General features: G+C 39.5%; 2 protein-coding genes and 1 long non-coding RNA gene across 5 annotated transcripts; 1 reads left to right on the top strand and 2 right to left on the bottom strand.

Annotated features, from left to right (window-relative positions):
- The first annotated feature begins 3,895 nt into the window (after window positions 1-3,895).
- LOC103695703 (regulator of telomere elongation helicase 1 homolog) lies at window positions 3,896-33,406 on the top strand. 3 transcript variants are annotated; one of them, XM_017847002.3, is made up of 25 exons: window positions 3,897-4,240; window positions 4,993-5,252; window positions 5,972-6,111; window positions 7,625-7,706; window positions 7,831-7,981; window positions 8,197-8,359; window positions 9,506-9,682; window positions 9,893-10,017; window positions 10,186-10,231; window positions 12,054-12,207; window positions 12,315-12,469; window positions 12,570-12,661; window positions 12,749-12,856; window positions 13,012-13,080; window positions 15,944-16,030; window positions 17,239-17,298; window positions 17,571-17,686; window positions 18,356-18,413; window positions 18,486-18,591; window positions 22,652-22,707; window positions 22,816-23,424; window positions 27,680-27,825; window positions 30,913-31,010; window positions 32,289-32,538; window positions 32,662-33,406. In XM_017847002.3, the coding sequence occupies exons 1-24, from the start codon at window positions 4,139-4,141 to the stop codon at window positions 32,309-32,311; spliced, it is 3,183 nt and encodes a 1,060-aa protein (XP_017702491.2). In that variant the 5' UTR covers window positions 3,897-4,138; the 3' UTR covers window positions 32,312-32,538; window positions 32,662-33,406. The 3 variants fall into 3 exon arrangements, with proteins under 3 accessions (XP_038973748.1, XP_017702491.2, XP_026656424.2); XM_026800623.2 differs by having other exon boundaries at window positions 32,623-33,406; XM_039117820.1 differs by lacking the exons at window positions 32,289-32,538; window positions 32,662-33,406 and adding an exon at window positions 31,117-31,434 and having other exon boundaries at window positions 3,896-4,240.
- Window positions 33,407-35,121: 1,715 nt separating this feature from the next.
- On the bottom strand, window positions 35,122-38,900 carry LOC103695706 (transcription repressor OFP14). The gene is made up of 2 exons (XM_008777096.4): window positions 38,781-38,900; window positions 35,122-35,841 (listed from the first exon to the last, which is right to left on the bottom strand). Exons 1-2 carry the CDS (start codon window positions 38,898-38,900, stop codon window positions 35,122-35,124), a joined length of 840 nt encoding a protein of 279 aa, XP_008775318.2.
- A 7,890-nt stretch (window positions 38,901-46,790) lies between these two features.
- Window positions 46,791-47,393, bottom strand: LOC120105399. The gene is made up of 3 exons (XR_005507776.1): window positions 47,308-47,393; window positions 47,056-47,189; window positions 46,791-46,959 (listed from the first exon to the last, which is right to left on the bottom strand). It is a non-coding gene; the product is annotated as an uncharacterized LOC120105399 (long non-coding RNA).
- Between the last annotated feature and the right edge of the window lie 13,589 nt (window positions 47,394-60,982).

Raw genomic sequence — 60,982 nt, 5'->3', positions numbered from 1 at the left:
TCCTTCGGTTCGGCCCCATGGGGCCGACCCGCTGCAATGGGGCCGACCCGCTGCAATTGGGACAGAACCCTTCTGTTCGGCTGCACAGTGCCGGACAGAAGCCTTCTGTTCGGCACTGTGCAGCCGAACAGAAGGCTTCTGTTCGGTTGAGGGTTGCCGAACAGAAGGCTTCTGTCCGGCACTGTTCAGCCGAACAGAAGCCTTTTGTTCGGCGATCCAGTGCCGATCGGAGCACGAACCGTGAAAAAAAAAAAATTCGAAACAAGGTGGAACACGTACCTTTGCGGCCGATTCTTCGTCCCAAATCACTAGTTGCTTGTCCATGCTTCGAATGGGGCTTAAATCTCCTTCAAAGATCGCCTAAACGATGTAAATGGATCGAGGGGTTTAAGGGGGGTTTGAGGGGTGTTTTTTTTTTTTCTTTTCAAAACGAAACGGAGGAGGAGGAAGGGGGGGTGTACTGATAAAATTTCAAGGGCAATATGGTAATTACACTAAAGGTTAGTTTGGGTTTTTTTTTTTTTTGTTTTTGGGGGGTGTCCTTAGCAATAGGGGGGGTGTATATAGAACCCCCCTCGACCAGCCTGCTTAAAGATTTAAATCAGGACATAGTTGCACTTGGCTGTGCTTGTAAATTAAATTAGAATTTAGCAACCTGTTTCTTTTATCTCACAAGAAGAAATACTCTTGGACTTAGGTTTGATGGGGGAGAACATTAAAATGTCGTGGAACCATTATGGAAGTGTATATTTGGTTAAGTCAAAAAAAGACAGGAGCATGAAATATTGTACTATTTCGAACCATCCAACTTGAAATGTACCAAAAACTGAACATCATGTTTCTGCCCTCGATTTGAGCAATACGATGAAATGGAAAAGAAAAAAAAAAAAAAAAAGGAGAGAGAGAGAGAAAAAAAATGGAGAGAGAAAGAGGAAAAGTAAGGTGGAGAGAGAATGAGGGAGTGAGAGGAGAGGGAGAGAGGGAGAGAGAGAGACGGGAGAGAGAGGGCTTTCGAGCTAATGGTATAATTGTTGTGCTTTCAATCTTACCCACATTTTTCTCTATATAGATACGTAATATTTGATTTTTAAAAATTGGGATGGACTGATTATGCTATATGTTTTATGTTATATAACAAGAGTTAATTGGATTATTGGAAAAAGGAATTATGACAACTTTTAAATAGATGCCAATCAACCAAACTAAGAGTAAGCCCTAATTGAACAACAAGTGTTATTTTAGTCCCATAAGCAAAAAAATGAAATTTCATGCATGACGACTTCATTTTGTTTCTCCTTTTGCCTTGCCATGTGTTATGCTAGTATCCGATGGGCTATGATCCAACAACCGGGCTCTATAATGTCTGCAATTTGTCTACATAATGGTTGATGGAGGCGAAATGGATCATCCAGCTCACAACAAAAGGCTGCCCAATTTTGGCCCAATAAACGCCAACGCTGACCGATTGAATCCTCAGGCTCCGAATTATCCCGGCCTCGGACTCCACCAGAAGCTCCATCGACCTCCAATATCCGCTGACTCGACTCGACCGAGCTCATGGCGATCGTTTCAGTAGTACGCTCCGACCCTCGAACTCGGGGTACTCCATCGAACACACGTCGAAATCCGGGAAGTCATGCTATCCTCGGCACCCGTCTAGCCGACCTCGCCAAATACATGATATAACCTCTCAATGGGTTCGAACTCGCCAACAGCTGCACCCATGTGTGCGCTCACGCCTTCCTACGTGGTCGTACATTGCAACGCCACCACGCCACGCTTCGCCCTCGATAGTCAAAGTACAACACCGTGACTACTCCGACCATATTCTGCTACGACTGTCAACACCTTGCCGTTCTCAAGAGTAGACAGCATCACACGCCACCGGTAGCCTTAGCTGCGCGCCATTCGACTCAGAGTCATCCCCCCTCTCATGATGAGGGCGGACAATGCCTCTGCCACTTGGGCTTCTCCATCGGAACTATAAATAGCCCGGTCAGGTAACTTCTAAGGGACTTTTGGTTGGACCAAATTTATCCCACTCTAACTTGATCGTCGGAGGGCCCTCACCGGAAACACCGGTGAGGCCTTGTGCAGGTCCGTCGTCACCGTCGCGCAGGAGGTGGCCCCTGTCTTCATCCTCCAAATGACCGGCAGCTTCTTGGACTCCTCTGATGTGGTCACCCTCAGGCCAGATTTGAACCACAACATTGGTCATCCTAATTACATCTAGTTATACCTAATTTAGAAGGGAAAAAAAAGAAGCTTTAAAGCCCAGCCAATCTCCATTGCCATGTTTTGAGAGGAGACTGTGATTAAAATTTAAACCACAGCCTCATCGTGTATCACACAGCTCCTGTGAATTTCTATGATCTCTTCTGTATGACATCAATTCTTTTATCGACCAACTTACTCAAATTTTTCTATTGGTTGTATTTATCAATGAAATAGGAGGAAAATTCGTTTTAAATCATTTCCCTACCAACTAGAACAAAAAATAATCTTTTTATTTCATTCCTAAACCACCCCTAACCTTATAATAATATAACATAACACATATATAATATAGTACATAATATTATGCATTTTTATATTTTAGAATATATATAACATAATATAATATAATTACTATAGATAAAAATATATAATAGTATAATGTAATGCAATGCAACATTGCTATCATATAATAATATGTTATTATTATAATAAATTATTGTTATCATACACTATATTATATTTTATTATTATCATAATATCATATATGATTGTTTTCATATAATATAATTATTATACATAATAATATTTATATACTAAAGGGCATTATGGAAATTATGGATATATATTGGCAATTTATTCGAAAAATAGTGATGCAAAAGAATATGAGTAACATATTCTAAAGCTATTTTTCTATACATAAAAGAACATAAGTAAATTGTTTTCTTATCTAAATGTTGCCCGGAAACACTTACCTAGGAAAATACAAAATTTTGAATACCTTTTAATGGCCCGTTTGGTTAGGATATTGACAATTTTTGAGAATTATTTATTGAAAAAATATTTATGGAAAAAAAATCAAATTTTCATATTTGATTGGTAGAAAAATTACTCAGAAATATTACTATGTTTCGTTTCTGATAATCTTATACGAAATATTACTGGATTTTCAACAATATTTTTGAATAAACAGTTTAAGTAATAATTTTTTTGGGTTTATTAGTTGGCATTTATGGCACACTTACGTAAACATTATCGGTATTAACTATTTTAAATATTAAAATATATTTATATGAGTTAATAAATATTTTTAAATTAATTGTATATATTAGAAAATACATTTCTTATTATAAATAAATTTTAGTTTATTTTGGTGTATAAATAAACACATTAGTTATTAATAAATCCTACGTTAGATTTATCGATAATTAATAAATATTTTTTTAATAATTAATATTTATTAATAAATATATTGTTATATTAAATATATTAATATAATAAAAATATAATAGATATTAATATAATCAATAGTAATCATATAATATTATTAGTATAATATTAAGATAATATAAATAAGGGTATTCCGTCAAAAGATGATATTTTCAGAATCAGAAAACAAATAATACCAATGTAACTTCTCTTTTAAGGAAAATAAACATAGAATCTATTATTTATTTTATTATTTCTCGCATTCACTTTTTGTACCAGGTGATATAGAATTTATTTTTCTCTGTGAGATAACTTTCAATAGATCCTTAAAAAAAAACAAAAATACGATGGTGAAAAAACTATTTTATTTAAAATAAGCAGCGCAAATATTAATCATAGCCGTTATCTTTCGTTACAAAGTGATGAGATGCGGGCGACCAAGCGGCAATCTCCTTGCAGTGATCCGAAAATAGGCCTCGTTGGCGGGAAGGCGCCGTCCACATCAGCTTCTAAGGGTGTCGCTCGTCTTTGGTTTTCGGGGGTTTCCTCGACACCTCGGCCCGCGTCTTCACTATCTCCTTCCTCAAGAAGCTTTCTAGGGTTTCCCAAGAACCCTCACATTCCTCGAAAAAATTTCGAGGGTTTCCTCAAGAATCCCCGTCCCCGTGCCCTCTCTCGAACGGACGGTGCCCAGTCTATCAGAAGCTCGAGGGAAATGCCGATCTACAAGATTAGTGGGATCGATGTGGATTTCCCCTTCGAAGCCTACGATGGCCAGATCGTCTATATGGAGAAGGTCATCCAGTCCTTGCAAGAGGTTTGATCTCTAAAATATCCGAATCTTCCAAGAATGTCGTCCATGTTGTTCTATTGAATCCTAACTAGTTTTTTTTTTGTCATTTGCTCGCTGAGATTAAAACAACATCTTTATTACCTTCCCGGAGTTTCTTTTGCGATTCTTTTCTTTTACGATTAATTCAAGACCGTGTAAATTTGTTTTTATCCCATCTATTTATCCCGATTCTCCAGAGAAGTCTTCTTTATCACTTTCTTGAACCCTATTCCAGTTTTTGTCATCCAAGCCTCTATTTTTTTTTGTATTCTCCTAGTTCTTTTCGCGATTCTTTGTTCTTTGACAGTAGGATCATCTGAAGAGCCGTTTAATTATTTCACCCGAACTCGAACATTTTCTCCGTCTTCATTCCTTTGTAGCTCTTTTTTGTCTCTTCGTCCGTTTTTTTCTTTTCACTACCACTTTGGTCTGAAAACAATTCTTCTAACTGTTAGGTTTATATCTTGTTTTTATTTTTCATGCTATAATCCTACTTTATGACTCTTACAGCTCAAAGATTATATATCCCGATCTCTCGTTTTCTACTATTATCTGATTCTTCACAATTTTTTTGTCCTTCATGTTCTTGAAAACCTGAACTACGCTCAAGCTGGACAATCTTTTTCTTTCTTTATTTCTTTCTTAGACAACGTTCTTCTTATCTCCAAGTTTCTGTTTTCTTAAAGATTATGTAACTCTCTTCGGAGCAAATCTGATTTAATTTCCTGTTGCGGCAGGGATGTAATGCTTTGTTGGAAAGTCCTACTGGAACGGGAAAAACTTTGTCCCTCCTGTGTGCAACATTGGCTTGGCGGAAGAGTTTGGGTGACTTCCTAACTACGACAAATGAAGAGAAGATTCGGTATTCTGGTAATCAGCACTCCCAAAGTCAATCGACAGAGAATCCAGGATCAAATTATCCTGTCATCATATACACTTCTCGCACTCATAGCCAGTTGAAGCAGGTTATTAGAGAGCTAAAAAGAGTTAACTACAGGTGAAATCACCCTTCTCATTTAGTTTTTGTTCAAACTAGGTGCTCCTTTGACCATAAAAGTATAAACTAATTTGAAGTTATTTTGTGTGCTTGCATTTTCTTTGAGTATTGGATTTGAGGCAGTATTCTACAGATCTGCTCCTTAAATGTGAATCACTTAAAGCCTAAATTCAAGGTTTCTCAGTTTTTCTTCTTCTTTGTTTCCCAACCATTTCCCTCTATTCCATCTATTTTGGAATCTTAACTGACTTTTTGTTTGGTTATGGTCCGAGGAAGTCTCAATGTTTTGCTGATTGTGGTAACTCATGGTTTGATTATGTACCAGAAGAGGCATTTTTTTTTTTAGATAACCTTTGATTCCCTCTTGCATGTTGCTCCTTCCTTATCTCTATCATTTTAGACCATTTGTTATGAAATATCTTGTATATTAGTTCTTTAATGAAGAATATCTAGAATATTATTAGATAATCTAGTGATTCTTTCATTTTACATCTTCTCGGGCAGTTAGTTTTGTGCTCTTTTTTTTTTAAAAAAAACCAATAATGGACTTTGAATAACACGTATTCTACAATGGTGGTGGGTACATCCTCTTTTATTTTTCTAACATACTTTTCACATTGTTGTAGGCTCAATATCAATATGTCATAACTATTGTTTGTTGTAGTTCACATTTTCTGGACTTGTGCCTGTTTAACTTTTGCTCTGGTACAAGCTTGCAGGCCCAAAATGGCAGTATTAGGTTCTCGTGAGCAGATGTGTATTCATGATGAAGTACGCTTACTTCGTGGTGGAGCACAGAACAATGCTTGTCATTACCTCTGCAAGAAACGGCTCTGCCGCCATTATACTCGTGTTTCTGGTACTAATGTTTACCTGATGCTTGATATATTTCAACTGATTTTATTTATTTTGCTCATGGAGATATCTTATATGCCTTTTGTTTTATATCAGGCCTTCAATTAAGTCTATTTTAGTTTTTTTTCTATGTCTTGCATCTCATATTTTAATCAATGGTGGACTGAAATCTCTATTTTGCATCATCATTTTATGTATTTGAGGTGTCATTTATTGCCCCATTCAGGCACATGTATGATTTCAGCTTTTCATGTCAAAGAAGATTATGATTCGATTTATGAGAAGACTTCATCTCTAAGTTATCTTGTTCTGATGATCAACTCTTTGTCAATTCCCTTTTCTCATTATGTTGCTGGTGGTCTTGTTTGAGAATGTTATATTCTCTATGTCGAGATATCTCCCAGCTAATCATATTTTACAAGTTCATCCACCATAATGTTTGTAGTTTGTCAATTGCCAGATCATGTGCCACAACTTTTGCATCTTCATCTTCTTGTGATTCGAAGATATCCACCATAATATTTATAGAGTTTCATAATTCCTTAACTAAATGGTGTTGCAAATGGCTGGAGAACAGTTTACCTTATGAGCTTGATGGTAGAGAGCAAGAGGTTCATAGGATTAGGGTGACATATTTTTTAACTGAGATGTTTCTTTGAGATGGCAGTGCACTTGAAAGGTTAGTATGAAGAGGAATAATGGTCAGTAGGCAAGTAGGATTATATGGAGGTTTTTTTTTGTGTGTGTGTGTAGGGGGGGGGGGGGGTTGGAGGTGAAGTGTTATTCTGCAATCTTTGTCATTACTTGGGAGAAAGCATGAGGGCCTCATGGATTATTACCAATATTGTTTTTCTATTATTTTTGAGAGATCGTGAAGGCTGGTCTTCTCATTTCATGACGTAGATGTTTCGATCTTATCCCTTTTTCTTTAATTTGAACATATTTATACATAGCTAGAGAGCACAATTGTCAAATAGCCAAGAAAGCACAGGTACCTTAGATGAAGCATATAGTTCTGATGAATCTGTTTTGGTAGTTAAGCAGTTGAGCATTGGAGGAAAAAAATAATGAATGGTTTTTTTATTTCGTTATTTTCCCTGTATTGTTTAAAATTAGCTAAAATTATGGCAGAACTGTAGTAGCTAATGTAGTAAATAAAGCACAGTATATCAGATGACATGCATAATTCCGATGAAGTTGTCATAAATCTTAATAGTTAAGCAGTTAGCATCAGAAAAACCACTGAAAAATGATGTATTTTCTTTGTCTTATTATCTCCTCTGTATTGTTTATAATTCTCTAAACTTATTGCAGAAGTATAGGAGCTCTTCTACCTTTACATTGATTGTTATATATATATATATGTATGTATGTGTGTCCATATATATGTAGGTGTGCACATATACGTATACATATATGATATATGTATATGCATCAATGTACTATGGCTCAATGTTCCTTTCTGTTGTTGTTGCATAAATTTTTGTTCAGTTGCTGATCGATATAAATTTTTGTAGAGTACATGAAGTCACATCATGAACTTGGAAATGAGCCTTTTGACATAGAAGACTTGGTTAATATTGGAAGAACCAAGGGGCCGTAGGTTCCTGTAACACACTTGCCTTTTTTTTTGGTTTGTTTGACAATGTTATAAATTTTTGTTGCTTAAATTAATATGACAAACTCTATTAGATTACAAGTATGAAATTTTATTCTTATGTAGATGCCCATACTACATATCCCGAGAGCTTCACAAGGTTGTTGATATCTTGTTTGCCCCTTACAACTATCTTATTGATCCTGGAAATCGGCGTTCTCTCATGGGTATCCAATGGAACAATGCTGTGCTTATTTTTGATGAAGCACACAATCTGGTATTGAAAACTTGCTTCTAACTATTGACATTAAAATATAGCATTTTAGTATAGGGATGATATTGTAGGTCAATTTAACAATTCTGATTGTCTACTCGCTTATTCTTAAGGTATAGTAGAAGAATAACATCAATCCAAAAATTCATTTTATATGGTGCTATATATTCCATTTTTGTAGCTTCTTAGAAATGAGGCTGTCATGGGTTGATATGCAGGAGGGCATATGCGCAGAGGCAGCTTCATTTGACTTGCCTTCTGGTTATCTAACTGCTTGCATTTCAGAAGCAAAACAATGTGTTGATGTTTGTATAGCGAGGAGGGCAATTGAAAATTCAGCTGATAAGCAACATGACCCAGATAATTATGCTATTCTTAGAGGTATTTCCAGCATTCAAGCCATTATGATAGTTTTCTATTTTCCCTCTATTTTTGTTGGGATGATTATGCACTCCATTTATGAGCTTGATCATCTTAGAATTAAGTACCTTTATGATCTTTATATAGGCCTACTTGTTCCCTGGGTCAATGGTTAAATAGAGAATTATGTTGATTGCTTACCCATTGATCTACTTCCATGGTCCGCTAAATGGAGCGCCTTTTGAAATTCTCTCTTTTCACCACTTAGAATTTTAGAGGCAGCAATTAGGATGTTGCATTTATCCAGACGTTATGTTCTATCGGAGCTACACCATTCTTGAGTCCTACACTAGTTCTAATTTTGTTTTCACTTCATCATGAACCTTTCATCCTATTCAACCCATCAACTTGATTTTTGTTATTAGAACTCCACATGTCAGAATGCATATACTTACATTTTGACAACATTTCCAAGCTAGTCAGCCTTGAACGGAACACATCTATTTGCTCATGGAATAAGGTTTTTTACTTATGACTGAAGTAAACTTTATATTTTTTTATTTTTTAAATGTTGGCATCTCAGTCTTCCCCCACAGCCCCAATTATTGAACTCTTTTGTTCTCATGCCACATGCTGTTTATTAGGGTTCCACTGAAATGAACTGGCAAGAATTCTCTCTTGTTTTGAAATGATTTATTATTGATTTTTTAAAAATCCGATATACTAATGTTATCTGCTAGATTGTTTATGCAACTGATAATTGCACTACAGCATGCCATGATGCTTCAAGCAGGATCATTACCCTTGTTTCATGACTATGTTATTGTAAATATATATTATCACAAACGATACAGCTGGAAATCAATTTGACACCATACAAATCTTTTTACTAGCTCAAATTTGTAGATGTATTTATGCTTGCAGATTTTTATTTGTGCACATCTCAAGATTCATTTAAGCAAGATTGAAGGGCAGAGTGTATGATGGAAGGACACCTTGTAAATGAAGAGGTGTCGGTTGTTATGCAACTGAAGTCATAGTATTGCGTTTTACTGAATTTTATTTAATTCACAAGTGAATTGATGTTAAGCTGTTTCTAACAGTCTGTTGGTTATATTTAACATACCAAATAGTTTTCTTATATGTAACAATATAAAATGGTTGCAGCCCTTCTACTGAAGCTTGAAAAGCGGATTGCTGAGGTCGCTATTGAATCCAAAGAGTTAGGTTTCACAAGACCTGGGAATTATATATATGAGTTCCTTTCTGATCTTAACATAACATATGAGACTGCCAATATGCTTATTGATACAATTGACAATGCTGCTCTGCTTCTTGAGGAAGGTATTGCATCTACTTTAAGTGAACCTTTGTTTTGAATTAATGTCTCTTTCTTCTTATTGTGACCTTCAGACATTATTGTATTTATTGGTAAGTGAAAATTTATTTTACTCTCGATCCTTCAAAAAGATCCTTTTTCTCCCTTCTTAATAGACAAAGTATAGAAATTCTTTTTGCTGGACGATAATATGATTTCTGTCCCCAAAATACTAGAAAGCATGACTGAAACTGGTATACAAACAAAAACAAAGGGAACAGTATGCAGATTAGAAAGCATCAGGGATATTCTCAATATTATCTTCAGGGATGGTGGCAAAAGTCACGCAAAGTTTTATCGTGTAAGTTGTTTTAACTATACATGCCTGCATTCAATTTTCTCACTTTTTAGGTTAGGTTTCTTTCTTTTTCCTTTTTTTTAAGTTTTTACTTAGAGTGAGGTCTGTAAATTGTTTTAACTCCATGACATATAAGTATTTAACTGATTACAAGGACATTGTCCTTTTAAGTTTCATGTGCAGGAATCTCAGCAAAGTAACATGGATTCATTGAAAGGTACTGAGGCACCACTATTTGAAGTATAAGATACTGATGCATTATGTTCTTGATATCAATTGCATATCCAAATGAAGTGATGGTTCTCTTTATCTCAGGCACACACATCATTTTGATTGATGCCTTTTTTTTAACAAATTACAATCGACTTTTACCATGCCTATTATCTGGTGTTTTGACTACCAAATGGAAAAAGGCAGTCATGGCATGATGTCACTTCAGTGTTCATCTCAAATTGTTCTGTTGTAGCTGATAATTTGTATTCTGTATACTGGTTTCATGTTGGTGCTTGTGAAATTTGTACTGCCAAGTACTGTTCCAAACCATGTAATGTTTACTAATATCTGTCTAGGATTGTTTATGTTTGACAGTGATTATGATTTTTGTAGAAAATTCATTTTGTGCTTCTTCCATGTTATGTGTTTTAAGGTGTAGCAGCCCTTTTTTTGTTCCTTTTTCTACAGATTTTATACTGTTTTTATGGTTTGCAGTCCTTGAAGCAAAGCTGGTATCAACTAAAACAATTGGAGAGTAAAATATTAAAAATCTTGAATTTTGCTTTTGTGGTTACTCTTTAAAGAATACCGCTCTTATGCTGACTTCTGCTATGTATCTTTTTTCTGCACGCATCTATTTTGACATGGTATTTTGTACCATACCATACCAGACGGTACCAGGCGTACCATACCACACCAGTTCGGTATGGTATTGGTGGCGTACCAATCCTTGGTATGTCAAAAAAAAAATCCGTACTATATCGACACTATGCTAGTGTGGCACTGGTACGGGATTCGGTACCGGTACAACGAACCTTGATTTTGAATATTTATCATTCTTTGATGAACTCCTGGTAGTGTTATAGCTTGCTGACTTACCTGCCTTGTTACCATCCTCACAGCCATGAAAACTTATGCCCTTCTATTGCTTGGTGCTTTCTTTGGCTCATGACCTGCCATCTGGGTTGTGTGTCTTCAAGCATCATCTCCGCTTATTTTTCTGGAATTTGCTTTTTGGCCACTTTTTGTGCAGTATTTCTCATTCCTATGCTGCTATCTACCATCTCTTGTTATGGATCTATCGCACAAATTGACACACACCAAGAGCGAGAGAGTGAGAGAGAGAGAGAGTGTGTGTGAGAGAGAGTATGTACGCTTTAAGTGAACTTCTACATGTGTTCTTTTTTTCTTTCTATGAGGCAATACATACTGCATACATTCTACAATCTACCCCTCCGCTTGCATTTGATGAGTCATCTATAATTGCATATATTAACATATGCTTAAATGTCATTCTCTTGCACTTGCTCAAGTTTCACCTATGTTCACAGGCTTGGTACTAGCAACAAATTTCAGTTTAAAATGACATAGAAGTTGAACATTTGTAGTCTATTCCATGGGTTTGCGGAAGTTAGAAAATATAGAAGTTAAGGTTATCTACTCATTTATTTTGGGATTCTGGTATTGTAGTTAAGCATTTGAATATTTTTTTTATTAATTCATGCGCTGAAGTTGTTTTGATGGTTTTTAGTTTAAACTAGTATAGCAATGCAACATACTATTTAGTTGCCACTGCCTTTTAGAATTTCAATTGGCATCTATGCTGCTTAGGATTGTTAATATTTTTTCCAATTCTTTGTTGCGAAGAGATTATTTTCTTTTCTAGATTAGGTGCTAGGAGAGCATTGCAATGTGTTAAATACATGCTTGCATACATGTAAAAATGTGCTTACATCTGTTCTTACATATTACTAATATATTATTTTTAACATGATTGTTGAAAATTAAGGATAGGTTTTCTCACGGTTGATTTCTTGTGTTCTTAGCTGGTGGTGTAGGCAAGATATCAAGGATACTTAGCTGGTGGTGTTTCAACCCAGGACTTGCTATGGAAGAATTCATAAAGCTGGGGGTCCGCTCTATCATATTGACATCTGGCACTTTGTCTCCCTTAGATTCATTTGCCTTGGAATTGAACCTGTATGCCATATTCCTTTTTCTTTGCATGCTTTTTTTCCTCCCCACTATTTAAACTTTTTCCCTGGCAATTGATATCATTTATCTTTAAATTTCTTTCTCAACTTCAGTAAGTTTCCAGTTAGGTTGGAGAACCCTCACGTTATATCTCCCCATCAAATCTGGGTTGGTGTTGTACCAAGTGGTCCGTCTGGTTACCCATTAAATTCTTCCTATCGGAATCGTGATTTACTAGAATATAAGCAAGAACTTGGCAATGCTATAGGTAGGTATTAAAAGATAATGAAACCCTTTTTAGTTTTGAGCTGGTCATACTACAATCTGTTTATTCAGATTAGCTTGTTTTCTCCATGGCTTCTTTGCAGTTAATTTTGCTCGAATTGTGCCTGATGGATTGCTTGTGTTCTTCTCTTCATACTACATGATGGACCAGTGCATTGAATGCTGGAAAAATATGGTAAGGAAGGAGATAATTTCATGAAGATTGACTGGAACACCTTTCTGTAAATTGCTCAGCTGTTGATCAAACTGGAGTTTTCTACAGGGTCATTCAAGCTCAACAGATTTCAGCACAATCTGGGATAGGATCTGCAAAACTAAACAACCTGTTGTGGAGCCTAGACAATCATCACTTTTTCCACGTGCAATTGAGGTACAGTATTCCATTAAGTGTCATTTTCTCTGTTATGATCGGATCATTCCCATCACCTCAGGATGATGCGTCCAAATTTCACTTTTTTTTTTAGCAAAAAAAAAAAACAATCATTTTATTTTCCCCTGCTATCTGATGGTTTTCTTTTGTTTCAGGATTTTGAAGCAAAATTGCGGGACAGTACTACTTCTGGGGCAATTTTTTTTGCAGTTTGTCGTGGCAAAGTTAGCCCTCATCTTTCTTTATTTAATATATTTTTAATGAAATTCCAGTTAAAGACTAACCATATTCTTGACCTGAATAAAAACGTGACTCCGTTTTGTTAAAGAAACTTACATTAAGACTAGAAAGTCACTTTTAGGAAGCAAAGGAGGGTGAATAGAGGTCCATTTATGTGTGCTTTGTCTCAAATCTCAAAATATCTTTTATGGACATTTTCATGTTTTTGAAAACAACAATGGAGAACCACTTAGAATGTTTCCCTGGATGAGTTGAACTTGTGAGCTATTGTATGACAGGAAAAAATTGAAAGCCATCAGTCAGGGGCGGCTCAATACATTCTGGGGCCTAAGGCGAATCCAATGAATGAGGCCTTTTTTTTAATAATAATTTTTTTTAATAAATATAAAATACTTCAAAAAAATATGAAAATAGATAGCTATCAAGTACACTATTTCAACCATGAATCTAACAAAGATAGACAAGAAGCCTTTTCAATTTAATATAATTCTTGAATGGAAGCACATAAAAGTAATTATTCTAAATGAAGGGCCATAAAACTGATTAAATAACTGAGATAATACTTGGCAATACTGTTTACCATGTCAAGCAAGAGCCGGATAGGAAAAGGTCATCCCATGGCACTTCATGGTCAAGGTAAAGAAAAGGATTTGTCCATAAAGAAACCTCTCAATAAGAGAAAGTAGGGTCATTATGGGAAATTCACTCCATCAAATTAATAAAAGTCCCATCCCACCATCTCCCCTTCAAGTGAGTACCCAAGCAGCAACTGCAACATCACGACACAGCAGCCATTCAACCCCCTCCCTCCTTTTCTCTCTCTACCACCCAAGAGGGGAGAAGAAACCGAGAGGAGAAAACTAAAAGAATCTCCACCCTCCAAGACGTCCATCTCCAATCCCCCTATCTTTCTTCCGGATGGCCCAGCTGGATCAGGAGTAATGTGAGGGAAGGAAAACCAAGACCAAAACCAAAAAAGAGAAGGGATGAAAGGTAAGAGTGGCTTCAGGCGTCTATCAAGCCAACCAAATCCCTCCTCTCTCTCTCCCCCCCCCCCCCACCCAAAACAAAACTACTGTCCCCAACTTCCAAATTGCCCCTCTGCAGGCCAGGAAACTCTCCACCGATGGAGGGGGGAAGATTCGTAGCCAGCTCCTGATCCTGTTTATATGGGGCCTTTGCTTCCTTTTGGTCAACATCCCGGGGCCTTCCATTGGCCCGGGGCCTTAGGCGACCGCCTCAGTCGCCTAAGGCTCGGGCCGGCCCTGCCATCAGTTCATCAAATATTGCAATTTTTTTGATCGCAAAGCTCTATTGCTTCTAGAACAGCTTGCAAAAGTATGGCTTTCACTTTTCCTTATTAATACACTATCTCTAGCATCTAGGGGCTCCAATATGTACATGTACAGGCGATGGAAAAGGTCCCCAAGAGGTGGGTGGGGTGTCAATCCTGCATTATATGGAATATTTTATGAGACGTTGACACTCCACAACAATTTAAGACATGTAAAAACCATAAAAATCAAAGGGCAAATGTTTTGGAAGTTTGTTTGTGGGACATATAAATCAAGGATTTACACTGTTGACCATAATCTACTATTCTGATAACATATAATAATCAAAATATTAGCCATTTTGATATTCTTGAGATCTGTGTTGAATCAATTTCTTATCTTGCAATGAAACGTTTCTATTATATGCCTCTCTATGCATTACTGAGACGAGATCAAAAATTAAGATAGTGCTTTTGGGCAACGAAATGCTGTAGAACTTGGGAAGTGCCATGCATTCTCAATTTAAATGGCCCATCATATATTCTGCGTTGATATGTTTTGATTGAAACCCTACTGATATGGCTATAGCTCAACTCCCTCCCTCTCTCTCTCCACATTTGTTTTTGGTTTTTTTGTGAATCGCCTGTACAATTGTGATGACAGTTTGGGAGAACGCAGTGTCGAGTTATATATATTTAAGGCTTTCCACATTGAACACTTTAAGCTTCTTGTTTCTTAAATGACGGTAAGGTGTTACTGTCAGATGCTGATTAACTCCACAAATCATTTGAAACTGAGAAGTTTATGAAACAGCTTCTTTTCTTTCTCTCTTTCTCTCTCTTTTTTTTAAACGTGTTTCACCATTTTTTCTTGGGTTTATAATACATGTCTCCAATTTTTTAATGGGTATATATCATGGATTGAGCAATAACAACAATAACATAGCTAACCCACAATTCATATACACTATCTTGGTCATACAACTTCTTTGCCACTGTTTGTCAGGCATATTTATATTAATTTGGGTTTTGGTATGTTAGTAGGTTAGAGGGAGCAAAAGTATATGAGGCAGTATTTTATTCTTCAAGAGCTTTCATTAGATGCGTAGGACTATTTGTATATGAGCATGATACCCTACCTCAGCTAGGTTGAATAATCTACACAGAATAGCATGCTATGTAGATTTGGGGTCTGTCTCATATCTCGAAGGCTCAAATAAATGGTTTTGGTTTAAGTGCTTGCTGATACAGTAATTTTGGCATGCTAAAACTAAATCATTCCTTTTCTCCATAACTTCTTACTCTTATTGTATTTGGAAACTTATAATTTGTTATCTTGATTATTGAAGCTTAGTTCAAATGCCATTTTTCCATGTCATGTATCAATACAACCATGAGCACAGCAGACCAGAAAAGAATTCTGCAATAGCCAAATTTGACATTATATGGAATCATTATTGAGTTTTTTTTTTCATTTTTAGTCTCAAATTATATAATCTGGCTTTTTGCATGAATAGTAAAACCAAAAACTACTACAACCTTCAGGACTTTATCTGAATTCTTTATCTATCCAGGTAAGTGAGGGCCTTGATTTTGCTGACCAGGCTGGGAGAGCTGTGGTGATAACTGGCATGCCCTTTTCTATGAAGACTGACCCCAAGGTTGGTAATCACGAATCCTCTTATAACATCATTATAGAAAGTTTAGCAAAACAATTTAACTTCGTATTTGTAAGTTACTAACAAAATACAAATTAAAAGAAAATGGAGAGAGTGCATGCAAACAAGGTCCTTCTCATGTTTGAGACTTATACAAAGCAACCAATGAAAACAGTTATTTCTCTCTGAATGTTGCATTGTCATGGATGCTGAGCCACCTGTGTAGATCACAAAGAAATTTATTTGTAATCATCTTGTGTCTGAATAGGTTTTTGCTGGTTTTGATTTTTCCAAGACAGCAGTCTCTAGTATGCCTGCACCAAGAAAAGATCTCTTAACCATACTGTGTAGTTAGATTTTCTGTGTTGATTCAACTTTATCAGATAGAACTCTATCTCCAACTTTTCCGATGTGAATCCTATATTTTCTTCGTGGATTCTGAGAGATAATTTGCAAGAATAATGGGCAGTGACTGGCATTGCCTTCTTGTTGTATAAACCTGTAGAACGATAATGAGCAAAAGAAGAAAATGGGTGGAAATTTGCAATCTGTTCCTGTCTCAGGAAATGCCCTTTAGATCCTTCTGTTTCATTATCCGAGTCTGTTATAGTTACCATCCATAAATATACAACAGAAATGCAGTTGCTCTGTAATAATCTGAAAACCTTGGCATGTAAGGCCACCTTCAGTGATTGAATAATATTGGATGTGATGCAGGAAAACAAGTTGAACTTCAATCCAAGTTTTTTGCTTGATATAACAAAACTATCCAAGGGATGTGACATGATTATCCAAGGAAGCATTTTTTTCTGTTTGAAGTGCTAGTTAGTTATTTCTTACTGAAACTTTTCAGTTACTTATTATTCCAATGCTGCTAGTTCTCAGTCCCACTTAATGGAAGGAAAAAGACTATTGTGCATTATAGATGTTTGTAATGATATTTTGCCACCTTAACAAAGAGACTGGACACTATTCTATCCATGAGAAGAAATTATTGCTGCAAGTTAGGTATTGTTTTTTTTATGGACCCAAGACACATGAATATTGAGATCCAAGTAACAATATGACATGGTTCAACAATTCAGCACGCTTGTTGCTCATTGATTTTGTAATACCTCATGGTTCCTTAAATTTTCTGGCACTAATTCTTTCTTCATCATTACTTACCACTGGTTTTCTTTTGGTTTTACTACATGACATTTTTGTTGTAGGTTCGTCTCAAACGTCAGTACTTGGATCAGCAGGCTTTGTCCCAGAATAAGGACTCTAAGGTAATTGATATACTTGAGTTGATTTGTGGTACTAAATTTCTACAAACTCTAGTGTTTGATATTTCAAGTTTAAGAAAGGTTCCTCTGTGTTATTTGTCGTATTTTATAGAGCCTGATAAAAATGAAGCATAAGTGATTCTCTATTTAAAGGAAATAATTTGTCTTCTTGTTTTCCTCATCTCAATATTTATGTCTTAATTTTTGCAGAAGTTGTGACCCTTTATGCTTTTTATTACCCTATATAATGTTCGAGTTATGTTGCTAACTTACAGGTTCTGACTGGGGAGGAGTGGTATGTCCAGCAAGCAGCAAGGGCTGTGAATCAGGCTGTTGGGCGCATCATTAGACATCGTCATGATTATGGAGCTATAATTTTCTGTGATGAAAGGTTCAATGATAAAAAAAATATTGGAAACTCTTTTTTGCAGTGTTAAGTTTCTGAGTTGCAGGATAAGCATAAATTGAGGCAGGGTCAATCATTGGAATGTTTTCACATTTGTGTTGTAGAGGAAGTCCTCACATCTCTTCAGTATGCTTCACTTTTCTGTTCATGCAGAGTTTCAGAAATCTTGCCTTAGCAAAAATAAACTATTTCAGATTCTTAGATATATTTTTGAGATAATGTTAGTGCTGAACTTGTACGGATTGTTCATTTTTGTATTTTATTTGTTTCTTTTTTGATTGAATATTGTTATATGTCAGAGTTTGCATGAGCATTAGTGTTGTGCACTTCATAGTTATGGCCGCAAATGGGTTTGTCTAGTTCTGGTTATGGCCAGGCAAAATCCGTGCATAACCTATTCATGTTATAGGTCAAGAGGCTGCAAATGGGTTTGTCCATGTCTGGGTCAAATTTCTTGACCTGCAGAGCATTATCTTTATTTTTTATTGGAGATGAATAGGTAGAATTGATGGTTTGTAACATGCAACCTTCATTTTTGGTGTTGATAGAATTTCTGATGGCCATTATTGTTGCATTTTTTTAACTATTGACTAATCTTATGTTGTAGACAGTTTTTTTTTTTTAATAACTATTGCAGTATTCTGTTATATGTAGGTTTGCACAACAAAATCGTCAATGCCAAATGTCATACTGGCTGCAGTCTCATATCAAGGTTTTATCTCCTGTTTCACATTGCATTTTAACATTGCAAGGTCTTTTACTAAGTCACATATTGCTCTTGCAGTGCTACCCCAAATTTGGGGATGTAGTTTTTACATTGACTAGATTTTTTCGAGAAAAAGGCACTTGCGGAACTTTGAAACCAAAACAAGCTGAAAGCTTAAGCATTGGTATAGTAAATTTCTTTAACTCCTGTTTTTCATATTGAATTCGTATGGTGCTCACTTGTTGTCTAATAGCTATGTGGTATCTTGCTTTGGTATTGCTCCAAGGCCTTTCATTTGTTTCGTTTACTTTGATGCTTTCATTTCTCATTGAAAGTCATCATAGATAAAAAGAATTCTTGTTCTTAATATAGTTATGATTGTTGTCATAGTGAGTCATATTGGTTCTTAATATTTCTACTGAACAAGGTATGGCCTGAACTGGGTGGTACAAGGTATACCGTACCATAAGAATTCGGTACTGGTATCCAGTCGGGTGGCGTACCGACACTAAGTATGCCAAAAAAACTCCGTACCATACCGTACTGATTATATGCTAGTGTGGCACTAGAATGGAGTTTTGTATTGAGACGGCGAACCTTGCTACTAAATTTTCTTGATAGTCTAATATATATCTTGAAATTACTAATTAAAAAAAATGAGCCCATTATCTAATAGATATGCTCATAATTAATCCTTAGCCTAGGGCAGTCCATTCTTATCATGCCACTTGGGTGAAACACTCAAAAAAATAAGCAAACTAATTAATTTGGAGCCTAACTCATAAACCTAAAGACTTGTTTAACCCTAGGCTATATTTGCGCGTTCCTCTAGTTTTTCCATGTCCTTCAAGGAGTTTATTGAATGGAAAAAAGATTATAGGAATAACATCTCTTCTTTTGTGAGCAAGGATAGATATTGATTCTATGGGGAGAAAGAAGGAATTCCTTCAACCAATTCAACATGAATATCTAGAATAGAACAATAAAGCATAAGGTAATTGGTGAAAGTAGGGTTTAAGTCCCTTTTTCTTTCATTAAGGATTAGTAAAATTGAGTTGCAAGGTCTCTATTATATTAATGAGGTCTGCTCTTAAGTAATCCGTGTTGGATTTTTTATCTAGTTAAAAGAGGTTACAACTTTCTCAAAATAGCCACTAGTGAAAATAATCATGAAAAGCTAAAATTCTACTAGAGATAGATCTCAGCTCTTATACCCAAGGTTCGCCATATTGGTGCATACCATCTCGTATTGGTACTAACTACTAAGTTTATATTCAGTACGAGAGGTTGAGGAGTGTACTGAGTGTCGGTATGGTAAGCCGATCGTTATTGACACCATATCAAATGGTTCCGATTTGGGTGCTAAAATCGATAATGGGCGAACGTTGCTTGCATCAACTTTGTCTTCAGCCATTTTGCCCGGTTTTTACCAGATTGCGAGATATTCCTGGTCAAAGTGTTTCCTAAGAAAGAAACTTTTTTTTTTACTTTGCCCTATTTGTTTTAAGGCCCAAAAGAAGGATTTTGCCCTAGGTCACTACATGCATCGAACCATTTGAGGGAGGATTCAGCATCATGGCGATCTCAAAAGGTTACTTAACATAAAAAATGCATCTTAATCGGATATCATACAAGCAAGTTATGACCTCTAGAACTTTTGATATGCAATTCAGCTTTTGATGAGGTTGATCCTGCACTCAGACCCTGCACAAACCTACTCATGATGGCTAGAGTGGTCCATATTGAGTCTGGTGATCTTCTTGAATAAGATATATAGCTAAAAAAGGGATGTTTTTTGTTTATATCAAGGTTTGCCGTACTAGTCCATAGCGCTCCATATTGGGTGTGTCATATCATACTGTTTCCAGAATGAGACTCAGGACAGGAGGTGTACCGAGTCTTGGTGTGTCGAACGACCCTCACACTGTGTACCAATACTATACCAGCATGCTACCAGTATGGGGTTTGGTATCTAGATGGCGAACCTTGGTTAATACATCTATTTTGTTGTTAATTAGTTGACATGTGGCTTTGTATTTGGGGCATTGCTATTAGAAAAGAGACATTCATTAGCTCTTCATTTTCGGTGTATAAAGTGGGACACTAGTTACATTATCTCTCCCATATGATGTTGCATGCTTGTACGCCTACTACTTATCCATGTTTTTTTGTTCTAGGTAAGCCTGCATGTGCATGAAATGGTTGGCTTCCATGGCATGTCTGTAAGGACTTTAAACTTCTTAAATGTGGTTGGCACCTAGCATGCAGTGACCCCTTTGGTTGGGCAATGTCAAGTTGTAGAGGCCATATGATGTGGCACGCTTAATGCTTCTTTTTTTTGTTTTGCACTATGTCAATGTCTTTGAATGTGAAAAACAGTTGGGTTGGCTTCCATCACATGTAAAGAGAGGGTAGTTTGTTTAGTCTACAATATGTATGTTATTAAGTGTGCTACCGGTCGTTGAGTTCTGGTGGACCCATTCGGACTTTTTTTCCTTCTAGCTTGGTTTGTTTGTGGCTTTGTGCTCTCTGTCACCCACCCTCCCTCCCTCCCTCCCTCCCTCGCTCTCTCTCTTCCCCCTTTTCTGCACAGGGCGTGGGGGGTGGTTAATGTGGCTAATAGGCGGCCAACCTTCCACATTTGAGAATCCTAAGGAGTAAATCAGCTTATATTTGTAACATGCAAGGTCCGTCGTACCGACTGTACCGATGCACCGGTGGGTACCGGTATCGATTGGAATCAGTACCGAACCGGTCAACAGCGCGCGCGCAGACGCATTAAATGCCACAAAGTGGCATTAAATACCCCACGCGGGATGCCGCGCGCGGGCGCGCGATTCCCCGCTCGCGCCCGCACGGGCGCGTTGACCTGCGTGGGTGCAGTTCCCAGCTCAGGGAACCGTGCGCGGACGTGGTTCCCAGCTCGCGGCCGCGCGGGAATGCTGCCCCGCGTGCGGGCGCACGGGAAAGCTGCGCCGGGCTAGTGCCCGGTTCGCACCGGTACACGCCGCACGCGCAGGAAAGCTGCGCCGGGCTAGTGCCCGGTTCACACCGGTACATAACGAAAATTGGCTGATTCTGGCTTTATAGGGGCCCAAACCGTTTTTTACAGCCGAACCGTACCGGTTGGGGCCGGTACGGTATGTGCTAAACCAGTTGGTTCGGGCCGGTTCAACAGATCTTGGTAACATGTGAGACATTTGCTGCCTCTATGCTTAGTGAAGCTTTTATGATTTGGTGAGCTAGATTAGCTTTGGCTTGGTTTCAAGTTTGATGGATATTAGAAGCCAGTTCACATGACCAATTCAGTGTGAACAGGTCCAAATCTTTAGGATTTTGAGGGGTCCTCTTAGAATCAGCTCTTTTGGGGTTATTTTATGGAGCCTTTGGATAAAATTGGGCCTTAAAATATATCAGTTTTAGTTTGTTTTATTCTTAGATGACCCAATTTGCATTTATTGTTGAGTGAGATGTGTGACCTCAACACCCTACTTGACATTTGCTTAAAGGGCGTCCAAGTGCATGAGGCTCCCACTGTTGCGGGCACGGTCTCCTATGCCGGTATCGGGCACCATACCGGTTGTCCGACGGGACGAGTCGGTACGGGCTTGCGTCGTGCCATGCCGTATTGTGCTGTGCCAAGCTGGGCTTGTACCGACACAGGAGAGGGCGAGAGAGAGAAAAAGAGAGAGAGAGAGAGAGAGGAGAGAGGGACGGAGAGAGGAGGCCGGCAGAACGAAACAAAGGATCCGGCCGTGGCCTCCGCCTCCTGCTCAGGGGCCGGCTTCCGTCACCCTCTACCGGCCTCTCTCCCTCTTCCTCTCCCTCCCTTCCCTGCTTGCTCTCTTTTCTTCTCTTTCCTTCTTCTCTTCCTCCGGCAACAGCGTCTCGGTTTCATTGCCGGAACCATCCCGGTCTGCCGCCGGTACAGCTCGGGACGCCTTGAACTGGATGGTTCGGGACAGTTCCGTCGACCCTGGTTGCGGAGTCTGGAGAGTGTTAGATGTATACAGCTTTATCCCTTCATGTTAAGAAGCTATTTCCGTATTTTGAACTCATGACACTCGTGTCACAATGGAGCAACCTTACCATTGTGCCAAGGTTTGCCCTCCTACTTGACGTTTGCTTGTTGATTTCTATTTTTGTGCTGGAAAAGTTTTGTTACTATAAAATCTTTCAGTTAATTAATTGCATCCAGTTCATTCCTTATCAAATAGTAATATTCGTGGATAACTTTCCTGCAGTGAAAGCAAGGCTTTCTGAAGACAAGATCTCACTACCGAAAAACCTTCCCTGTTTGGTATGGTTCTGACAACATGATTTTCAATCATAGATGGCTCTTATAATGTGCTTGCTGCCAATTTTATTTCAGTTAGGAACATTTCTTAACTTCTTCTTTTCTGTCCAGGCTTCGACTACTGAACATTGTTCTAGGAAGTCACTATCATCTGTACTGGCAGATTCGAGAAGCAACACCTGCAATAAGTTAGCGCAAATAGTCCCTGCAAATCGTTCAACCCTTTCTAACAAAGCCAATTGTCACTTGACTGTACAGAGTTCACCAGAAAGCGGCTTAAAAGAAAGTCAGTGTCAGGATGATCAAGTGATTGATTTGACTAGTGATACACCATGTTGTGAACAGCGTGAAGATGCTTCAACACCTTCTGTGAAAAAGCTAAGAATATCAAAAATAGGTTCTAGTGCGGTTGACTGTGAATGCGATGAATGGTTGCGTAATGGTCATTCAAGAAGTTCACTGGAAAAATTTCCCTCCAGTAGCAATACAGGGGGACATGGTGAAGAAATATCAGGGCTTTCACCTTATGGTTCTGTAAAATATGGAACTTATGACAAGGATATTTGTACACAAACTGGCCAATTTGGTTCAGCAATGATATCTAATGGTGAAATAAATGCAGAGAAAACTACCGAGCAACCATCTCGAGAGGAGGATAATTGGAGTAGTTCATTGCCTCATGGTGATAAGGAAACAAGAGGTTCTGCTTTCTTGATGCAGGTTATTTCTAAAATTTATTAATTAATTGCTCTTTTAATCAGGTCTGGTTGCCAGATGAGTATCTAATGAGTAAACTATGACATTTCTTGTATGATATGAAATCTCATCACTTGGAGCATTTGGTATTTCATAGTAGCTAACTATACAAATAAGAAATTATTTTAATTACTAATACTGTTAGTTTTGCAGACAATTAATAGTGAATGGGACATGTCAATCTTCTATTTCTTCTCTATGTGTGTGTGGGCAAGTGGATGGGAGTTTTCTGTACCCTGTTTAAACATGTGCAGCATTCTTCTCATGAAAAAAGTTTTGCATTAGTTTTCTAACCCTTCGTTCTTTTTTCAAGTGAAAACGACAACAATTTAGCCACTCGTTCTCTCAAATTCATTGCAGAGCCCTTAGTTTATGGTAGGATGGGGTTCATTGGTTCAATCAAAAACTTGCCGGTGTACATATACTTCATATGCTTCATGCATCAAAGTTTGCCAATTGATGACTTCTTCCTTAAATTTGTCACTAGGCCTTTATGTTAGTTTGGCATGTTTTGCCTTTATAGTTTTTAGGCAACCCACGAACTTCGTTTTTTCCCATTTGTTGACCACAATATTTTTTGTTTATTTTTCTTCAATTTGTTCATGCTATCTTATTTCGGGATTCCTCATCGATGCAGGACTGAATTGCATCACATTTATGTCCTGAATTCTGCTGATTTGAAGTTCTTTAATTGTAGGCTTTAGATTGAAATCATTAGGGTTTTTTGAAGTCCAAAAATAGGCATTCAAGGTCGCATCGTTGGAACTTTTAAGTCCCTAATTTTAGGAGGTTGAAAAAGGGTCAATTTAGCTAAGGGGTATACTGTTCACATTGATGTAGCTTGAACAGTGATTCTTCATGGTCTGTTAGGAGTCAATAACTAGTTTGTTTTGCAAACATTTGAGGGATTTGTTTCCATCTTTTTGGAGTCCCAGAAGGACTAGGTCAATTTTGTGTCTTTATAAAGGGGGTTGAGCAGAAGACTTGTATGCTGGTTTTTTGTTATTGTGAATGGAATTGAAAATTTTAGGCTAAGTTCAGCCCTCTTGTTTCCTCCCTCTCTCCCTCCCTCTTCCCCTATTCTCTCTATTTTCTGCTACTTGTTCCTCTCCTCTCTTTCTCTTTCTTAATGTTCTTTATTTCATAAATCTGTAGTTTATCCCTGCTTTTTAGTCTTTGAATAGATCATATTGCTGTCTACAGTGTTCTGTGGGCATTATTTAATCTAATAGGATTACATATTTATATTTGATTGTCTAAGAGAGCTGCATATTGTGATTTGGTTCATCTTCTCCCATATAGGAGACCCTAACCTTTGAACAACCATTGCCGTTAATTTCAAGTTTTCTTATTGACTATCCTAATCTCAGAACCTGGATAGCGGGCATTTAAGTTCTTCATTACCCTAATCCTTCACCTCAAGGTCCACTATTGCATGTAGGCAGCCCTAACCCCTTGCTGTCCTACATCAAGTTTGGTATCAAAGCTGAAGGATCCTACCTTGTCTTCTTTCTTTCTTGATCTTCTTTCTGTTTACTTCGTATGTCTTTCCCTTTTTATCATAATCATGAATGAGGATTTGAGTTTCAGATGTGATCTTCATGAGTCAAATATGAAAAGATCTTCTGTCGGGTGGATAATAACTTGGCATCTATCAACAACGATGTGATGTCAATGTAGGCTATATTGCAAGCAATTGCAGTGGCTTTAGGCATTGAAAAACTCCCTGAGGTTGAAGTACAGATCAAGAATCTTAAAGATGAAGAAGCCAAAGAACTAATGCCCGTAGAACCTGCAACTGAAGCTCTATCATGGGAAGAGTCTATGGTCGAGTATCTATCATGCAGCAATATTATAGTACCATCAGAGATTTATTCATTGAGAATCTATTAGTTGATGATCAGTGAACTTCTCAAGGGCAAAAGATCAAAGAATTGAACATGCATGTGAGGAGCATATATGGCAAGATCTAGTTACTGATCTGAAGTCAATGATCAAGATCAAGCCATAAGGAGATCCTTTCTTTATTATTTGCTGGATTCCTCGAAGATCTCCATCAAATGGATGATCCAGAGTCCAGACCTTGTTGCTTGTAAACCAGTGGACATTAGAGCAACCAATGAATGGTATGATTGCAAGAGAACTTTATGTGGGCCTCCATCATCAAAGCATAGAGACTAAATGGAGGATCAAGCTTCTGGGGAAAAAAAATCTCAGGGACAAGATCCACATAGTGGAAGTAACTTATGGGCGACTGAATTGCATTACATTCAATAGCCTGAATTTGTTGATTTAAAGTCCTTTAATTGCAGGTTTTAATTGAAATAATTAGGGTTTTTTTAAGTCCAAAAATAATCAATCAAGGTCATATCATAAGATCTTGAAGTCCCTAATTTTAGGAGGTTGAAAAGGAGTCAGTTTAGGTAAGTTAAGGTGTCATTTCACATCATTGTAGCATGAATAATGATGCTACAGTACCATGATCTAGTTGGAGTCAAAAGAACTAGTTTGTTTTGGAAAATTTTTAACGGATTTGCTTCTATCTTTGTAAGGAGTCACAGAAGGACTATAATTCATTAACTTGTGGGTCAAGTGTAAGTCTTTATAAAGTGGGCTGAGAAAAAGATTTATGTGCTGGTTTTTTCTTTGTTGTGCATGAAATTGAAGATTTGAGTCCAGGTTTGGCCCTCTTGTTTCCTTCGTCTCTCTTCCCTTCTTCTCCTCCTTTCTATTTTCTGCTACTTATTCCTATCGTCTCTCTCTCAATTTTCTTGACTTCTTCTTTATTTCATAAATTACTCTTTATCACTACTTCATTTGGACTTTGGATAGATCATACTTGCTATCTGCAGATTTCTGTGTGCATTAATTGATCTTACATGATCATAGATTTATATTTGATTGTCTGAGAGAGCTCTAGATTGTTATTTGGTTCGTCCTCCCACATATAGAACACCCTAAATAGACATTCTCTTGAACAGCCATTGTCCCAAATTTCAAGGTTTTTTTTTAATTAATTTTTATGGACTATCGTAATCTCAGAACCTGGAGAGCAGGAAATAAAGTCCTTCATGACCCTAATCCTTCGCCTCGAGGTCCACCGTTGCATGCAGGCAGCCCTTACTCCTTGCTGTCCTACATCACACATCCTTTTTTCCTCAGCTGTCAATAGTTGTACTCATTTGTTACTGTGGAGTGCATATTTTACATACTGTGGTAGTCTGACATTCTATTAGGTCACTGAGGTATCTTTAAAAGTGAGATCTATGAACCACTTCTTCCACATACATTCTTAAGTTCTCTTTTCCTCCACAGAATCTTATCACCTCATGATCCAATCATTTATGGCCCAAATATTTTCAACAAATTTGCTTTCTTCCTATGGAAATTCATTTAGAGCTTTAAAAGTCATACACTTTTCAAAGAGTAGACCTAATTTGCTGTATTAATGTTTGCCCATCAAAAAATTCTGTACACAAAATTTTTGATTCAAAAAAAAAAAATGAAGAAGACATTTTGCTAGAAGCTATGAAAACACTTCTTATTGTAATTTTTGTACCATTTTTCTCGGTGGTTGTTGTTTTACAGTATAGATTTTTCTGGTTCATTCTGATACTCCTCACTTGTCGTTAGCTGAGTCATTAGCTCTCTTAGTTTTGTGCAGTTTATTGATTGTTTAAACATGTAAACATCGGATGGTAATTGCACAACATGGGGCATCTGTTTGCTGATTTCTGTGTGATCATGTCCTGCCTGTTTTTCCTCACACCACTGTTTTTCGAGGAAAATTTCTTACACTACCTTAGAATTGAATCTATAAGATTTCTTTTTCTTGTTAGTACGGCATTCAAAATGAAATTATAATATTGCAATATGATTTGATCCATTTTCTCCTACTCCTTATGCTGGTATGTCAAAGTGCCTCATTCATTTTTAAAACAATGCAGTGTGGTTCTAACATGAAAGATGGTATTGTTGAATACTATGAAAATTTAGTTCAAAATAAGCGTTTTTTCTCTTTTTGTGTGTGTTACTTTTGAACATGATCGTATTTTTATTACTTTTTCTATACAAAATGGAATTCAGAGTTGGCTGTTGCATTTTATTCAGTTTCCTGAGTAGCACGTGATGATTATGGGGCACTAATTCTTTTACCTTCAGGAAAATTTTTTATTGCATTATATTATACGATAAACTTCTGTCTTTGACAATCATACAGGTTCAAGAGAAACTTACTGTTGCAGAGTATAAAGAGTTTGTAGGTTTGATGAAGGCATTGAAATCCAAGACCATGAAGATTACATCTGTATTGGGGTCAATTGCAAAATTATTCTCTGCTCCAGAGAGGATTTGTCTTCTTAAAAGGTAACATTCAGATTATCCAACAAATGCTTGATTGCACTTACATTGGAGCACTGGGATATTTTCTTACCACTCAAATTTCATGTCAGAGAAAAATGTCTTTTTTTCTTGGAAAATTGTTAATTGATGTTGGGAAAGACAGGCAAACAACATAAGATGTTTGAAACATGTTATTATGATCATGTAATCAAGTTTCACAAATTGTTTTTGCTTTTTAACTATCCCTTAGTGACCTCTCTTATTTTTATTTCATGCTTTGCCTGGAACTCGAATAAATATTTCCTCATATGCGTTATTTAACCAGTTAGTTGTTTCACAGATTTATACCTTGACATAGGCATCTTTTCTTTGAAACTCCCATTTGTACTCAATGTATTGTTGGATAGTCCCTGTGCCTTTTGGATTTGGAAAAAAGAAATTTACAATATTCATTTCAATATTTGGAAAAGAGAAATTTACAATATTCATTTCAATACTTGGAAAAGAGAAATTTACAATATTCATTTGCATACTTGTGAGTATCCTATATGATCACAATTTGAAATGCTGGTTCCTTTTTCTGTGGCTAGAGCATATTTCCTCTTTTAAATGCTTCAGTGTTGGATCTTTTTCTCTTATCAATATCATATTTAACACAAATTTCCTAGCCAGGCTGGACAAGTGGCAATGAGGTATTGAGGCCATCTTTGTAAATGTAGTATGCTTTAGTAAATACATCCCTTAAATTCACTCTCTCCAAATGATGCTGCAGAGAATAAAGAAGTTTAAATTTATAAATGAAAAAACTTCCGTAGCAATGTAAATTTCAAACACGCCATTGATTGATAGGATCATGGCCGTACATCATATACATCTTTCTCTTGAACCAATTATCTGCATCTTAACTTGTTTAGCAACATTTCATCAATTGATGAAACCATGGCCAGCCACGGAACTTAAACATATTCCATCCTATGTTGTAATGCGACATGAAATATTCTGTAATTATTTAAATCTATTTTTAAAAGTTCTGTTTTGTGGATAAATATTTTAAGGAGCACCTTTATGCTACCATGTACACCAAGTTTTATGGTAAAACTTATTTCTGGCAGCATATAAATATTTGTAACCAACTTGTTGCCTTAGGTAGTTTCGTTGGTCATGAACTCATTTTACTTGGCTCTTAGTAGGGAGCTATGCTTTGAGCACCAGGAATAACTGGAAGTTCCCCACCTTATATGCACAGACTCACTCATACACACACATGCACACAAACTCATAAATATTTAGATGGTTACTTATAGATTCAAGGGGTCTGATCTAATATATTATCCATTTGATCAAGCCTGTCTTCTCACTTCCCCTCATTCCCATCTTTCTTCCTCTTTTCCCTCACTCCTTTGCTCCTTCCTTGTTTCCCTCATTGTCCAATGCTCCTTCCTTCCCCTTCAGTCACATTATTCCTATCCTCCCATTCTTGCTGCTTTTTAATCTGACCACCTGACATGTCCGACTTTAGTAGCCAGTTAGGCATTTTAGGGATGAGAAAGTAGGTGGTGGCAGTTTGAATGAATGAAGGAGTGCTTGCACTCCCAAGAAGGAATTCAGGGATGGGGGAAGGGAGGGTCTATGGAGCAGGAAAGAGTGAAGGCTGTGGGGAGTCACGGGGTGATTTCGTTAATTGGTGTTAATGGATTTTGTATTTCTCAGTTTAATCCAGTTGCTCAAGAATGCAGAAGGATATCCTTTTAAGAAAATGACACATTTATGTATGTATTTTCCAACATATGGATCAATTCGACAATTTTTTCCTCTATAAAATCCTTTCACTCTCTTTTTTGTCGTTACCAAAGTGAATTTAATTGACCTAACTTGTAATCTAGATGGTTGATATATCTTAACTTGCCTCAAGGCAGAAAATGAAAACTTAAGCATTTTTAAAAAGTAAGTGCACTTGGAGAGCACATAGTACATTCATAATTTTTTTATACCGAGCTATTAAATTGGACATAATAAAAGTACTTATATATTTCCCATATATAATATAGCTTAATATGGGTAAATTGTTTAACAATTATTGCTGCAATTTGATTTTCTTTGAAACTCCAACCTAACATATTTGTCTAATTATACCAATTGTAGTATCTGTGTGTCCTCAAAAGAAGCAACATGAAAATTACATTCATTTATATAGACATGCATGCATACTTTTCAAAATAGTAGATTGGACTGGCAAAAAATGCCACTAGGTTGGTGATCAAAACTCAAGATGGTTGCCTACATCATGATTCTCCTAGGTGGGGGGTTGCACTATGTGTATTGAAGCCTTGTTTATTGTTAAGGTGGTAACTTAGGGACATGATCCATCGATGCAAGTTTCTATAGCAACTTTGAGCTTTTTTGTGTACTTGTTTCTAACTCTATGCTTTCTTGTTTTAACATATTGTCATCCATGGTTTCAAAAACCTCCAAAATCGGATGGTATGACTAGTACCGCACCATTCCAACATAAAACTAGCACCGATACGGGTGTGAAGATACCGAAAAAGTCCTACTAGTACCATACAGGCCATACCGGCTTGTATTTTGTACTGATCCATACCGGTGCATATAGTGGTACCATACCGGTTGGTACTGTTGGTATTTCAATTTTGCAATATGTTAGTTTTGGTACACCATCGATATTGGTCCTATACCAACACTGTATTTTTCTGATGCAAAAATTGTATGGAGTTTGATACCAGTTTCAAGCACTTGTCATCAATATACAAAAACCCACCATTTCTTGCTCTCTAATGGCTCTCTGTTTTGTATCATTGGAATTCCCTTGCCTTAATGTCAAATAGCATGTAATATAAGATATCAATCTTAAAGATTATGTAAGTACTCCTATAATATCACAGGCAAATATCTGGGAAAGGGCTAGTTCTCTTTCCCTCTCCTTTTCTAATCTGCTCAAAATTGACTGTTATTAGAATTATCAATTCAAAATTGAGTGTTGGGTGGATGAATGTTTTCTCGGTATGATCTCTTCGTTTGCTCGCTTATAGTTCTTCTCTTTCATTTGTTGTACAGTTAGTATATTTATGTTGCAATTGACATTCTGAACAGGTTCAAAGATTTTGTTCCTACGAAATATCATCCCATATACGTGCAACATCTCAGAGCTAGTGGTACAGCAGATTATGGTGGTTGTAAGAAAGTGTCAGGTGATTTTCTCCTTGTTTAAGTCAAAGATCATATTTCTCTAATTATTTTTGTATATTAATTTGCCAATTCAATTACCATAGTTTAATGTCTTTGGCCACTCTGTAGTTGATTCAAGCCTATTATCAACTACTTGTAGCCAGATGAGCAAGTAATGATAGGGCATGGAGAACTACGTAGTTTGTTACCCGATCCCTTTAGACCGATATAAAAGTTCTGATGTATGTGAAATTGGAGTTGGAGCTTTGGCGCCCAAGTACTATAACAGTGCATTTCTGATCAAGTTTCAGATTAACGAGTCTCATAAGTTGTACAATTGTTATACAACTAGGGAATAAACTTGCTCTCATTTTTTTCATTTATCATGGTCTGTCTGACAAATGTACTGTTGGTTTTCCACATTGAACTTGTTGTTTGAGTGATCAAGCCACATCTCAGGTGAACAAAACTTCATTAGAATCTGCATGCTGACGTGTGTTACGGTGTTTCACCAGTTCCCGAGCATGATTGTGCAACTATGGGAATCAAGTTCCTCTTTCTCTCTGTGTGTGTGTGTGTGTGTGTATGCACAGGCATATGTATCATGTGCTATCTCACAAATGTACTATTGGTTGTTCCCCTTTGAACTTATTGTTTGAATGATTTAGTCCATCAGAGGTGAACAAAACTGCATTAGAATCTACATAATAGTATTTCATCGCTTGTTTAGATATACTTGAACATGCTTATATCGTGTATAAATTATTATGTTCTTTTCCCGCAAGTCTTGTTGGTTGTTGTGCTGTTTTTTCTTGCTGGAAATCATCAAATGGATTTATTCCTCCCCCCCCAAGGTGTCTGCACCCCAACTCCCCCAGGTGTGGTAAGAGCAGCACTAGGATACACTTTTACATCTCACATAAAAAAGTCACACGGCTCCTGGGCGACTTTCTAGTTTCTTTACGACTCCTATGTTCGTGTTTTTTTTTCCTTTTTATTGGAGTGCCACGTTTTGCCTTTGAGTTCGGCATCTTGCCCGACATGAATAACTCACTAAAAGAGCTATATCTCAACTTCCAGTTGAAATTATTGTTGTCTTAGACCTAGGTATGTTTTTTCTTGGTCATTATTTATGCTGAACTAGATTTTGTGCATTATTCTTTTCACCCAACACATACTGTACTTAATCTCGGTCAAAAAGAATTGGCATAGTTGCTAACTACAACATGGAGATTGCTGGTCCCTACCTCGTTATGTTACACTGTAGATGTGTGTATTATTTATTGGTTATTTTCTTGCAGATGAATCCGATCCAATGGTGTAACTGTGTAAGAGACATCCTTCAGGGTCTACTTTTGTATCCGCTTGCTGTGCCTTCCCAACATCATGGCCTGCATGTCTGCTAGATGGGCTGCCAGGTTGCTCGAGTAAAAGGACGAGTAATATTAATTTTGCAATTATTTTTTTGAGTAAGATGGTTATAACTCGTTCAATCTTTAAAGATTCGAGAAGCAAAAATGGAGCCAGGATGGCATCCACATCTCAGAAAAGGTAACACTGATTATTTCGACTGCTGATTTAGCTTTTGCCATATTTCTGTCGTTTCAGTAGCAGTTTTATCATTTGATGACGCAGATCATTTTCATACTGTCGTTTCTTTTTTTTTTGGACCGGAGGTGCGTGCTTCTTTAAACGGTGACTTCGGCAGCACGGAAGAATTGAACATAAATGTGACATATTGTCCGATTGACCCGATGTCGTTTTATAATAAATATTCGGGCAGAAATAAAAGTAATTCTGTTGTTTTATGTAATGATCTTGGGCGCGCTTGCTGCTCTACTAAATTATAGCTGCCAGTTAGTGCAACAAGATGCCAGAATCATTTGCTGTATTCCATTTTATGGCGGAATGAACAACTTGCTGATGAATACAAATGCCGGTAATTAGAAGTTTGCATGACCTCAGTTCAGTTCATCACCTGATGGAGACTTGAAGCCAACTTTTGATCACAAGCTGGGAGTACTGGGTTCGGTGATTCCAGTTCGGGAGAATGCCTTTCTCGGTGATAAAGAACGTCAAGAATAATGGACGGCATGAGGTCAAAATACATAAAACTAAAAGTAGATATGCTTTCCAAATAGGGGGCTAAGGCCTATCTCGCTACAGGTCTAATGGCTTGGTCTATAAGCTGAGATGTGGTGCAGGTACCTTTGTTAATATGGACTAGAATTCCTAGGCTTTGACAGGTCTTTCATGGGGTGGTGTTGCTTTGGGCAAGTCTTTCCCATCTGAGGGTTGGAGGCTGGCTCTCCAGCAACTAGAATTCTGCATGTCTTATCTACGTGATTGGGAATATCTACCCTCTAGTTGTACTTGCGATGATGACCATATTAAAAGCAAAGAAATACTTGCAATCATAGATCAAGATGTATTTTCTTTCATCTAGAACTGACAATCGGGTAAGGCTTCGAGTTTTGCTTTAAATTTTCATGGTTTTCTATTTAAAATTGATCTCAGGTGATTTTTTTTTTTGGTGGGGGGGGGGGGGGGGGGGGGGGGGGGGGTGAGGTTGAGTCGAATTGGGGGAATACACGTCTCTACAAAATAGATGGTGAAGGAATGGAGCGGTGACTGAGAAGAGATGGGGTGGCCTCACGCTCTCGTGAGGAAAAAAGTTGACAAAGGAGGCTTGAACGTGGGGTTGGTAACTTTTAAGCCTTCTAAACCTTTTCTTTAGGAACAGGCGCGGTGGATGTCACGGAGTGGGATTCGCAATCGCTGTGAGGATGTCATGAAGATGTTCTTAATTAGGCGAATGATAATCTGGCGCTGCCGCGTAAGCTTGTCGTGGGTGAAAAAGGTTTTCCAAGGCCTTTGCTCTCTCAGATGTGACTTCGTGATACGGGGTTGCCGGTGAAACAATTCTTGCATGGATGGATGAATATGGAACCCGTAGATTAGACTCATGCTATATGATTGCTCTTTCTATTTTTTGAGATTGAGATGGGATTATCTTTATCGGTCTCAACAAGCAGAGATAATGGAAGTGCCTTGAGTACTCAAGCATAGCGAGATCTTTCCCTGATTTGGCCTTTCGTCTGCCCTTGGAAGCCTTCCACTGGAATGGTCTTAGATGGCTTTAGATTAGTCTCCTGATGCACTTACGCAATGGTCATATGCCTATATGAAAAGCACTATTGGCAGGACCTCTTCACATTCTCCGAATATAGGAGAGAAATTAAAGATCATAATTTTGGATGCTCGAGGATGCAGTGTTTAGAGGTCATCTGCAATAATGGGTGTGCCTTTGGACGCATATATATAAATATGATCAGAACATTGTATCTGCTTGCTGCATTGCACGTGATGGCAAATCATCGCAATAATCTCTTTTGAATAATTATACCAATTAAGTGTAGACTTGGTTAGCACGACAGTAGAATAAATACCGTAGCCTGTGCATCTGTTGTTTCTTTAATGACACAATTCAAGACTCACAACATGCATTTTGGCACACCAAATAAACTTATATATCAGACCATGTGTGGGACTCTCAAAGATAATAAGTTGTCTATTCATGTTAGAGCTGGACGGAGGTTGTATCTTTCGTGTGAATCCATCATTCAATTCGCTTCAAGATTCATGCAAATAGACGAACGAAGAAGTTTGATTAAGTCTGTGCAAAGTGCGATCCAATATCACGAAAAAAATCAATCATTTTTTTATACAAAAGATACAACCAACCTTGTCCTTAGTAGCCATCCCATTCACTGATCATGAGAAAGTCAAGCATGTCAAATAATTATCAATAGTTTGTAGAAGAACCAGACCTACATAGTACATATGGAGCGAGAGAGGGTGTCGGTCTCCTTTTGGAATCAGGAAAAATTCCACGACAAACTACTGTTTCTCACCGTTTGATTCATTACTTCTTCAAATTACCCTTTGATCAAACGGCCCGAATCACTATTTCCTTCGCCCTTTTAAATTACATTATGTGTGAATGATATTATTTGCATGTGAGCAACCCCTAACTTGCGCTCCCACGACCCTATCACTCTTGGTATATATATAATATATTATATATCTACAGCCGGAAAATAAGGCGTTTCCCACCTTTTCCAACGGCGCCGTTCAAGACCTCCCGGTCACACCCACCGGAAAATTACGTGGCACCACGGCCACTTGCCCTTCCTTGGTCTTCCTCCGCCGCCTTCCCCTGCGGCGGTAGCTGACCGCCAGATCGGTGAAGGCTCTGAGGATGTACTTGTGGACGCTCCGGTCGTTGAGCTCCAAGTAGCAGAAGAGGAGCTCCTCCATGAAGTCCCAATCCAACGGCTGGCGGGGATCCACGTGTCGGGCTTCCACCATGTCCTGCATGGACCGCCGGAAATCGTCGTAGGGGTCCTTGGTGAAGGTCGTCACCGCCACCCCGTCGCCGAGGACCGCCGGACCGGCGTCGGACCGCCGGGAAGACGACGACGACGCGGCGGCGCTCGGCCGGGCCTCATCGAGGAGAGAGTTGGACGTACCGGGGGACACGAAGAAGCGCTCCGACGATCGGATCATGCCCGCCGTGAGCTCGGCGTCATAGCTGGGGGATTCAGAGGAGAATTCAGTGCCGTCTTTGTCGCGGTAGTAGAGGGAGCCGAAGTTCTCGTAGAGGAAACGGTCGACGTCGGAGAGGGTGGCGGCAGGGTCGCGGGCGCCTCCGCTGCCATCATCATCGGGTTGGTCGCGATCGATAGCGAAAGATGGGGTCTTGGGGTACTTGCAGGCGGAGAGAAGCCAACTGCCGGCGGCGTTGGAGGGGCTCGGGGGGTTTGGAAGGCGGAGTGTGGGGACTTTCTTGAGCTTAGACAGGTAAAGTTGGAGAGATTTGTGAATGCCCTTCTTCCCATATTTTTCTTCTCTTCTTTGGTTGCTTCTCCTTTTGGGTTTGGTCTTTGTGGAGAGACTAAAGATGGTTCAGAGGAGAGGCAGTTGATATTTCTTGTATTATATATAGGGGGAGAAAGGAGACGAGGGATGGGAGATGAAGAAGATTGATACTTGGAGGGGTAAAGCTGGAAGGATGTTTTACTCCATCTTCGGAAGGTAAGATGTTAATTAATGGGCTATAAATATGTTTAGCCGGTACGGGATTAAATTGTGCAGGTCTGAATTGAATTGGGGGTTAGATAAGCGAGAGTAGGTTTCGATGGATTTATGGGGTTGTAAAGTTAACGTGAATTGCTCTGCCGGCATGGCCTCCAGCGGCTGCTTCGCTTGGCCTGACGTTTTGTTTAATCTCAACTAGATTTTTTTTTTTTTTTTTGATTTTGATTTCAACAGCCAAACTCTTTTGGGGCCACCAACTTTGCCAGGTATGGCATCTCGCACAGGTTTAAGTGCATCTTTATTGCATAGTTTACCGGATCTATTTATCCTTGTGCGTCTGAACTTGTTTTGATGCTGGTCATAGCTTCCATCTTTTTTTTTTTGTGCATAGAATAACATAACTATAACCTCGATTCTTTGCTTTCTTGCTGAAATGTGGAACATTCCATGTGTTACATCAGTCTTCAAAGTTGCAGCAGTCTTCAAAGTTGAGTATGTGGGTGATGATAGATTTCAGGCTTGAAATGGAAGTAATCTGAACCATGTCAAGTTTTTAGACTGACGCATGTTCCATATTTTGAAATGTGATGCAGGTCTTGTTCTCATGAATTTAAGCGAAATTATTTTAGATCCTTGATTTTTAGGTTATTCTTATTTTCTTACCTTAGTAAATTAAAAGATTCTTCAAGTTGTTTCTCAAATAAAAAATTAATCCAGAATTACTCATACACTCACGTATATTGTGATTTATCCACGAATTGTACCTCACTAATCTAAAGACGCTGATGAAGTATGATGAATTAGTAATGCTACGTACAGGCTCTTGCTATTTTTCTTGTTTGTTTATTAACCCTACACATTCTACTCTTACTTTCAATATAAATATAAGTATATGAAATTAAATACATATTCCTTTTTCTCTTTGTTTATTCAAATTTTTTCAATTATTTCTGATATTATAATAAATGCATTGAGTTTTTTTTTTTTTTGAATTTGAATCTTTAGCACTATATTAATCATTTCCAATTACCAAACTGGTAAATTCTAAGGTGAAAGATTCTATATTCTAAAATGGAGTCCAAATTTTCTCCAAAAGTGAATATGCCTAATAAATTAGAAAGGAGGATTCATCTTTTGCACAAAAGAATCCACCAGTTGATCACCCACCAATCACTTTTGAGATCTATGCAACCATCAGATCACCCACCCCACAGATGTCAAGTCAAGTACATCATCGTGTTTTTTTCCATAGCCTCCCCATTTTTCAGAGTATAGCATGGCTCTTCTTTACTGATCTGATTGATTATGATCAGATGGCTATCCATGATGATGCCCGTCCGATTGCTCTTCTATATAAACGGCATGGTCTGCTTGTGGATGGATGACACATCGTTCTATTTGTTATCATCTATATTGCATGCATCATATAGTCGGGCAGCCAATAAGGTTTGTTAGTTTCTATAGGCCCCATTCATCGTCTAACTGCGGTAAGGAGTTATTATATGGACCAGATCCAATAGATCAATCAATATCCAAACATATCTACTAGATGAGAGCGATCGATCTTATTTGATATTGAATTGTTTAAAATACAACGAGGTAATAGGGCGAGTGACTACCGGACTGATCCACCATATCTACTTATCAGGAACTTATCTAGTTCACAGAAATAGAAGTAAAGTGTGGTCAACGGAAAGACAAAAAGAATCTCTTGTTGGGGTTTTTAAAAAAGAGAGGCGATAAAAAGGAAAAGAAACTCTTGAGGAATGTTCGGGCCATGATTTGTGGTGGGATAGATGTTCAGGCGCAGTATGTATTTCGGAAGGCCAATAGGGCGGTCGATTGGGTGGCGGACTACCTATGGGTGGGTGAGGCGGAGTTGTCTAGTGCGCTCCGGCATGTATTGATTTTTGATTTTTTTACTTGTATCCGTATTCAGTTTGTATGATACTTTCGTTTCGGCCAAAAAAAAAAAAAAACTCATGAAAAATATAAAAAGAAAAAACTACTTTTTGATGGATTAGAAATTAGAATTTTTTTAAAATATATTTTACCCATCAAAATTTATAAGTAAGATTTTTGTTTTTATTAAGAATATAATAGATATTTTATATAATTTTTTTTAAAAAATAAATGGTCAAGCAAACATAACTCACTCTATAATATGTCATTTTTTATTAATTAATTAAATATATCAAAACTATTTTTTAAATATTATATTTTCAAAAATTATTTTTTGGAAAATATTTTAATAAAAAAATTTCCGCGATCCAAAGGAGTCCGCTGCAGTGGGGGTGCGAAGGATAAGACACCGATGCAGATATCAGACGGTTGTGGACACGATCCTGCCGCCGGCTGCCCATACGCGGGCGCAGCACGTGGCAGGACGGACCTCCTTCCATTAATGAGCTTTACATTCCCATTTATTAAACGAGATATGGAGCAATTTCACCGCCTAACATCGACTTCATTAATCATCGCTGTAAATCTTCTTCCAAAAGGGGGAGAGTTTTCTTCCCCTTTGGAGTGATATCTTGCGGAAGTTTTTAACTTTTTATTCTTTCTTTGGAATTAATGTCCTTGAAAGGAGAAAGGGGCTTTGTGGTTCATGTGATTGATTCAAGTTGTCACGATCATGATTGATTAGGTCTTGCTTCGAGCAATCGACCGAAAGTTAGGTTCTTCCACATTACCACCATGTGGTCTTCCCCATATTCGCAACCAGAGATGGAGGTCATACAGTGGAATTGCACAGTTGACACGTGGCCTGTAGCCTTGAATTCCTTTTCCTTATGGCTCGGGTTGCGCTTCATGACGATGACCCTCTCCTCGTAGGCCGATCACACAGTGAAGGCACAGTGAAGGCAGCAAAGCAGCGACCAAGGTTCATCCGGGATGGACCACTCGCCAGCATTTGCTACAGTTTGGTAGAAAATTCCATCAAAATTGTTATTGCTGAAATCAGATCCGGAGATGATCGAGAACTCGGAGGAGGAGCTTCTGTTACAGACAGTGGTGGACGGCTATCTTCGGCAGACCTGCAAGAAGCCCAAACCGGAGGATCTGGCGAAGGCCCTCCGATGCTTAAGTCAAAGAGAATTTTTAGATATTTTAATAGAGATATCTTTTTCGTCAAGGGGAGAAGTCCCCCTCTCCCCGGAGTTCCCCCTCTTTATAGGAGGGGGTGTACTGGTTACTCGCAATCGGATGTGATTGCATAAATCTTGGGTTAAATAAATTACCTTAAATGGCATAGAATTTTAGGCTAGCTAGCAATCGGTTGAGATTGTAAGGATTCAAATTTTGACAGCTGTTATGGTGGAGACTGCGGGATTTGATCCCGAATATGGAGGATTTGGTGACCCCTTCTTTATGCAGACGCTCCGATTTAGAGACTGGCTTGATTGTCGGTGGAGTCGGGGTCGGTCTCAGCTTCTAACTAGGTCTTTCTTGACCTCGAGGTCAATCGAGCTTTGCTTAGCCGGTACCACGCTTATCGAGATCACGCTCGCCGAGACCATGCTTACTGAGATCACGCTCGTCGAGACCATGCCTACCGAGACCATGCTTACCGAGACCAGGCTTACTGTTGGATTCGGGTGCTTTAACCATATGTGTTGGGTGATCCACTTTTCCCTCCATAAAAAATTATTGAGGATCTAGTTCGATAATTCTATGCAATCCAACAAGATTCGCAATAACACAGACCAGACACAATTTATTCATAGTTTTTATAGAAATTTTTTCAAAGTAGACCGATCCGAATCTCACAGAAATAGACTGAAAGAGGTCCAATTGATATTGGCTGCGCTATACTTTATATCCGATAATATTAGATATAATCTGTGAATATTTGTTTAGAAGATATGTGCTGTATGGGCCAGACCCGGTTTTTATAAAATTTTTAGCATCCAAACAGGTCATGAATGGAAAATCCAGAATGCCTTCAAAGTTTCTTCGGACTTTATATGCTGCATCCACGACCTGACCCTAGTTGTAAAATCTGTGCTGTGAAATAAATTGGCTGCTACCTGACCCTAGTTGCTTGGTAATTAAGGTAGGATAATAACATTAAAGCGTAGGTAATCTTAACTGCCACAAGTGCAGCTTTCTACTGAGATGGGTGGTTAAAGCTTCTAAAGTGCTTGTCAAAAGTACGCAACTATCTAAACCTTAATACGTCGCATAGCGAATTTAACTAGAAGCATTTTAATTGTTTACATTAAGTAGATGAGGTCGTTTTGATGTTTAGTAGGAAAGAGAGGAAGTAGTATGCATGTGTTAGTTGCTAGTCCTAGAAATTACTAGGAACCGCATAAAACAAGATGAATATTTGCATAAAACATGATTTATAAACAATTACAAGCTTTCCTCCTGAAGACAGAGTTTCGGGTGAGCTAGCAAAGAAAGTCAGCAGTTAACCGGAAAGTACAAAATTTAATAACAAGATAAATAGCAATAATAATTGGAAGGAAGGGGTGTGAAGACATCCAATAGATTCATAATGGTCCGACAGTGTATGCGCATTAGGATCTATAATGTGCAGGTCTGCTGAGAGTTACAGATATGAAATTAAATTTCAAGTTCGTCTTGCATTTGTGGTCACCGGCCCATCATTCCTAAAGTCCAACCGGATAAATAAGAGCACAAGTATCTAAGTATCTTAAATCCAATATGGACTATGAAGAAGGAATTTTTAAAATTTGACACTTTTTCAGAAGGAAACAACTAGAATTTCTATTTAAAAATTTGAATTAAATTTTAAGGAACGGAGGGCTGCATCAAGTTTCCAGTTTCCATCATCGTTTTTTTATATATGTATTTTATCTAGCAAATTAAAAAAAATATAGTAGTTACTGCATAAAACAATAAATTTAAAATTATAAAAAAATGTAGTTTGCAATAATTTTGTTCTTCATATCTTATATGGTTGTATTCACTAGAAAACAATTCGGCTCGAACAATGTCGAGCAAGCTCTGATAAATTGGTGAGAGAAATGGTGGATTCTTTTTCATACCTTGATAATAAAGATTTATAGTCTAACTTGCAACTTTAAAAAGAATTTGCTGCAAAGCACTGAGGATGTATTGAGGTGGTTCCTTCACAAACTTCCGCAAATAATCTAATGTCTTGCCGTAATTATCATTTATATTCCCGCAATAATTACTCATCTAAGAGTAATAATCGCTCAAACAAGATAATTATTAACATGGTATCATAGGCTTACATAAGGATAATTATCGATATGGTAACGAGGAAGACTTATTTATCCATTAAGGAAAGCAATGCAAAAGGTAGACCTGATCCGCTTTAGAGGCTCAACCCTAATCCTAGGATAAATAGGTGCAATAATCGGATTTCATGACCAAATGTCGTGCTGTTGTTGTTGTAGAAAGTGAGAAACATTCCGAACAAAGTTTCTCTTGTTATGATGCAGATCAGTAATTATTTCAGCAATTCTTCTATTTTTTGGATAGTTTTTTCTATGCTGTTAACTTATCCTGGATGCTTACTGGCAGTTTTTCTACATAATCTATAACTTCTCCAGTAATACACTGCCCATGTATGAGCTCACACCACAACAAATTTAATCTTTGGGGACAAAGATTTAATGATGGAATAGAAAACTACTGCTATTTATTTATTTTTTCAGTTGTTGTTAAACCATCACCAAGGATCTTTCTGCCATGCAATCCCAGCATACTAGCGCAGCATCTTAAGTGTTTTTAGCGCACCATGTTATTGCCAAAGCTTGAGCAGCCTCCCAACAACGCCAACTCTTTTTTTTTTTTTTTTTTTTTTTTTTTTTTTTGCTAGTGAAAAGGGGTAGGGGGGAGGAAGGGACAAGCCCACCCCCGCGTAGCAGCCCCCACTGGGCCCCCGCCCCGCCAGGAGAATGTTCGATGCGGGTAGAAATGGCCGTGTGTTGGGCACCCCGACCGGTTTTACTCATACCCTCCCCACCCGTAGGCCTGGCTCAGCTACTCCTCTGAGCTCTGGCTCAAGTCCCACGTATGAGTACGTCACACCTGGCACCACCCCGGCTACTAGCAGTTCAAGAGTGGTCCTACACCACAAGTCCAAGCAGTGGCCAAAGTAATGAGCTTCGGTCCACAATTTAATCGTCGCCGCAGCGATTCGAACTTGGAACCTTATGGTTAGAATTGCTGCCCAGTACCACTAGGCTACCACCTTGGTGGCAACAACGCCAACTCTTCTACGTGCTCTTGGATCGAGTGTGGGAACTTCATCATTATCTAATCCTCCCCCTCTCCCTCATGATTCAAGGCAATTCAAATCCTTAAATTGCTGCATAGTTGAAGAGTCATAGGCCATACTGCACTAAGGATCATACCAACTCGGTACAACAGTTTGGCTTGAAATAGTAGCTGAACCTGAGATTGGGATCGATCCATGGGGGTTTCTTATGCGCTCGTGAAATGACGACTCTAAATATGGGCTCCTAAATTTTTCAAAAGAGCCCGAGAATAGTTAAGGTCCAGTCTAGGGGCACAGGCCTCCCATGGGCCAACATTAGACCAGGCTCAGCCCAGACAAATTAACGGCCATGCGCCATGGCCCAGGTTTCTCTGGCAGTCTTGACGGCCATGTCGATGGCCGCTTTATTGCCTGCCAACCGTCGGATCGCATCCTGCACAATTCTCAAAGCACTTCGAATCATCCATCCACATGGATCTTGAAGCGGCTGTTGTATGATCCAATAATGGTAGATTTGCATGAAGGAACGTAAATCCTTTTTTAGTACGAAAGATATAGCTCTTATCTTTGTCGCCCTCCGCAGCATGGCAGGGTTGCATCTTCTGCACAAGAGAAGGATTTTTCTTTTTTTTTTTTTTTTGTTTCATGTGAATTTATTGCAATGGTTGCTTCGAGACCTATACGGATAGATGAATGAAAATATTTGGCATGCTTTAAGATCTGTGTTGAATGTGATCCGACGGTTTTCTTTTGGTGCCAGGAGAAAAAGATCAATTATCCTTGGGTGCAAAAGAAACAACCACTGCAGCTCTCACTGTATCTCCGCAGTTTTCCTGAATGTCTTCCCTGTGGTAGCAAGGCAGGCAAGCAAATTTTTTTTTTGGTACACTGCAAGCAAACATCATTGCTGCGGTTTTGATAACAAAAGTTAAGCATCAAGTAAGATTGCTCTGTCTCCCGACGAAGATATCTACGAACATTGATTGCTGGCCAGATTTAGTATAAATATCCGGATCTTTAGCAGACGTAGCCTATTCCTAAGATTCGCGGTAGAGCGAGGTCGAGCATAGGCTGCGGAGCTTCTTTGAGGTTCTTCGGGTGGTAGGCCTTTGATAGCTAGGGATATTTAGGAGTCTTATCATACTCAGATAGCGCCTCGTACGGTGTTCATTATTTGGAAGCTCTCATCTCCTATCTTCTTTAAGATCAACTTCGACGGGTCATGTTTTAGATAGTGGGAGCAGAGGGGGCGCGAGTTTCGTTATCAGAGACCCGCGTTCACAAGTAGTTGCGGCCGGTGGATGTCAGTTTTCTGACATCACTGTTTCCGGAGCTGAGTTGCGAGCGGCATGGGCGGATATCCGGTACGCCCGACGGGTGTTGCAGGCCACCTCCATCATTATGGAAAAGGACTCGGTCACCGTGATAGGCTGGATCCAGAGAAGCCCGAGTGGCTTAGAAGGGGACTATCCCCTGCTGCGCGATATTTGGTTGATGGGCGATGTACTATAAGGGTACGGAACTCCGGGATATACTCTCGTTATTACCGTACCGACTAAATTAAGGGACTTTGGTCTCATTTCTTTCTATCTGACAGGACAAACAAATAGGAAGGGATGGTTCTGGCTCCGGTCAGCATTGCAAGCAAGGCAAGAGCAGCAAGACCAAGCGGTCAGAGAGGAATGATACCAGCCCCGAAACTGACCCACGGCACAGCGCCCATTCGCTTCGCGCGCGGGTTTGGGATCGCTTTTGAGGCCAAGCATGTGTTCAAGAAGGCTAACAGTACTATAGACTGGATGCCGCTTACGCAGCTAACCATGCAGATGCTACGTTGTGGATTCGAGATGCAGATTTACTTAAATCATTTTGTGGTGTTTTATTTTTTAATTTTATTAGATGAGTCGTGTAGTTTGGCGCGTATATTTAAAAAAAAAAAAACTTCTACGAGCATTTTAGAGAACGAAAGAGAGTTAAGTACATTACGGACATGATAAGCAGTGAGCGACTAGTCGGCATCGGCGTGGGTGCATGCGTCATGGATGCCATTCCCCGCCGCTTCCCGTGGTCTCAGAAATGCCAACATTCAGCATGCGGTCTGGGACACGTGACTTGTCCCTTCCCGTCAACTCGTGCTTCGGATTCACCGAATTTATCCAAAGATCTCTTTCCCCTTGCATGGTCGGCCTCAACTAGCATGACACTTTTGACCATGACACCCAAGCATTTTTTAGCGCGGTAGCTGAATTTTTTTATTATTATTATTATTATGAACGAAAGCTTCGATAATTGCGTGCTGTATTGATTGATTTAATATATGATATCCTTGTCAGACTAAAACAAATACAACCATCAATTCTTGATTAATTTTGAATAAATTAATATTACAGTATCAATTCAATCACGGGATTATAGATCGGATCTACAAGGATACAAATTACGCTTATTCTTTTGCCCTTATTCGAAAAATGACGTCTGAATCACTAATTCTTGAGAGAAACTCTATTCAGATTCAATAAAGAACGATTGTCCTTTTTTTTTATTTTTCAGAAGGAGAAGAGAAAGAGAAAATTTTTAAAAAATAACACTAAGGTTGCAGAAATTTAGTGAGGCTATTTTTTAAAAGAAATTTTGCATCATAGTTTTCGAGATCTGTTTCAAACATGGTGGATGGCTGGCAACCCGTAAAACATGTTTCCTTGATGAGCATCGTGTACCTGGAGCTTTAAAATTAGTGCTGGAGCATGATTTCCGTTCCAGACCGTTAACATCATTTTTTTAGGTTTTTCATGTTAGAATAATTTCAAAATATGGGCTTACACTGATTGCGTATTTTTGTTTTATAAAACGGGTTAGACGTATGGCTCAGAATGGTACTATGGTTAAGCCCAATATGATGTGTGATCATTTTGTTTTATGGGCTTTGGTGCACCTTGGATGTATAGGATTGAGTCCTATTTATTGTGGTACTTTTGGTATGTAGGCCAGGAAACCCAATTAGGGTTTTGGAGCCTTTAATGGGAAGGCTCCTCTATGTTTCCTATATATAGACTAGGTCCCCCTCTCCTCTCCATATGGTTGATAGCTTGTCCCATTGACGGCTATCTTTTGTGAGGAGCAAGGAAGGGAAGATCCAGCCGCTATTATTCCAGGTGATTAAAGAACGTATTCAATATGTCTTCCGCAGGTATATCTCTCAAACTTGAATACAGTAATTATGTGATTCTAAATCTTAGCACACTACAAAAGAAGGAAGAACTCCCGGCGCTTTTTTTTGTCTCTACCGACGCTTATAAGCGTCGGCGAATTCCCAGCCCACGCTTCACAAAGCGTGGGTCAGACGTCGGGCAGGTGGGCGTGGGTCGGGTTTAACCCGACGCGTCAAAAAAGCGTCGTTGGTCTATGCCGACGCTTTTAAGCGTCGTTACGTTTACCATACTCCGACGCTTATAAGCGTCGTTAAAGGATTGCTTTTCCCGACGCTTTTAAGCGTCGTTTCTTCTATCAGACTCCGGGGAGAAGGGTTGGTTAATACGGATTTAGGCCGACGCTTAAAAGCGTCGTTAAAGGCTTGCTTTTCCCGACGCTTTTAGGCGTCGTTTATTCTATCATACTCCGACGCTTATAAGCGTCGGCGAGAAGAGTTGGTTACTACTTACATATGCCGACGCTTAAAAGCGTCGTTAAAGGCGTGTCATTAGGTTTACATTCTTGTTGCATTTCCCGACGCTTATAAGCGTCGGCATTAAATTTTTTTTTTAAAAAAAAATTTTGTAAAAGTAATTTTTAAATACTCTGTGTACATTAAATTCTTACAAAACAATATAAACAAATACACTGAATCACATTTATAACAAAATATGAGTCACAAACAAGAACTTTGATTACATTCATATTATCATATTTGATTACATTGTACTTCAAAAACATTCTAAAAACATACAAGTCAAATTCCTAAGTACACAATCTACAATATGTATCAAGGGTCGGCATCATCATCTCTACAATATTGTCATTAAGCTTGGGGCGAGCCCAGTCAACCAAGCTCTGCTGCTTGCTCGGGACCCTTTGTTCTCATAGAAGCCTTCTGCTGCTTGCAGGGGCAGACACCTTTGTTCCCATAGAAGCCTGGGGGCACGCAGAGGCACTTCATGCAGCATTTCTGGCAGAAGAACATGCATGGCTTGTGGTATTGGGTATTCGAGCATCTCCTTGAGCATTGAGAGGGGCATTCTGATTACAGAAATTTAGAAGTTACACAAGGTAAAAAAAAAAAAAAACTACAATAGTTTCAAAACAATTGATCCAAGAGCTAAATTTTGGAAAGTTTACTGCTCCCAAGTCATATGGCCTAATTTGTATGGTCCAAGAAATTGATGGGCTCCTCTGGTGCTTTAAAGTACTCATCTTTTGTGTTTGTGGTTCTCAGCAACCTGCAACACACCTTGTCCAAGAGGTATTCTCCTCCAGCGTATATGGAGGATTCCTCCAATACGACAGTATATGGAGGATTCCTCCAATACGACAGTCGTTGTTTCCACAGGCATGCCAAGCATTGTGTGAGGAATGGTCGAGAGTACTGAGTTGGGAAGTGAAGATCGCTAGAGCCAGGAGGAGGTATGCTCAGTTCCTTGATCAAAGCTTTGTTTCTCCTGCAACACAATATAGAGTAAAAGAGTCAATTGTTTCTAGGTAATACCTCCATCAGAAATTAATCCGTACGTTGGAACAGCAGCCAGACTACTTACTGATGCAATTCCGAATTCTTGTACACCTCGCTGAAACGAACCCCCAATATTTCTTCTTGTGATTGTGTTGTTACTTCCAGCATCCATGTTGCAGGATTATAGCCGTCTTGTATCTTGCTCACTCCTTCGATTTGCTGATAATATAAATGCAAAGTTACAGACGTCGTCGCGTCGCTCGAATATAAAATGTTTCAGGAGCTAAAACTCTGAAAACCAAAAACGATGCAACCTTTCTGCTGTCCATTTTCTTACCTCAAAGTAATCGATCAGATGACAAGAATGTCGCCCCAACGGGCCTACGTATATCTCTTCCCCTCCTCGCTTCAATAGAAACAGCTGCAGTTGGAAGTAACAAAGCATCAGATACCAGCAACATTTACAAATATGTCAGATTGTCAGATTGTATAAATTAGCAAACCTTCATCTCTAATCAACTCTAATTCACTAGCAATTCTTTGTTAGCCAAAAAAAAAAGGAGGCAATGGGCTAATGCTGCAATTGCAATATGACCTGTCTCAAATATTTATGGGTTGTGAAATTGCAGGTTTCAAGCTCAAAGTGAGGATCGTTGGACTACCCATAACCAAAAGCAAATCCGAGAAGCTTTGTGATCAAAAGGGGCTGCAAGTGGCCTCCATTTGGATATATTGACTCTGATGGTCCTTCTGTACAACCACCGAAAATTGTAAGGTAACTAAATCACTGCTTAAAGATTTAGAAGTCACGAAACAAAGTCACGAAACTGAGTATAAAACTTATGACCCTTTTTATGTTTACAGGCTAATGACTTGAGAATGAAACTTGTGACTCTATATGTTCACATAGGCTGAAACTTATGACCCTTTTGGAGTATGCCATTCTCATTCAAATCTAATTTGATAATCTTTTTCTTTATGCTAATTCTTAACCTTCCAAGCAATCCAAGAATATTACTCGGTTGCTATGAAACTTATTGCACAAGCCAAATCAAACCACCTTAAATTAAAGTACTTCACTAGACTTCCAAGATAGTTAGTCAGTCAGCTGCAAATGCTATGTTTGGCTTGGGTTTTCTTCTGCTAATTTCATTTAGTAAATTATTGCTAAGATAAAGGACAAGATAAGTTTATGAACAGGTCATATTGGATCGAATCTAAAAATTTAAAATACGAAATGCAACTCTAAGAAAATTGCATAGAATAAAGTAAGTTATTGCTAAGATAAAGAACAAGACAATTTATCAAAAGGTCATATTTAATTGAATCTAAAAATTTAAAATAGGAAGTGCGTCTCTAAAAATTAGGAAGGACCTAGGAAGATACCACTTCTGATTTAACCCATGGATGATTGTTCAGTACACCCACTCACGCAGATCATGTATTTTATTTAACGGCAAAAGTACAGAGTCAAGTAATTTATCCAGTTGTTAAAGAAATATATTAAGCTTTTGAGAAAGAGGAAAAGAATTATGCTAGCTGGAAAAAGTAGAAAGAGACAGGTGCTGCCACCAGCAAATCGTGGTGGTCTAATGGTGACAAAGGTGGGCAGACATTTCAAAGGAGGAAAAATAATAGTTATGTTGATAAGGGAAGGTGTTTGATCTCCATGAATAGTTGCAGTAGAGAGATCCAACCATATAGTTAGTGGCAGGAGCCAGGTCTATAAGGATTAGCATATGAAATTTGCTCTCATAGGTTCAAACAATGGAACAGGAATAAGAGATGCGAGAGCGCTAATTTCCTCTCTTAAAAATCTCTTAAGTTCCCACATCTGAGATCCAGAAAAAATAGCAGCATACAGGTTTCCTATTTCTGCAAGTTATTTTTTTATCACTTATAATTATGTATAGTTGAAAATAAAAAAAATCACAAACACATCAAAAGAAAATTGTAAGAGAAAACAAGCATCATATGATAATTTATATTTTTTGATACCAAACATAGCAGCAAAATACACTTGAAGAAATATGCAATAACATGTACAGTTAAATCAGAATAACCAGCAAGCACAACCATAGATAATTCTCATGCCATGGAGTAATCATGTACTTAATACATCTAAAATCGTACATATCAGAATCTTAGCTAAGAAAGAAGCAAGCACCTGCAAGGCCTTCTGATAAAACCTTCTTTTTCGAAGCAATATACCTCAGACGACCGCCGAGTAGCTAGGGCTCGGGATGGAGGTTTGATGTCGGCGCGCAGCTAGGGCATCGACCGAGAGAGGATGAGGAGAGGGGGCCGGGCGAGCGTTAAAGACAAGAAGAAAACAAACAGGAGGAGGAGGAGGAGGAGGAAGAGAAGGATGAGGAGGAGGCTTACCTCAGACGACGGCGAGGTCGACGGCGGCGGAGAAGCGGAATCTTCGATCGCCGATCGAGGCTACGGATGGAGGTGAGATCAGTTTGCAAGCCCTGAAAACAAAGAAGAGGAGGAGGACGAGAAGGATGAGGAGGAGGAGGAGGAGAAGGAGGAGGCTTACCTCAGAGAAGGAGGAGGAAGACGGCAGCGGGGAAGCCACGGATCGCGATGGAGCTGGCGATGGAGCTAGGGCATCGACTGACAGAAAGGGCCTCGACCGATGGAAAATGGAGAAGACGGGGCCGGATGGGGGGTTTAATGTTTCCTAACGACGCTTTTAAGCGTCGTAGATTCTAAATCTTTGACCGACGCTTCAACGCGTCGTCGTTTCTTTGGATTTACCGACGCTTACTAAAAGCGTCAGCAAAGGTTGGGCTGGGCCAAACTTTCCAGACGCTTTTCTAGCGTCGGGAAAACACAGTCGCCAAAACTTCCATTCATTGTTGTGTAAGGTTTCTAACGACGCTTATAAGCGTCGTTGTTTCTTAAACTTATAACGACGCTTTATAGCGTCGTTGTTTGTTTCGCTTTTCCAACGCTAACCCAAAGCGTCGGAAAAGGTTGGCTGTGAGCCAACCTTTACCGACGCTTTCCCCTAGCGTCGGAAAAAGTAAGTCGGCAAAACCAACTTTTGTTGTAGTGGCATGTTATTATTTTTACAATTAACAATTGGTATCAGAGCCTCCATGCTAGGATTAGAATCCTTCATATACAATTATTTTTTTTTATCTGGATTTATGGATTTTATACATTGGTGAATGGATCTTCTGCATAAATCGGTCTTCCATTGATAATCAAATATCTGGTTTGATTTTATTTTAGTTTTGAATGAAATATGATTGTATATGATTTTCGGATTAAAAAAAAAAAGGTTTTCACTGTTCATCTTCTTCCTTTTCTTTCCCGTGAGCTCTTCTTCCATGAAACAAAAAAAAAAAAAAAAAGTGGGAAGGAGAGGCAAGGCCTCCCTGGACTCGCGTCCGGCCTCCCCGGGAGGCGGACGGCATGGTCCCGCGGCGTGGGGGCTTTCTTCCGGCCACCCCACGGCCGGCCGCAGGCCGTGGGGGCCTCTCGGCATCGGGGGTTTTCCTCCGGCCACCCCACGGCCGGCCGCAGGCCGTGGGGGCCTCGCGGAGTCGGGGGTTTTCTCCCGGCCACCCCACAGCCGGCCGCGCGGCGGCCCGGGGAGCCTCGCTTGCCGCTCGCGGTGGCCGGCGTGGGTGGCGGCCATGGGTGGCAGCCGCGGGCTGCCACCATGGGACAGCCACGGGAAGCAGCCACGGGCTGCTTCCCACACAAAAAAAAAAAGAAAAGAAAAAGGAAGGGGAACACCGAACAGCGGCGGCCAGTGGAAAAAAAAAAAGTGATTTAGGGTTTTTCCTTTTGATTGGGCTTGGTCCTACTAAGCCTTTTGGGCCCTTTTATTTAGTCAGCCCATGTTTATTTCATTTTGCATTTTAATGGACCAGAATGGGCCCATGGTTGCAGGTTGGGCTCTTTTATAAACCAGCCCAATTTTATTTAATGGACCATAATGGGTTTTGGACCCGGCCTAAGAGTTAGTAACCCATTTAATTATTGTTTTAAATACTGAATAATTTGAATTCAGCCCTTATGCATATTAATTATTAACTTGTTAAATTTTGGACATTTCTTGCTGTCATATATGCCTTGAATTTTGTGATTAACATTTTTTGTTTAAATCACATGTGATTTTGATTATGATTATAGCATGTTTAATGGTTATGATTTTGTCACATAACTATTATTTTGTGATTAAAATTTTTTGGGCATAAAAACTATCCTTATTTTTTCATTAAGAGAATATTTTGAAATTGAAGTGGGTGGTAGCCACCAAAGTAGCACATTCATTGATATTTATCTGATTTTCTCAAAAAAAAAAGAGGGTAGCATTGCATTTTTCTAGATTATTGCATGCAATATCTTGCCCGAAGGTGTTATTGTGTATGATGATTTAGAAAAATGACATGAAGTGATTAACGGGATTGCATTAGCCTAGAATCATTCTTCTGCCCAAAGGCGATGGTGTTTCGAAAGCTGATGTGACTTTGTTAATTGGCTTCATGATATGTCTTAAGAGTACCTTATAGTGTGTTGTATTGTTAGCCCAAAGGTGACTCTACAATGATGCACCAAGGCTCTTACCGTAATTAGACTTATATGTTTTTCAAATTGATTACGGACTATCTAATTAATAGCCCAAGTTGATTAGATAGATATGTTATCATCCATTGATTGCATGCATCATATTTGGATGATATTAAATAAAATATGTTGTTTTCGCAGTTTTGAATGTCTCTTCCCTATCAAGCCAAATGTTTGCCGTTGAAACCTTGACTGGAAATAATTATGTGAGATGGAAACGAAGCATAGAAATAGCACTGGGTTTTCTTGGGTTTAGATTTTGCTTTAGAGAAGCAGCACCGAGCTACGACCTCTCTGATGCACTAGTAATTTCAGCACCTCTTCACTAATCTGCAGATCCTCTCAAGTCATGAGCTAGGCTTCGGTTTCAATTTTGATAGTCAAGTAATGGTTTAAGTTTTATGTAGGCAAACAGATAGATCCCAAGCTCATCTACTAGGTTTTATTGGGGAATTCTGAAAGTGTCGATAAGCATTAGGCTTTTCTAGGCAGAAGTTAATGAGGGTTTTCAAGTTAAAAAAAAAAAAAAACAAACAAATGATGATGGGTTTCTAGAATCAAACAACAGTTGAACTAATATGGAAAACAAACCGCCCGCTGATCACAGATCCATACTTAGCAGCAATGGATGGAGTGATGTGAGCAACAGACCAACTTGCTGATAAAAAATCTGCACTTAGTAGTAGACTGGTAACGGTTAGTAAGCTGAGGACTCTATAAGAGCTGAGTATTGAGACAGCATGTTTATAGACAATTAAGAGATTGATTTGAGCATCGGAAAGGGACTATAGGGGCTGCTTCAAGAGCAGACCGAGCCAGTATAATCAAATCTGAGCTAAGTTGGACCAGAAACCCTTATTCAGGCTGGTGGCTACTTCTGATAGTTGAGGCTATATGCATGTAGAACTTGAAGCAGATTTAGGCTGGTTGGGTGCAGAAAAAGGGAAAAGAATAGAAAATATTTTGAAGAAAGAAGACTTGCTCCAGACTCCCCATCTTTGTTGGGGTATGTGGAGACCATTGGTGATGAAGAGAATTGAAGGAGAATCAATTCTGCATAATTCTGTCTGGCGGACTGTCGGAGTCGACTCGAGCTACAGTCGAGTCGACTCGGGAACAGTCGAGTCGACTCGGGAACAGTCGAGTCGACCCGGGAGGAGAAAGGCCAGAAGACCGAGAAAACCATGTTTCTGTCTCGACTGTCAGAGTCGACTCGAGATACAGTCGAGTCGACTCGAAGCATCGTCGAGTCGACTCGAGCTACAGTCGAGTCGACTCTAGATCGTGCCAGTTTTGTCCAGACGTGCCAGAGTCGACTCGAACCACAGCCGAGTCGACTCGGGCTCGCGAAAAATCGTACGGATGATTTTCTTTTGGTGTTTTTGGTGGCGTTTCGACGGCTATGATCATCTGAAGGTCTTGAGACTATATATAGGACTCATGAGAGCCCTAGGAGGAGAGATATTCAAGGATATTTTTGAGAGAGACTCTTGTTTTGTGCGGCTAGGGTTCTAGAGAAGAAGAGGATTGGGATCCTACTTCTTGTGCAAAGGGAATTCTGTGTGAATCTCTTGTAGAGCGATCGCGTGTGATTGTTCGGGTGTGTGCTATCTCTGTAATCTGTTCATCCTAATTGAGATTTGGAGCGGTGGAGGACGTAGGCTACTTGTAGCCGAACCTCGTTACATCTTTGTGTTTGCTTTGCTATTTTCTTCCTATTTCTTCTTCCTTTGGTTTTGATAATCCGCTGCGGTGCTCAAGTGTTTTACCCTATTGATACCACGGGGTAATCTTTTGCCCTTCGTAGCGGAAGCGAAGCGGTGATCCTTGAGTCCGGTGTCGAGGGAGCGAGAGAGTGCTTATCCGTTTGCTTCTCTCTTTGCTTGTCCGACGTTGGTGGTTGTACCGGTGTGAGTGGGTTCCGGTGCGGGTCGCTGCCAACAACTGGTATCAGAGCTATTGGTATTCTGCAATGGTGGATGAAGGAAAGTTGCGAATTGAGAAGTTCAATGGCACGAACTTCGGATTTTGGAAGATGCAAATAGAGGATTATCTTTACCAGAAGGATCTCTATTTACCTCTTGGAGGTAGAGCGAAGAAACCAGAGAAGATGTCCGATGAAGACTGGGAGGTCCTCGATCGGAAGACGCTCGGCACCATTAGATTGTCACTTGCATCCCAAGTGGCATTCAACATCAAAAACGAGAAGACGGCGATGGAGTTGATGGCAACATTGTCGCGGATGTACGAGAAACCCTCAGCATCAAACAAGGTATTTCTCATGAAGAGGTTGTTTAATCTTCGTATGAAAAATGGCGGCAGCGTAGCAGAATACTTCAACGAGTTCAACGGACTCACGGCCCAGTTGGAGTCAGTGGAGATTAGTTTTGACGATGAGATTCGGGCATTGCTAATCCTCTCCGGACTGCCTGATAGCTGGGAGGGCCTGGTGATGGCGGTGAGCAACTCTTCGGCGACGGGGAAGTTGATCTTTGATGACGTTGTGGGAGTGCTTCTGAGTGAAGAAGCAAGAAGGAAATCTTCTGGAGCTACGGAGTCGTCTGGAAGTGCACTAAACATCTCTAACCGGGGAAGACAAAAGAAGGACGGTCGATTTCGAAGCGACTCGAAGTCGAGATCCAGCAGGTCTCGAGCACCTCAGAACAAGGGAGCGAAGTGCTGGAACTGCGGAAAGATGGGGCACTTTAGGAGGGACTGCAAATCTCCTAAAGGGAAGCAAGGCGACCACACCGAAGGAGTCAGCAAGGATCTGGCAAATCTTGCTGAAAACGGTGACATGGATGCCCTCGTTCTATCTTTATCTACCGGTGACGAGTCTTGGGTGATAGACTCAGGCGCGTCTTTCCATGCTACATCCCAACGGAAGCTTCTTGGAGGATATGAGAAGGGAGACTTCGGCAAAGTCTACTTAGGGGATGGAGAGCCTTGCACCATACAAGGAAGGGAAAGCGCGGAAGTGAAGTTGATTTCTGGATCTTCACTTGAGCTTGAGGACGTACGGCACGTGCCTCAACTGCAGAGGAATCTGATTTCTGTTGGACAGTTGGCGAGCCAGGGGTACAAGACTATTTTCACAGCTGATCAGTGGAAGATATCCAGGGGTTCATTGATGGTGGCTAGTGGCAAGAAGGTTGGGACACTTTATATCGCCAACGGCACGGAAAACTCTATTGGAGTTGCTGCAGCAGATGTGGACGCCAAGTTATGGCATTGCAGACTTAAGCACATGAGTTATCAGGGACTGGAGGTGATGCACCAGTTGGAAAAGCTGCAGGGTCTCAGGAGTGTTGAGATGGACTTCTGTGAGGATTGTATTCTCGAAAAGCAGAAGCGTGTTTCATTCAACAAAGAAGGTAAACCTCGGAAGCAAGAAAAGCTAGATCTCGTGCACACGGATGTGTGGGGGCCTGCACCGGTTTCTTCCATTGGTGGATCTCAGTACTATGTTACTTTTATTGATGATGCTACCAGGAAGCTTTGGGTGTTCTTCTTGAAGCACAAGTCAGAGGTATTTGGGGTCTTCAGGAGATGGCAGGCAATGGTAGAACTCGAGACAGGAAGGAGGTTAAAATGCCTGAGATCAGACAACGGTGGTGAGTATTGTAGCAGAGAGTTTGAGGACTACTGTGCAGAAGCTGGGATCGTCAGGCAGAGGACAGTTCCAGGAACACCACAACAAAATGGAGTTGCTGAAAGGATGAACAGAACAATTAATGAGCGTGCCAGGAGTATGAGGATACATGCTGGATTGCCACAGCAGTTTTGGGCAGAAGCAGTTAACACTGCTGCCTACTTGATCAACAGAGGGCCATCAAAGAAACTTAAATTTGGAATTTCTGAGGAAGCATGGACAGCGAAGAAGATTGATTTGGCGCACTTACGAGTATTTGGTTGTACCAGTTATGTCCATGTTGATTCCAATCAAAGAAGCAAATTAGACGCCAAATCAAAGAAGTGCATTTTCGTTGGATACGGAGGTCAACAGTTTGGGTATCGTTTTTAGGATCCCGAACACAGGAAGATCATTCGTAGTAATGATGTGGTATTTAATGAGAAAATGCAGCAGAGCACTGAATCAGAAACAAAACCTGTTGAGCCGTGTTTTGTGGATCCTGAAGAGGAGTCTACAAATTCTGGTCAAAAGACTCAGTCAGAGCAAGAACCTGAAGTATTGGCACCCTCTCCACAACTAAGAAGGTCCACTCGTAGTACTCATGGGAAGCCTCCTCAAAGGTATGATGGGACTCTTAGTTATTTGCTGCTCACAGATAATGGCGAACCTGAATGCTTCACGGAGGCATTGGAGGTTGATACCAGGAAGGAGTGGGAGTTGGCCATGGATGATGAGATGGAGTCATTGGAGCAGAATCAAACGTGGAATTTGGTGGATCTGCCCAAGGGGAAGAAAGCACTGTCAAACAAATGGGTTTACAGGCTGAAGGAAGAGCAGAATGGGAAGAAACGGTACAAGGCCAGGCTGGTTGTAAAAGGATTTCAGCAGAGAGCAGGTATCGACTTCACGGAGATCTTTTCTCCTGTAGTCAAGATGAGTTCTATTCGGGCGGCGCTGAGCATGGTGGCAGTAGAGAATCTTCACTTAGAGCAGCTTGATGTGAAGACAGCTTTTCTTCACGGAGATCTCGATGAGGAGATATATATGCAGCAGCCGGAGGGATACATTGCAGCTGGCACGGGTGACTTGGTTTGCAAATTGAAGAAAAGCCTCTATGGTTTGTGTTGCCCAAGGTGACAAGCCAAGAGGGGGGGGGGGTGAATTGGTTTCTTCTAAATTTTGGTGCTTTAAACGTTTTCTTAATTAAGTGCGGTGGATGCTTTCTTAAGCTATTTGAGTGAGTTAAACTAACGCAAGAGTAGAAGATGATGCAAGAGTAAATGAAAACACAAGCACAACACAAACACAACAATATATAGTGGTTCGGTGCTCTCCTTAGCACCTACGTCCACTCCCCAAGCGTCCCCTTGGGAATTCACTATAATCTCGCGGATTACAGTTGGATTGTTTTCCGGGCTCACAATCCAAAAACCTTTGTTGGTTTTACGGGCTCACCAACGAACCTATACACTTTGATTTTCCGGGTTCACCAAAAACCTTTGTTGGTTTTGCGGGCTCACCAACTAACCTTTACACTTTGGTTTTCCGGGTTCACCAAAAACCTTTGTTGGTTTTGCGGGCTCACCAACGAACCTTTACAAAGTGTTTAATAAACAAAAGGAAAGATTCAAACTCCTAAATGAGCATATGAAACAATATAAGCTACAAGGAAGAGTTAGAAAGTATTTATCGCTTTGAAGTCGCTTTGCTCTTCTTTGTCAAGGATGCTTCACTCTTTAAGGGGGATGGAGCTCTTGATGCCTCTTTGAATCTGCTCAATTCCTTTCTTTGATTCTTGAATGAAGCTCTTGATGAAGAAGATTAGGGCACTTTTGTATTCTTGGGTACTCTTTGATATTCCACTCAAAAGTTGTTCTCTCTGATGAATAGTGCCCCTTTAAATAGCTTCCCACCTTCTTAGGACAAGTCCCAATGGTTAGATTTGAAAAAACTAGCCGTTACTCACCTTGGGAAGGACAAAAAGTACAGTTGCAGAACTAGCCGTTACTGTTCAGCCCGTGTTTGGGTCGGCTCAACCTGTCCTTGGGTCGACCCAACTTTGCCTTGGGTCGACTCAAACATTCCTTGGGTCGACCCTCTCAGAAACCACAGAAACTTCAATTTCAGCCTTCCTTCCCATGGGTCGACCCAACCATTCTTTGGGTCGACTCAAAGTCCACTTGGGTCGACTCAACTTCTTCTTGGGTCGACCCTCTCAGTAATTCCAAGAACCATTTTCTGTCTGTCTTTCTGTCTTGCCTTTGGGTCGACCCTCTCAGGGTTTGGGTCGACTCAAGCTTGGGTCGACTCAACCACTGTTTGGGTCGACCCTCTCAGTAAATCCAGAGAGCATTCTTCAGTTGTGTTTTTGAGGTTCTTCAAGGTTGGGTCGACTCATGCTTACCTTGGGTCGACCCAACTCACTGTTCATTTGTGCCATTTGTGCAGGAGTGTGCCAAATGATTTCTTGATGTGCCGGGGTCGACCCAATCAACCTTTGGGTCGACTCAATCCACACTTTGCTGCATTCTCAAGGTTAGATTCATTCAAATGAACAAGGTCATGTATCTATTTTCAATTAACCAAATATACTGAGAGTAATGAACTTATAAATGAAGTATCAATTTAACTTATAGCATACTCTAGATAATTGCTTGTTAATCATCAAAATAACACTATCATCCTCAATCTCCCCCTTTTTGATGATTACAAAATAAAGAGTATAAGTCTATTGATACTTGTCTTTAAAATCAGTTTATAAAAGGGATTAAATTGCTGAATTTCAGCTTTTCATATATACTTGTGAAATCTCCTCCTATATCATTCAAATGTTGCCAATTTGACTTTTTGAATTGCTCCCCCTTTCATTTATAATTCATTAGCAATGAAACTTCAAAAATTTGAGATAAACTCTGAGTTTCAGGTTATGTATCGGGGTGCGAGAGGTGCGTGCCAAATTCTGAATTTATATGTGCCAAATTCTGAACTTTGATGGAAATTTTTGATTTAGTCAATTTCATTGTTACAAATTGCTCCCCCTTAGATGTATAAGCTTTCTTATATGATTTTCAATTTGTTTGCCCATTTATTTCTCTTTTCTTTACATAACTTTTATCTTTATTTCTCCTCTTTTTGTTATATATCTTTACTTCTCCCAAAATTAATACTCTTTCTTTTCTTAATACTCTTTCTTTTCTTAAATACTCTTTCTTTTCTCTTTCTTTTCTTAAATACTCTTTCTTTTCTTCTCCCCCTTTTTGTTATTATCAAAAATATATATATGGGAAAAGATGCAATAAATAATAAACTTCAAACTTCATTGATCAAAATAGGAACATTTTCATACATTCATGTCAAAAACAAAGACAGATACAATGTTCCTTAATCAAGATTTAAAGATACATAAGATAAAAACAAGATACATAGGAGAAAAGCAAGATACATGTGAGAACTAGATATCTAGCCTAGGCTCTAAACATAGACGCTAAGATCAGCCTAGGGGGAATCTAATGGCTGGGATCTAGTCCTCATCCTCCTAGCATACGTGGCGAGGGGAGGTCGAGCCTGGTGAGACTGTGTCTGGCGTGGAGCACGACGAGCGGGATGACTCTGTGCCGATATCTCTGACTCAGCAGCCTGTGGCACAGATGGTCCATGTGTCTCTCTCTCTCCGGAGTGCTCCTATCTGCTGCCTCAGATTACTGATCTCAGCAGACATGACATCCAACCGGGCGTCCAATCGGCTTGTGAGCCCGTCAGTAATAGTCCTCGCCTGAGCTGTCATGAGCTCTGTCATCCTGCTCCAGAAGTCATCCGTATCTGTCGGAGGAGCGGATGACGATGGTCCAGCCTCTGAGGGTGCAGTAGGATGATCCATAGGCTCCTCATCCTCATCCTCTGGTGCCTCTCCCTCTGGTGCCTCACCCTGAATGCCTGCACCGGTGTGAATCCACTGCCCGTTCACTTTCGCATATCCCATGCGTATGAGTGTCCGTGCAGTGTACGTGTCCGTGTGATGCAGACTCTTGGATGCCTCCTCCTCAAGAGGTAAACCATGCTGACGGAAGATCAATGTAAGTATCATACCATAAGGTAGTGATACCCTGTTGCTGCACATCACCTTCCTCATCTGCCTTAATATCATAGCCGGAAGATTTAGAGGAGTCCCCCGAATCATACACTCCATAACTGCTAGATCTCGCTCTGAGATGAGATCAAATCTTCCGGTCTTCGGAAATAAAATCATTGAGCAATAACCTCATCTCAGCGGAAAGAGAACTAGCTATTACCTTCTAAGAAAAATCGAAGTTCTCGTTTTCCATGATCAATTGCAGAGCTCTCATTTTGTCTTCTGGCCTCTCCGGAGTGGCTCCTATGCAGGGTAGGTGTAGTAACTCACTCAAGCTCTCCTCGGATACACGGATCCGAACCCCTCGAACTTCCGACACAAGCCCTCCCATACCAGTCTTGAGGAAGGCATAGAACTCTTGTACCAACCCGGGGTAGATGACCACATCTAGGGAGCAAAGATACTCCCAACCTTGTCTTTGGATCCATTCCCAAATCCGAAACCTTTCTTGATTGAAAAACTCCGAATGGATCCTTCTCCCGGTAGTAACCGGCCTCCCCGCAAATCTTGCAAGGATCACTGAGGGGGAAGGAGGAGGAGGGACCTCCGCACGTGCCTCACGTCTTGGAGACACGGGAGAAGGCTCGGTAGGGTGCCTTTCCTCTTGTTGGACCCGGGTCACTCTTCCGGATCTCTTGGCTACGGCTCGTTTGGGTCCCATTTCTCCAAGATCCTTAGGAAATCTACTGTTTGGAGGAGTTTAGTGGAGATTGGAGAGTGGGGGCTAGTCTTTTCGGAAGAAGACAAAGGGCAAACAGTGCCCTAGATGTGCTCTCGGGCCCCCTTTTAACAGTGGGGTCCCGACGTTGGGTCGACTCAAGATTTTTCTTGGGTTGACTCAACGTTGGGTCGACCCATGTTCTGGGTTGGGTCGACCCAAGTGCAGAAATTTTCTTTTCTCTTCCTTTTTGCTTCTAAAAAGTTTTTCTTGCTTCCAATCCTTATAAACTCTTAATGGAACAATGATACATGAGTAAGAAATCTATAGATAACAAATTTGACTCATGTTTCATGGGATTTTTGAAATTAGAGGAATGTATCATGAGACTACTATCTCCCTTTTATATTTCTTTAATAAAAAGGATCACATATGCCTAATTCCCTCCTGAGCATACAGAATCTATCTTCACTCAATGGTTTGGTAAATATGTCGGCCAATTGTTTTTCCGTGCATATATGCTCAATACATACATTTCCATTTTGCACATGATCCCTAATAAAATGGTACCTTATTTCTATGTGTTTGGCTTTAGAGTGCTGAACTGGATTTTTAGTGAGATTGATAGCACTAGTATTATCACACTTAATAGGAATATTATCTAGTTTGACTCCATAGTCCTCTAGTTGTTGCTTGAGCCATAATACTTGAGCACAACAACTACCAGCAGCTATGTATTCAGCTTCAGCTGTGGACAGTGCCACTGAGTTCTGCTTCTTACTAAACCATGATACTAAGTTATTTCCTAAGAATTGACATGTGCCACTTGTGCTCTTCCTATCTAACTTGCATCCAGCAAAGTCAGCATCTGAATATGCAAGCAAATCTAGACAGGAGTCTCTCGAGTACCATAATCCAATGGTGGTAGTTCCTCTTAAGTATCTAAGGATTCTCTTAACAGCACTTAAATGTGACTCCTTAGGATCCGATTGGTATCTAGC

Source organism: Phoenix dactylifera, unplaced genomic scaffold (assembly GCF_009389715.1).
Source record: "Phoenix dactylifera cultivar Barhee BC4 unplaced genomic scaffold, palm_55x_up_171113_PBpolish2nd_filt_p 000276F, whole genome shotgun sequence".
Lineage (NCBI taxonomy): Eukaryota > Viridiplantae > Streptophyta > Magnoliopsida > Arecales > Arecaceae > Phoenix > Phoenix dactylifera.
This window is presented reverse-complemented; position numbering and strand designations above follow the sequence as displayed.

What these genes read in the sequence shown, in the direction of transcription:
- LOC103695703 (XM_039117820.1), top strand. Translation starts at nt 4,139, where the DNA reads ATGCCGATCTACAAGATTAGTGGGATCGATGTGGATTTCCCCTTCGAA. An exon ending in TGCTCTGCTTCTTGAGGAAG is followed by an intron (nt 9,683 to 9,892) that starts GTATTGCATCTA and finishes CCAAAATACTAG; the next exon opens with AAAGCATGACTGAAACTGGT. An exon ending in CCCAGAATAAGGACTCTAAG is followed by an intron (nt 17,299 to 17,570) that starts GTAATTGATATA and finishes GCTAACTTACAG; the next exon opens with GTTCTGACTGGGGAGGAGTG.
- LOC103695706 (XM_008777096.4), bottom strand. Translation starts at nt 38,900, where the DNA reads ATGAAGCGCAACCCGAGCCATAAGGAAAAGGAATTCAAGGCTACAGGC. An exon ending in ATGGGGAAGACCACATGGTG is followed by an intron (nt 35,842 to 38,780) that starts GTAATGTGGAAG and finishes TACCTGTCTAAG; the next exon opens with CTCAAGAAAGTCCCCACACT.